The sequence below is a fragment of the Populus alba genome, chromosome 19 (genome assembly GCF_005239225.2).
Source record: "Populus alba chromosome 19, ASM523922v2, whole genome shotgun sequence".
Classification (NCBI taxonomy): domain Eukaryota; kingdom Viridiplantae; phylum Streptophyta; class Magnoliopsida; order Malpighiales; family Salicaceae; genus Populus; species Populus alba.
In genome coordinates, this window is record NC_133302.1 from 19,192,898 (window position 1) to 19,264,986 (window position 72,089).

Below are 72,089 nucleotides of genomic sequence, written 5' to 3' on the forward strand. Positions count from 1 at the left end.
AGTCTGGAGTTCTTTGAGTTTGTCATGTCTCCTCTGATGATTAACTCGCTGATGCACTGACAAAATCTCTTCCACGCTATCGGTTTAAGTTACTCAATGACAAGATTGGACTCACTCAAGGCCGTCCATCTTGAGGAGGGATGTTAGCTAGCAACATACAACATTACAGTGCTGGTCTTTAGGAATCATGTATAGTTAGGATTATGTGCTAGTCTTCAGGAATACAAATGCTGATAGGATTCCAGTATTTTGAATTTGAATTAATCATCTGTTATCAGGTTGTTAAGAAAACTTATCTTGTTCATTCTTCATGGTTGTATATATATCGTCATTGAATTAATAAGAAGATATATTTGCAAGACATATTAACTCTTTATACTTAATTTGTGTTTGATGAATGACGTCAACTCAATCGAGTTAATAATTGATAAAACTAGCATACCATTCAGGCTATAATAAATAGGAAGTTATAAAGAAAAACATAAAAAGAAGTTACAAAGAAGTTGCTACTAATAAACACCTATAAACAAGAACTCATCACTTATTAGACCCTGTTAAAATGCCTTGGAGACCTTTAATCAAATTATTCTTCGTGTATGGGAAATTATTATTCCGGACCTTTAATGAAAGTGCAAGACGATGGAGTATGAGTTGAGACAATGTATTTCAATCAAGCTTTTTATCTTTAAAAATAGCTTGTTTCTTGCAGTCCAAATACCCCCACAAAATTCCATATGATAACATCGTGAATGCATTTCGCTAGAACTTACCTTTCCATGAAACTAGTCTTGTGCGGATGTTATTTATCACTTTTGTTATTCCTACTGTAAATTCATCATCTAGGTTGATGTCAGCTAGTGAATTTTTACAAAAATTAACCTTCAGATCGCAATTCAAATCACCTCAAAATTCTTTTAGCATTAATTATCAAAATGAAATGATTAGGAATAAACACTAAGATATCATATGCAAATAACTCATATACATCCCATTTCCATAATGGATTCCTTTAAATAATCCAAAGTGGAAGCTCTTTTAAATAGAATTGATAACCCCTTCATATATATGTCAAAAAGAAAAGGCAATAGTGATTATTGCCTTGACATAGTCACGTTCTACTCTAAACTCCGCGCTTGGTGAACCTTTAATACACTATCATAATCTTTATATTTACCGATGGAATTTTTTATCGGTGTTTGTACTATCATTCTATTAGTAATTAATTTATCGATGCAATCACAGATGAAAATGCTCCATCGGTGAATCTTTTATCTGTAATTTTTTATCCGTTGATAATAAAAAAATATTATTATCGATGGATTTACTAACAAAAAAAGCGTGAAAAAAATTACCCGCTTCATTACCTCGATATTTTCCTTAGAAAAATACCATATGTAATTCCATCGGTGATTATTTAAAAATATTTTTAAAAAATCTATTTTACAAAACTATTAAATAATTAAATTAATATAAATCAACACTTAATAATACTCAAAACTGAGTTGCTAGGAAAAACAAAAGAAGAAAATCAACTCAAATAAATTTGCAACAAATAAATAACACAAAAAATAAATTCAACTAAAAACAATCATATGAAAAAAATAAAGTTGCGATTTCTAAAAATAAGTGAACTAAAAATTGATTTCATATGAAGGAGAAGAAGTATATTAATTAGAAAAAATTGAGAAGAGAAAAGAAGAAAGGAGAAGAAGACATACTTGGGTATGAAGGAGAAGAGGAGTTAAGGAGAGAAGAGAAGAGAAGAGAAAGAAAGGGATGGTGATTTTTTTACTTATGGGGAAGAAGAAGAAGAAGAAGAAATGAGGTCTGTTTGTTGTGAAATTAGAGATTTTTAGCTTTTTATTCGGGCGTTTTACTGACAGTTTTACCGATGGATAATTAAATTTTAATATTTGTAATCATTTCGTTGGTGATTTCGTCTATAATATTTAATTTAAATTTTCAATTTAATAAAAAAATTTTCAAAAACCACCAAATATCACCGACAACTTTTCAATTCGTCGATGATTTCGTCAATAATATTTAATTTAAATTTTCAACTTAATCAAAAAATTTTAGAAACCCACCAAATAACACCGACGACTTTTCAATCCGTCGGTGATTTTATCTGTAAAGAATATTAATTAACAACGCAAATGGAAAGTAAACAGTTCTAGAGCTCTCTAATAAATATCAACAGAATTTTCCGTTGGCAATTCCTTTTGTACTTGACATGATGAACAATGTTAATAGTTTATCAATGATTTTACCAATGAAATTTATTCCGTTGGTAATTTTGTTGATATAAATGACATGTCATCGTATTTTTTGACTTTGTTTTATTTTTTTCCCACTGTAATTCCTTCAGTATATACCGATGAAATATTTTCATCGGTAAAATTTACTGCAATTTGTCGACGGAATATTTTTATCAGTATTTTCATTTGTATTTATCAATTTTCTAACGATGTTAAGAATAGCTAATTTAGATCTCGTAATGCATTGATGTATTAGAGAAGTCCACCTCCTCTAAAAACCCATATATGACATCACTTTCTCTAGGTACTCCTATACCACTCAATTAAAAGTCTTATATGAAAGTCCACTTTCATAACCAAACTATGTGCCCACTTTTCTTAACACTGTGTACAACTTCGTTAGCCTTCATGAAATCATCTAAAATTTGATGAAAGTTGTTGGATTAGCACTAATACTATGCATAATGACTTTCAATTTGTTGGATAGCAGTTTACCTATAATTTTGTACAAGCCATGCACTAAACTTATTGGCCTTACTCTGAAAATTCTGTAGATAGCTTTGATTTTGGAACAAAGGCCATATGAGAGATGTTAATTCCTGTTGGTAATTTCCTTAGTCCAGAAAATTCAAGCACCATATAAAAAATGTTAGGCCCTATCAAATGCCATGCGTTTTTTATAGAAAATGAAGGTGAAGCAGTCAAGACCTGGGGCTTTTGTTCCATCACAACTCCAAATCATTTGCTTGACCTCTTCAATAGTTACCGCTTGTTCAAGTTGTTGAGTTTGCATTATGGATAGTTTATTGAACCCCATTGTAGCTCTTGTAGAGATATCATTAGTGAACAGACTTGAGAAATAGGATATTGCCGCCTCCTTGATGTCCTTGGGAAAGGTATGCAGTATATCATTGTGTATCTGATACGAGTGATAGAGTTTTCCACTCCTTCGAATATTAGCTATAATGTGGAAGAATTTTGTATTCTTATCTCCAGGGTTTGCACCAGGTCTGTCTTGATTTTGTACTGCAGATTGATTCCACAAACTTGTTGATTTCCCACGGCTTAGAGCGCAAGATTTGCAGCATGGAAAGTTCTTCATGGTTAAGCTGTTTGTCCTCTTCTCTATTCTCCGGTCGCTGGATGTCACGCTAAAGCTGCAACAGTTTCAAGTCCTGATTGCCAAATTCCTTTCTATTCCATATTCTGAATTTCATAGCCATAAAGGCAAGCTTTTTAACCATGTGAAGTCTCCCATTGTCCTTAATACCACACTCCTGGAAAAGACCCTCAAGTTTGCCATAGACATAGGCTGAGAGACCTAACAATTGAGGAAACGAAATGGCTTCCATCTCCAAGTTTGGCATTGCAGTCCTAAGATCATTGGGCAGTGATCAGACAATTCTTGTGGAAACCGACTGAGTAGGAGACCTGAGAATGTTAAATGGAAGTATGGAGTGGCGAAGGCTAGCTCTATCAGTTCTACTCATTGAGTTGCTATGAAATCTTGTGTATCGGTGACCAGAGAGGGGATACTCCAAAAGATTACAATTGGATATGAATCTTTTGAAATCCGTAGAACCAATGCCATTCAAATAGCCACTGTTACTTTCACACTGATGCAATGTTTCATTGAAGTCCCCAACAATGAACAAAGGTGTCTCACATGAACTATAATTCCTGCATAGACTCCTATGATTGCACAAGTAAATTGCTTCTCAATATGCAATCCAAAAAGTGCTACCACCATATTCAATTGAATGAACCATGAACTTACTTTCATCCCACGTAGCTAAAATACCTCCAGCCTAATCAGCTGAATTAAGTGGAAACCATTCGACTGATAAGTTATTCTATAATGCATGAACAAAATTGTCACAGCACATTGCCCTCTTAGTTCCTAGCAGGAAACACACCTCAATGTCATTATGCAGAACAGTATTCCTAATCGATACCCCCTTAGCAGACCTACCCAATCCACAAGTATTCCAGAATAAGATCTTCATTAAGAAAGAAGGTAATACATATCCACTGTCGAGCTGCAAAATGGCATTATTGGTCGTCATTCCAATCTTCCAGCTCTCTGTCCACCTGGCCTCTAATGGATGTTGCCAGCACCTGCAGCTGCAAGTCCTCAACATTCCAAAACCCAATGCCTGCCCAGTTTTCAACGTTCCCTGCACCTCTGCCTCGACAACAGAATTTGATGCTGTTGCATATGAAGTTGTTAAACAACGAAGATTCCCTTGTCTGATTCTAGAGTCCAGTGATCCTTGGGATTCCACCTCACATTCATCTTCAATATGCTGTGTAGACTTCCACTTGAGACAGAAGCTTAGCCTTGTGCTTCATGCGTCTGAGAAACATTGGATGCGACGTCGTGGAATTGTTGCTAACAAATCCTGAAATTGTAATTGCATTTCATTTGACGATATCCGCAACCCCTGAGCCAAGTGAGCCGCCTTTCCTCTTCTTCCCTCTCTGTTCACATAAACAGTAAGCATGGATTGTAATTCACATCCTACTATCCTACTAATCATGCATCAATGGGCATGAATTATAGCCCATTGTATACTTCATGTTCAACTATTCATGCAATGAACTTTGAGTTAGGCTATTTCTAGCCCATCCCAAATAATTAGGATGGTTCTAATCTGTACTAAAAATAAAAAAAATGTGTTGAAACAAGATTGGCCCAACACCCTTGTTGGGTTGGGATCAACCTTATATTTCTTGGGTTAAGTTCAATCCAGGTAGTTGGGCTACACTATCCATATTTATTTAATATCTATTTATTTATAATATAATATAATATTATAAAAAAAATAAAACATCTTTTCAAAAACATTTTGATTTTCTCAAATGTTTTTTTATCAATTTTATATAATATTATGTTGTATATTTACATTGTAAGATACAAATCCGGTATTAACATACCTGATTTTCTCTGAAATATTTAAAAAAATATTTAAAAAAAATCAAAATAAATTTCAAAACTTTTTAAATTAATTTCCCATTTCAAAAAAAAATATATATATATATATATTTTTTGTTTTTTTTTTGTTTTTATGCATACGTCCAAATCCTAAAAAGTTTTCCAAACATAATTTCATAAAAAAAACAAAAAAAATGCATCTTTTTCATGTTTTAAAAAAACAAAAATTTGGATATTGTAACTAGTTTATGATTGTCCATTAGAATTTGATTAAATTGTCAAAAACCCTTTACCAATCATTTTCTCAAGGTTTAGATGTAGACTTTAACATTTGTGTGGTATAAAACTATATAGTAGAGTATATATTTTTAAGTATTAAAGATACAAAGTGTAAAATAAATGCAATGCTAAAATTTGATCTTTAGAATAGTTATAATTAAACCCAATGAGGTAAAGACTCACAAAGAAAGATCTACCTTGAACCTTAGAAAAAAAGACCAACGAATATAAAGTTGACATAGAAAAACAATCAAGTAAACAATGCAATATATCTTAGGTAGGGTGCACTAGGGGTGATGTATCATTCCCTCGCACAACTAGTCTTTTTACCCGGACTCTTGCAAACTATAGGTTTTTATTTATTATAATACTAGATAGCGACTCTTAAACTTTAATTATAATTTTATGATTAAACTCAAACCTACTTCTTTTCCCAACAACGACACCCCCTCATGAGGCATGAAAAGCTCGGCCATCACCCCTGAACATCGTGCCCCCGTGTGACAAAGATAATATACCTTGGGCTTTTACATGCTCATTAATTGGCTTTTCCAACTCCTCTATTATTTTGGAGTGATCAAATGGATATGAAAGATAGCCAAAGTGACCTTTTTACTTCCATTGATTCTTTCATTAATGCTATTTTTCATGCGAGGATTGCAGGAAGAAACAAATCAAAATTCTATTTTACTACAAACCAAGTACAAAATCTTGGTGATTTTGAATCTTTTTATATAGCATCGTAAGAAACAGCTAGTTTAGTTTTATCATATTCATGACAATAAATAAAAAGTGATGGGTTTATTCTTTTCTATTATCCTAGCAAGGTTCTGGTAGGGGTCAAAGCCAGTTTATACAAGTGGTTCTGTAATTTGCAGTACTCATAATTTTTAATAGAAAGACTAGGATAGTGATCGAGCTGCAATTTTATATATATATATATATAGTTTTCAGTGCTAATATTACATCTAGTTGAAGAAGTTGATTGGTATAAGTCTAATTTTTCAGTTAAGATTGAAAGAACAGAAACCGAAAAAATGAAAGAGTTGGGCTGTCGAAAAAACTATTTCACAATGAATTTTTATCTTGGAAAGGAAAAGATGCAAGCTTGCTCACAAGACCTATCAGTATGAAATTATATTAATTTGTATCGAAAAACTATTGGATCTTTCTTTTATCCCATTAATTAGTTGTTTTTTCTCAAGATTTACTGATCCCTGCAACTATTTTGTGTGCAAATATATGTTGAGATTGAAGCTTTGCAGCTTTGAAAACTAAACTAGTGGAGCACAGTTTGTGCTTTGGACACTTTAATGACAATATAACCTATATAAAACTGGATCTTTGATTTGGAAGACCCAGTGATTCGGGTTCTTTTATGCCTACCTCTATTCAATTTAAAGGATTTTGAATTTCAAAGTTAAAAGTTAAATTTAAATGTTATTGATATAAACATTACACTTTCTTACAACTCCAAACTTATAGTTACAAACTTGTAATGATGTATTAAAATCTTTATGAACTTTTAATATGCAAAAAGAAAATTAAAATTTGTAGAGTAATCAAATAATCTGAATATATAACTTAACAACTCATTATTAAAAAACTTACATTCATTGGATGATCATTCAATTTATTACAAACATGCACTAAACGTTTTTTAAAATTTTATTTAGGAAACATTAAGGGTAGTTTTAATATTTTTTTATAAATAAAAAATAAAAATATTATAAAAAATTAATTTACATTTCTGTTTATGATATTTCAATAGTAGTTTAAATGTTTGTTTTTATAAAAAAAATAATAGAAATTAAAAAAATATTTAGGATGCTTCAATGGTAGTTCAAATGTTTTTTTTTCATAAAAAAAATAAATAAAATTTATAAAAAAAAATAATTAGTACTTTTATTTAGATACATCAAGGGTAGTTTAAATGGTTTTATAACAAATAGAAAATATTTTAAAAAAATATTTAAGATACTTCAAGGGTTAGTTTTAATATTTTTTTATATAGAAAAAACAAAAAAAAACACTATAAATAAAATTAATTTGCGTTTTTCTTTATAATAATTCAAGGGTAGTTTAATGTTTTTAATAAAAAATAAAATAAAAATTTTAAAATACATTAAATTAGAATTTCAGTTTAGAATATTTCAAGGATAGTTTTTATTTTATATATATATAAGTTAGAAAAAAAAAAATTTAGCATTTTGATATTTTCCATTTTTTATTCTAAAAGTTGCTACAACGTGTTGAGTCAAGGCATAACCACCTGACCCAAGCATAGTGGGATTTGACATGGCCACCAAACATAAAGCTATTGTGTATGGTTTTAGCCTCCAGAACCAGCGTTCTTGGTCTCGGATTGCCACCAGACCCAAGGATCCTGGGTCTGGTATTATTGCGAGACCCAAGATTATTCGGTCTGACATGGCTGTCAAACCTATTTATTTTTTAAAAAATAAAAACATATATAAAAAAAATTAATTAGTGTTTCTGTTTAGGATATTTTAAGGGTAAATTTAATTTTTTTATATAAAAAATAGAAAAATATATTAAAAAAATTATTTATGATACTTCAATGGTAATTTAAATATATTTTTTATAAACAAATAGAAAGCATTTATACAATAAATGATATAGGATACTTTAAGGGTAGTTCAAATATTTTTTTTAATAAACAATATCTATAAAAAAAACTAATTTAGTATTTCTATTTAAGATACTTGAAGGAGGGTAGTTTATATTTTTTTATAAAAATATAAAAAAAAATAAAAACATTATTTAGGACACACTTCAAGGGTAATTTTAATGTTTTTTTTAAAAAAATATATAAAAAAAAATTATAAAAAATTTAATTAGCATTTTTGTTTATGATATTTTAAGGGTAGTTTAAATATTTTTTTATAAAAACAATTATTTAAGATACTTTAAGAATAGTTAAAAAAATTTCTATACTTTTTATATTTTTTTGATATTTGAAAAAAATTAATTTATTAACCCGCTGTATATCATGGATCTATATATATGCAATACATGTCGTATATATGTAAAATAATATCAACCCTTTTGTTTTAGAGTCGTATCTCAAATATAGGAAAAACCGAGGAAGCTAAAGCTATTCAAAACTGGAGGAGAGTTCACCCATATTTCTAACATCCGACCTCGTCGCAGCGAATGAGATATTTGAACATCCAATCACTCACGGTGGATTTTTTGTCTAAATCATTTCAAGGCTTTTTGGATACTCATAACGTTAGTTTTTTTTATTTTTTTTAAAAATCAACATGAAGTTTTTAACTTTGTATTGTGCTGTTAGAGGCAGCACACGATAGATGGTAATCATACGTACCAATTGTTTGTGCCATTGCTGGCTTATGTGTATTACTTTTCAAGCAACTAGGAAAGGATAAGCAACCACTACCATTTCAAGCAAAAGTCGAAAGAAGTTAGGCAAGAAAATAGAAATCTTGTCCACATAAAGACACAGATTCAATTGGTAGTTTACCATGCTAGTTCAGACTTTGGAGGAAAAAGGCTGTCCAACCCTATCTCCTAACGAAAGAAAACATGATATCTTATATTATTTATTTTATTTTTTACAGTGTAGTTGTGGTTTTTTTTTTAAATAACTTTTTATGTATAAATAAATGTTAATGATTTTGTTTTTATTTTAAAAAAATTACTTTTGATATCAGCATATAAAATGATTTAAAAACACTAAAAATATATTAATTTAAAATTAATAAATAATAAATAATATTTAAAAATATTTTTAAAATACATAAACAAACAGGTCAATAATTGTTTGAAAGTAGCTCATTGAAGTTACTGGCACCGAATGGCATAGAATGGGCATAGCCGTCGTTGACTAGCTACTTACCCTTTAAGATAGAGAAGACAACCTTTCACCATAAATGAAAGGTTAGGAAAAAATAAAAATTAAACCCGTCTTCTAGTGCTCCTTTCCTTTTCTAGTTTTTGTAGCTAACTGTTAGGATAAAAATGGATGCCCAGAATCGACGCATGTGGTTGACTAATTTGCCTACAAGATCTGTTTTATTAATTAGAGATGCTGTTCATATTACAAGGAGGAGGAGAAACACTATTCTCAACTCAGCTCAATTTCTACCTCACAGTCTCAAAGAATATCTTAATTTAATAATTTAATAGTAAAAAATAAAATAAATTATATTTTAAAACTTTATCTAGTAGCTTATGCCATTAAGTTAAGATGGTTTTTTAACATGGTATTAAACCTTTGATGATTAAGCGATCATGAGTTCAAATCTCATCATCCTCATTTATTTGATAAAAATTAAGCACAAAGTAATATGAATAATTACAAGCCAAAGGATTTTCACTTGAAATGATATGTTATAAAATAATATAAATTATATCTTGAAATATAATCTAATAGCTTAAGTTTTTAGGCTGAATTAGTTTTTTAACACCCAACACTTTTTCTTTCTCTTGGTGATTTTGCTCATTAAAAATATAATAATTATTATTTTTTAAAGTATTTTTTTTTAAAATGTATTAAAATAGACGAAAACATTATTTCCGCATCTAGCTGGCTGGATAAGAAATGGGTAGCAACATATAGTGCTGTCGGTCAAGCGAGCCAAGCACATGGCCTAGCAACGCCAAACAATATGATAATTGGGAAGCAAAAGGAAATCACTGGAAGTTGCCTAATTTTTTCATTTTTCATTTTTTTTGTCTGGCAAATCGATTTTTTGCCACTGTATTTCAAACTTGTTTCATTAACATCAAGATCAATGCGATGTTGTCTCTGGACATGGACCCCAATCCACAATAGCTATCATGTAAGAAATGGACTTGACATCTTCTTTGAAAAGTCTCTCCATTTATATTGATGATGTTCAACGTCGGCTAGCTCAACATGATTTTTAGTGTCCTTACGTGAAACACTAAATTAATATTTTATTTATTTATTTTTTATTATGTATTGATATAAAAAAATATATATATTATCTTGATATAATTTTAAATAAAAAAAACTTTTCGCTGGAATCTCAAACATACTATTTACAATTCAAGGCAATTATAGATGGACAATGACCAACACTTTTGTTAATTTCGGTATCAATCAATCAAATTTAAAAAATAAAAAATAAGCTTATCATGTATTATAAACAATAAACAGGCAACGCAACACAACCTTTCATTTTCAAAAAAACATAAAACAAAAAAAAATGTGATATTCAAGAAATTTTTAATTTCCAAACTAAGTGATTTTCAAATTTTTGAAGAAATTTTTTTATTTATATTTTTTAAAAAAATTAAAACTAAAACAAACAATTTCTATAGAGTTCAAATTATTGAGATCATTATAACAATATGCTTGTATAACTGGGACGAAAAAAAAACTCATACCTTCTCGTCTCTATCTAGTCTCTAGCATAAGCAATATGTAAAAATCAAGATTTATTAAAATGAGGACAAATTCCTGGGAAAAAAAGAGTTATTTAAATTTTTTTTTTTTCCTTTGGTTTTTGTTTTACTCAAGAAGTTATTAATTAGAGTAGATCCTACTACGGATATTAACATAAATTTGAAAATTTATTATGGAAATGGAAGAATAAATGAATATGCACACATATAGTGATTTCAATTTCAAATTGCTAATATATTGGGTTCGATGGATCCACTCTTTTGGTCAAATTGGATTAAATTGATGGAAAATAAAATACAAGGCGTAAATTGAATTTCAAAACAAATTTATGGCCACGTAAAGTGGAGGTTTTTCTAAGTAATAAAAATAAATATAAAAAGGGACATCAAAATTACTGAAAAACTATACGAGACATAACGATAATTATAAACTTTATTTCTCTTCAACTTGTTTCATAGCAGTACATCTTATTTTCATATGATTAGCCATTACTTGGCATAACAACTCCGGTTATTTTAAAACCTAGCAAGCGAGGTTATTCTCAGTAGCAACGCCGAGTTGACTGCAATAATCTCTATAATACCTAACACGAGCCTGAACGGCACCTGCGTTTCCACCATTGCATTCATTACCATTAATGGCTCGAATAGTTGCTCCAAAACCTTGGCTTACGACAGGTCGAACACTTTTCATCCAAAACCATAAGGCTGTCTTAAATGACACAACAGCATCCCTTGCTACAATGTCAGGATTGTTCAATCCATCAAAGTTGTTGCTCCTTCCGGCTGGCCCATAGTTGTAGTTCCATGATAGTTGGATTGGTCCGCGGCCATGGTATTTCTTGCCTGCAACACATGGGTATTCCCTGTTTTTTTCATCACAGTAGTCAAGGGAAGCACCATTTATCTCTTCTGTATAGCAGAAGTCTGCAAAAAAAGACATTTTCTCTTGTCAGTTTACACACGAGGAGCTGAAACACGCTTATTAGACAGTTCACTTTGTTGACAAAATCCATATGCGGACAAATGTATTTGTGGAAAAGATAGACATACAGACAGACAGAATACTGTTGGCTATCATGCTTGCTATTCAAATGCTGCTAGAAATGTTATTAGGGATGGAAATGGAACTTACGTCCAGTCTCGTGAGTAACATGAGCGAAGAAAGCTGCAATCTCACGCTTAGAAGCTTCAGCTGAACCAAGTTTACCAAATTGAGAATATGAATTGACAGCACTGAGAAATGCATTTCTTGTATAGAAATTCTTCCCAGCACAGCCTGCACCAGCTTGGTTGATTATACCATTGAAGAAACCAGGCGTAACAATATCAGCAACAGAACCACTCCCACTAGGGGTAGTAGGCGTAGGTGATGAAGCACAGGGCCCTTGTTTACATCCCTGACCACAATAGGCATTGCCAGTGCCACAGTAGCCATATTGACTGCAACAAAGGTTTGCAGCACAGCCACAATTCTGAGCCTCTACCACATTCTTGGGCAGGGCTCCTGCAAGAACTATGGCTAAGATAATGGTAAGTAGAATATTGCTTCTCATTTTCGCTACTCCTGAAGGGAGTTTCGATATTGATAGGAAAAGAGAGAAGGGAATTTCTTGTGATGTGTGGAGATAAGGTCGAGGTTAAGCTATTTATAGAGGCACAAAGTGGACGAGGTCTGTAATTTTACGTGTAAAATATCTAGGAGTTGATTATTATTTAGTCTATAAAGTTTAGCAAAAATATCTAGGATAATGACATTAATGTCTTTACGTGACATGTTGTTGAAGTGGTCAGAGAGTTATATACCATAAAAGGTAGAAACTTTATCACTACATCAGACACAATCCTATTTAGTCCTCTGTATCTATTTCTAGATCAGACAATCTTATTTGGCTTGGTATGTACTGATTATCACTTCCTACCTAAATTTTTTCCAACCCTACATTTTCCTCTCATTAAGAGCTTAAATTACGTATGATGAATGACTTAACTAAAGAAACTTAAGAACCGGTAGCTAACGGGAAAACAAGGAGAAAGGAGATGCTGCTATCAAGCTCCTCCAGACAAGAACTCATAACTTAATAGACCATGTCAAAATACCTTAAGGATCTTTAATCAAACCATTCTTTGCATACGAAAAATTATTATTCCAGACATTTAACTATAGTGCAAGACGATGGAGTATGAGTTGGAACTTACCTTTGACCATGTCACTCCATTGCCAGATGACTTGATCTATTGTATTTAACATACACTTAAAGCTATCAAACCATCTCAAAAATCATTTCCATAATCTCCACATGTGGTAGCAATGAAGGAAAAGATGAGGAGCATGCTCTTTTTCATGTTCACAAAAGGGATATATAGCTTGACTGGGATGTAGTAAATGGCGGTGTGCTAGAAAGGCTCTTGTATATACTCTGCTTTGGAGCAATATCCATATGAACATTTCTACCTTTGGTGGGGCAGATCCTTCCCACAAAAGTGAAGTGAATATGAAGTTTCCTAGAAATAGAATGTTATCAATTAAATCATTGTCAGACTTAATATATAGGCCTCGGTTGTGTCTCCTACCCATATTTTTTTATCACCTCTGCTTAACTGCAATGTTACCCCTGCTAACAGTTGATTCATGTTATTTAATTGCTCCTCTTCTAATGTCCGCAAGCATCTTTTCAGCGAAGTCTCCATTGCCACTAACTTGTAGCATTGTCCCTTGTATCTTACAAGCAAGGAGAAGGTGTTGTGATGAAGGAGAAAAGGTGTGGACAAAGATCTTTTAACAGCCCACCAGCTAGCCACTTGCCTATTTAGAAGTGAATATTGCTCTCATTGTCATTCTAAAACTAGCAGTTGTTCTTCAAAGCTACTTCTATTTTAGAGTCTCTGCTGATAACAAAATAGATAGACTATCATGTTTCAGAAAAAGATAGTTTAAGAAGTGAGAGGTCATTAATAATTGGAGCCTAATATCTTTTGTTGATATGCTCTTGCCAACCTTTGAGATTGTTTTTCACTTCCACCTAAAACAATTTTGAATTTTTCCAGGAAAAATATATAAAAATATATATATATTTTTTTTTTTGAATTTTTTATTGACTAGGCCACCTTTTAAATGATTAATTTCTCGATCTCAGGTTATCTGTCAATCTAGTTTTTAAAGTTTTCAAGATCCTAAAAAAATTATAAAATTTTTTTTTTATGTCTATTTTTCTTTATAAATTTATTATACAAAGTAAAAAAAAAAAAATTTAAAATGTATTTACATCGTAAAAATTATAAAGAAATGGCAATTGTTGTAGCCTAATTTTTTACTTTTTTATTTTATCTTATTTTTATTTTATTTTCTATATAAAAATAATAGAAAAAGAAAAAAAATGAATGAAATAAGTGATGATAAAAAAAATGAATGAAATGAAAAAAGAAAAAGAAATAATGAATGAATTGAAAAAAAATGAGATGAAAGAAGAATAAATTGAAATTTGAGTTAAAATAATATAAATTAAGGAATTAATTAAATTTTAAATTAGTTTAATTAATCAAGCTTACTTGTAGACAGGGAAGCACACAGGGGGATGAAGAAAAAATGAAGACTGGGAACTAACGCAGAAAAAAAGACGAAAAAGAGAGGCAGAAATAACACAAAAAAACCGGAGGAGGGACGAGAGAATACCAGGAAAAAAACAGAACAGAGCAAAGACAGTAGAAAGGAGGACCGGAGAACTGGAGGGAGAATCCGGGGGAACTGAGGATAGAACCCGAGGGAACGAACTGGGGAAGCGAGGAACCAGAGATCACAGAGAAAAAATAAAAACCCACAGACGAAGAACAAAGAAAAAAACGGAAACACAGAAAGAACCCAAGACAGAAACCAGGGGACATAAACGAAAAGGATAGAACCCAGAGGACGAACTAAGGAGGAACTGGAGGGAAGAGAGGAAAAAAAAAACAGAGGAACGAAGAGAGCAGAGAGACAAAAAAACAGAGAAGAACAAAAACACAGGGACAAGGACAGAATACCAAAGACAGAAGGAAGGAACTCATAACTTATTAGACCATGTCAAAATACCTTAAGCATCTTTAAGCAAACCATTCTTTGTATATGAAAAATTATTATTCCAGACATTTAACTATAGTGCAAGACGATGGAGTATGAGTTGGAACAATGTATTCCAATTAAGCTTCTTATATATCTTTGAAGATCAGCTTGTTTTTTGCAGTCCAAATACCCCCATAAAATTCCACATGATAGCATTGTGAAAACATTTTGCTAGAACTTACCTTTGACCATGTCACTCCATTGCCAGATGACTTGATCTATTGTATTTAACATACAATTAAAGCTATCAAACCATCTCAAAAATCATTTCCATAATCTCCACATGTGGTAGCAATGAAGGAAAAGATGAGGAGCATGCTCTTTTTCATGTTCACAAAAGGGATATATAGCTTGACAGGGATGTAGTAAATGACGGTGTTCTAGAAAGACTCTTGTATATACTCTGCCTTGGAGCAATATCCATATGAACATTTCTACCTTTGGTGGGGCAGATCCTTCCCACAAAAGTCTGTGCTCGTAACAAAATTGATAGACTATCATGTTTGAGAAAAGGATGGTTTAAGAAGTGGGAGGCCATTAATAATAAAAGCCTAATATCTTTTCTTGATACGGTCTTGCCAACCTCTGAGATTGTTTTCCCCTTCCACCCGAAACAATTTTTGAATTTTTTCAAGAAAAAATATATAAAAATACTTTTTTTTGAATTTTTTGTTTAGAAGGTAGGTCGCTTTTCAAATGACTAATTTCTTGATCTCGGATCATTTGTCAACCTACTGTTTTTGAAGCTTTCAAGATCCTAAAAAAATACAAAAGTTTTTTTTATGTCTACTTTTCTTGATAAATTTATTACGTAAAGCCAAAAAAAAATTTCAATTTATTTACATCGTAAATATTATAAAAAAAGAGCAATTGTTATGATCTAATTTTTTACTCTTTTTATTTTATCTTATTTTTATTTTATTTTCTATATAAAAAAAAGAAAAAAATAAAATAAGTGATGATAAAAAGAAAAAAGAAAAAGAAACAATGAATGAATTGAAAAAAAATGAGATGAATGAAGAATAAATTAAAATTTAGATCAAGATAATATAAATTGGAAGATTGGGGACTTAATTAAACTTTGGATTGGTTTAATTAATCAAATCAAGAGCTTAAGTGTAGAATTAATAAATTTGAGGATTTAATTGAACTTGGAATCAGTTTAATTAAGGAAAGCAGGGGCTTAATTGAAGAATTACCAAAGTTTGGAGTTTTTTTGGGTCAAGATTACAAGAAATTAAAATAAAAAGGACCATGTTGTAAATTACACTAAAATAAAGGGGTATGATTATATTTGATTCAGGGGCACAATTGCAAATAGCCATTTCAGTCAAGAAAACGACGCCATTTAAAAAAAAACTATTCATCACCTTATTTCTCAAGAATCGTTTTAGCAATAAAGGCAATATAGTTGTTTCAGCAGTAAAGACACCATGTATGCCATTACCAACCATGACCGCATAGCATTCTCTGGCCTTATAAAAGCCAGAGAAAGGCCACAAACGAGGAGGGGGGGATGTCAAAGGCTTGGGTGGGCTCTAGCCCAGGTCAAGATTTTATCAATATTCTTTTACTAGTTTTATATAAAACAAATTCATAATTCTCGATTGAGGTATCAAAAAATTCTGAAAATTTTTGTGGATCTTTCTAATATGATGCTTTAGCTTGGTTTAAAATTTTAGAAATTTTGGAGAAATTAAAAAATTTGATAAAAAAATCATAGTTTGGCCAGTTTTACGTTATTGAGTGTAATATCAATCCGACTATCAGATTGAAATGAAATTTTACGAGAGATCTTAAAATATATTGAATAAAATCTGGTTAAAATTTTAGGATGAACAGAGTTTGGTAGTGCCAACAAAAAAAAGAACCGTCAAATAAAAGTAAAACAACTCATTAAGGGTAAAATAGTTATTTACCATTAAAAATAAACACAAATCAATTCTTCCTTCCTTTTATATGTTGCCGACTATGCAGAAGTAGAATAGGAAAAGAAAAGGCGAGAGAGAAAGAGAGAAAAGTAAGGGAAAAAAACATAAAATAGAATCCAAGAAAAAAAAAGGTGAGAGAATAACCTTATAAACTTACAAAGTCCAACTTATAAAATACTAACTTAAGGAAGAATCAAGTGAAAGAAGGAGGAATTGAGAGGGGGGGAAAATTTAATTAGTTTGTTTTTTAGTTAATATAAAATTATTATTTTATCCTGGTTGAGGGGTTGTTACAATATCGATTCAGATTCGATTATAGATGAATTATATTCCATAAAATATCGAAGGATATAACTTTAATAGTGAGTTTATTTTTACTTTCACTTCAATTTTATGCACTTTTCAAATTTATTTTTTAATATTGATTTAATACTTTATTGTTAACTTTAAAAATTCATGTACACAAATTAATAATTTATCTTAAAAATATATTTATTTAATAGCCTGGGCCGGAAAATTTTCTTACTCTGTCATGAGGGACGAGCAGAAGAACCCGAGGGAACTGGAAGAGAAAACAGACGCACACCAGCCGAACATAGAAAAAACAGGGGAAGCACACAGGGGGGTGAAGAAAAAATTAAGACTGGGAACTAACACAGAAAGAAAAAAAAAAAGAGAGGGGGGGTGATAAAAGAAAATCAATCACCCAAATTTCAACCAATAGGCAAACACTTGTGATTGTCATAAGTGGCCACTACTTTTTGGCTTTCCTGTTACAACCATATATATACAGAAAATTACTTAAATAAGGGGAAAATTCAAACTCATTTTTTTATATTTATAAAAAATAAACTACCATTTTATTCATCAAAATAAATTTCTATGTTGGAAAAAAAAAACCTTTTTTTATTTTGCTAAGCTTACACAACAATCACACACATTTACTTTCAACATCAAAAAACAAACCATTACACCTTCGCTACTAGAAATGGGTGGGAAATAGAGGTGACATATAAGATTTTTAATCTCTTTCACCTGTTGCTACTAACGATCGATGATTCACACCTTCGCTAACAGGGGGTTTACAATTGTCATATTCATTTTTCCGTACAACTTCATCTTCTCCTCTCTCTCTCTCTCTCTCTCTCTATATATATATATATATATATATATATATGTACTAGGATAATTTATGTTGGCTGTCATGATGAAGAAGGAGGTTGTTTTAGCGAGTCGAGTTGTGTTTGTTGTGGGGTTAGTGTTTGGAGGCTACATGAGGAAGAAGCAAAATCATATTAATCCATTGGGTTTATTTAAATGTGGGTGAGGTTTGTTAAGAGTAGAGAAGGTTATGACTATGGTACTGTGATGGTGGTTTATTTCAGAGTGGATCGGGTCTGATGATGATCACTAATGGTGGATTTAGAGGGAAGAAAAGGCTGGTCATCAATGGGCTGGTATGGGTTGTGTGGTTGATTTGTTAGCTAGGAGTAGTTTAATGGTTATGTGACATTGTTTTCTTGAGTCTTTCTGCTTGTGAGGCACAATGCGTGGCAATGATTTTTTTATATTTGTGCAATTAATGAGAATTTTAGAGATAATGCACGTGTCAAGACAAAAAAAACATAGAGATTTTTGTTGATAATAAGTCTACAATTATTTTGGGGGAAAACACACTATTTTATAAGAGAAATGAGCATGTCAACAACAAATATCCCTTCATTAGAGAGTGCATAAGAAAAAAAGAGGTGTGACTGAGTTATGTGAAGCTTATTAATCAAGTTGCACATATTCTTACAAAGGTTTTGAAATGTGAAGATTTTTGCAAATTAGAAGCTTTGCTAGGACTTGTCTAGAGATAGGTATAAAGAAGGATGTTGAGGGCAAATTTATACTACAATACGTTTTTATGTATCTATATAATTTAGTTATATCCATAGTGGTTTTAATAACAAACAAACCGTTATTGTTTATTAACTACCTAAGATTTGGAGCTATATCTGTGCCAAGCACCAAGCTCATTTCAACGGAATCGGGCATGCTCATTTCAGATGACATCTCCATGGCTAGACATTCCTTTAGCTCTCCCAAAATATCACTCATGTCTGGCCTTTGTATTGAAGTCGGGGGCACACAGGACAATGCTATCTCTAGAACTTTCCAAGCACAATTAGTGTTGAATACACCTTGCAGCCTTGGATCGATAATGCTCTGGATATCCCCTCTTTCAATTAGAGGACTCACCCATTGAAGTATGTGAGTGTTGCCCTTAGGGCCCCTTATAATAGGCGGTTGACCAGTTATTAGCTCACATAGAAGAATACCGAAGCTGTAAACATCACTTTTCTTATTTAAGTTTCCTGTTTCTTGAAATCTGCGTACAAAATATAATGATAATTATGCTAGGAGAACAAACACTGTGAGAGAAGTTTAAGTTTGAATACGTACTCAGGATCAATGTATCCGGGTGTGCCTGCAGCATCAGTTATGACATGTGAGTCTCCTTCGTTTGCGAAGGCTTTGGACAACCCAAAATCAGCAATCTTGGCTTGAAGGTTTTCAGTTAATAAGATGTTGGATGATTTCAAATCTCTATGGACTATTGGCGGCCTGCAACCATTATGCAGATATTCCAAACCTGCGAGTTCGATAATGCTAGTTAATCCAACAAAGTTTGCAGAACAAAAATGAAGAAAAAATTACTCAAGACTAGAGTCATACCATGTGCTGAGTCTACTGCAATTTGCAACCTTTCCCTCCAACTCAACATATTTGTGCTATTTTCTGCAGCCACAAAAACATAATAATATCATAAATTAAACAATAAACTTTGCAATGTGATGAATCCAACATGAATTATGTTTCATTACATATATAAGTTCATTAGTATTGGATGACTATCAAAGAATCATTTTAACCTAGCTAAAAGTTTAAACTATTGGGTAAGGTCCTAAAATATAATTTAAATTACTTTATAACATTCTCTGAATTAAAAGTCTTTTAAACTTAAAAATTGCATATGCTCGTATTATCTTGTGCTTAATTTTTATCAAATAGAATAGGAGTGGTGAGATTTGAACTCGTGACCACTTGGTTATAAAAGCTCTGATACCATATTAAAGAAGCATTTCAACCTAAAAGCTTAAGCTACTAGGTAAAATTTCAAGATATGATTTATATTATACTCTAATAATGATAAATTCATACAAATATGAGTGAGAGTTCTATCTATAAGCTAGTTTGTGTCCAAAAAAAATGAAGAATTATATGTTTCTGAGAGTAATTCTATAAATACCTAACAATTGCTCCTTCAAGTTCCCATTTGCCATGTATTCATAAACAAGTGCCATATTTTCATGCTCATTACAGTAACCAACGAGGGACACCAAGTTTCTGTGATGAACAATCATCAATAGTTGGACCTGCATTTAGAAACATTACTCTATCATAGCTGAAAGAAAAATATTTAGTGCTCCTCTCATGTCCTCTACAGGAAAGGAGAAAGCTAACTAATTTGTTACCTCTGCTAGAAATTCTTTATAACCTTGCCTTGAGGATTGAGATAACAACTTGACAGCAACTTGGTAGCCATCTTTCAGGTTGCCAAGATATACTTTTCCAAATCCTCCTTCTCCAATAATGGTTTGGAAATTATTGGTAATGCTAACTATTTCAATGTATGTAAATGGTTGATTCTTTGATTTCAGTGACAATTCTTTTCTGGATAAGTCCACTGAGGAAGATAATGACACATTCAATCTCCCTGCAAAGGAAAATTTTGCTTTATATATATATATATAAAGCGATAAAATATTCCAATATATTAACAGAGATACTAAACTATTAAACTATATATGTCATCATATTTACGTGTAAAAACTATGTTATTGCTTAATAATCTCAAGCTGAAATTGTATTCTCATTTGCTAAGTTGTAGGAAAGAAATGAGGTATTAAGGGTGGTATCCAGATTAGAATTATCATATGATAGGTAATATAAAAGATGTTGGGTGCACATAATATGAATGATATATATATATATATATATATATATATTCAAAATGAATGAAAAACTGAAGTGATTAAATATAAGATAGACTCATAGAATAACATTCTACTAGGCTTTTAAGTTAAAAACAGTTTATGATATCAATGATTTCACAAAAAAACACAAAGCATCTTTTAAGCCAAAATTACCCTATGTTATTCTAGGATTTAGTTAACACCACTCAAAAGAGAGGAAATAATATATACAAAGAAGATAAGTGAAAAAGAAGGAATTCACCTCTTTTCAACCTCCAGAAGATAGTTATAATGCTAAGAAGGAGGAGCACCGAAACTGATATGACAGATGCAATCACTAGAAACAGGAAAACTTCGCTGCTTCTTTTTACAAGTATCCATCTTACATAAATCCAGATTTCCATCCAATCTTGCATTAAGTAAAATAGTGTCAGATGTAACTAAGAATCAATGATCATGGTTAGCTTTAGAAAGTTAGCAAGATCACTGTGAAATATACCGAAGAATTGTATCAGTTACTTAATTCCTTAAACTCATACTAACATGCCAAGAAAATGGATTTGTATAATCTATCTTCCGACTCCTCTTTGTTCCTTAACTTTTAATTTCAATTTATGAAAAATTAAAACAATGTTCACTTCATATGTAAGAAGAAAGGTTAGAGAAGAACAAGAGTAGAATGATTGTTTAATTAACATGCAGATAAGTTGTAATCATTGAAGATGATAACCAAACCTTAGCTGCAACTGTCCACTGTTAGACTTTTCCTTGAGACTATGGGGTACTGCACCTGTGAGTTTGTTCTCACTCAAATCTCTGCAAATAGGAAAAACAAAGTCACTATGCACCATGGTAATCTTTGTAAAAACTTCTTGTGGGAAATACCAGAGCATGTTAACTTACAGGATAGTAAGATTTGGCAGCTGCGCAAAAGCTTCTGGCACTGTCCCTATCAATTCGTTGTTTGATAAATCCCTGAAAGAAAATGTGAAAAAAATAACAAACAATCACATTTGGTAAAGAAATAGATGACAAGAGTATGCAATAGTTGGGAAAAAATAGAGGCTTTTCCTCCACTAATATGAAGTATGGACACCCATTTTTAGAACCTTGGTGGAGACAAAATCCAAATCGTTGGCTTGTAGGATTTTGTCAAGAAAAGATGCATATAGGGAGAAAGGTTATGCCTCAAGCTTATAAGATGCATGAGCGCTCTATACACCTTTAGCTAATTTCCATATGGAATATTCGTAACATCACCTTCAAACTTCTATAAGACAATGTCTCATCACAGGACTAGGGTGCCCTCTAATTTCAAGGGTCTCGAACCAATAAACAATAGTTCTCTTTAAATAGAATGATGAATGTCTCTGAAGTTGGTAAGAAATTTTAGCACTGACTGTCATTCCAGTGCTAGATATCTATTAGCCATTGCCAGGGTAGTTTATTAGTATTAAAACCTGTTACAACTTGGTTAGTAACACTTACAAGGATTTGATTGCTGTGAGGCTCAAGAGTGAAACATCTATTTTCCCTGATAATTGACTTGAACTTAGATTCCTGCTCACAGTTAATTGTAAAAGAGTAAGACATTGAGATACTGAATGTCATATCTAAGTGGATGTTCTTTACAAATAACTTCCAGAAAATATTCCAATAATTATACAGAATTTAAGAGGGAACTCACAACGAGATGATCCTTGGAGGATTATCATAGTTGCATTGCAAACCAAACCACGTAGTAAGTGGCAAACATGGATCTCCTTGCCAGTCATCTCGATTTATTGTGTATGCTTTCTTGATGGCCATGATTGCATCAACTATGATAATTTAGGTTAAAAAGAGTGAGAAGTGCATAGCTTTAGATTTATAAGAGAGAATCGCTATATACTAGGTAAAGGCCTCTACATCAAAAAAATCTCGAGCCCGCCTTTTTGTGACAAGAATAATTTTTTATGATAAATATATATACATATATATATATATATATACATATATATATATATATATATATATATATATATATATATATATATATAACTCAATTAGCCATTAGGCTTTATCATTTGTATGATTTTATAAGATTCCAATTGAATTTTCAGATTATAGAACAGTTGGTATCTATAAAGTTCGTGCAAATATTCTTTTCAACAGACTCAAACATGTTAGCTAGGATCTTATTGGACAAACTCCAAAAAGAGGTTGCCGAATGTTTTTGATGTAGTCGAACATTATTTTGTTCATAGATCTTTTATTTTTAGGTATTCAAGATAACCATCCTCTACATGGCTAGCTAGAATGTGTTTTAATAAATTCACCGATTATTATATATATAAAAAATTGTTCTATAACATTAAAAGTCTTTCTTAAAATTTGCAAAGTTATTATGTGCTAATTTATTTTTAATTTAATTAAAAGAATCAAAATAATGATATTCAAAATCAACCATTGATCATTGAAACTTTCATGCCATATCAAAAACCACTTTAGAAATTTAAATTATTTGATGATTTCAATAAATCACTATATAATCTTGATCAAGAATAAGCATAAAATGTCCAAGATTTGTTTTTTGGAAGATAGAGAATTTAGGTTGAATAACTTTGGAGAACCTAACTCCGTAACATGTGGATACAAAAAGGTCTTAAATAAACTCATATGAACTTTAATATGGTAGTCAATTAACATAAGTGGTTTGTATTCTTTAGTAATATAGGAGTTTTAGGCTGCTTTTATTTTTATGGTATAGTGTGGTGCTTTTTATGTTTTGTTTCAATCATAGATTTGAAAGTGTTTAGTTAATCAACACCTATTATAGTTTTATATAGATCCCACTAAAAAATCTTTTTTAAAAACTAAATGATGTTACCAAACCTACAATAACGGGTGAGTTGAGCATGCAGTCAGGTGTACGTCTATCATTATTAGATAAGGATCTGCCCTACATAGATTATATGGATAGCCTAAAAGATGTATTTATAGACTATTGAGACAAATTCAGGTCCAATAAGAGATCTAATTGTGTCAGACCAGAATAACAAATCAAAAGAACTATAATTTTTAATCCGACCATTGAATCACGATTAAATTTTTACAAGATATTCCAAAAGTTATTTTTCCTTTAAAGTTGTCTATGTGTTGCTATGTGGATCATCAGATCTTTAAATTTCACAAATCTCACCCCATGACCATGGTTTTACCAGTTTTTATGATTTTTCTTTTTATTTTTTGGATTTCATGTTGTTTTTTTAAATTGATGTTTCTTTTCTTTGTAATTTTGGATTTTTATTTTTGTTTCCTAGATAGGGTAAAGTTTCTAATCTATTTAAGGCTTAATTATAAACCTTCTAAAAACATAAACTTTATTATTAATATTTTTAGGGAATAGACTTGTGAATTTAAGGTTTATATTTGTAGCCCCTTTTCGCCCATAAATAAATTTTATGTTCTTTGTTTAGTTGTTGTTTTCAATTTCCGTCTGCATCATTAAGTTAAGAAAAAACTTCATCTTATAACTTTTTAAAATCACAATGGAGGAAACCTCTTTAAAAAAAAAAAAAAAAAACAAAGAAAGGAAAAGACAAGGCCAGCCCTCGTTGTGCCAGTAAGACAATTAATCACCAAGTAATTTGCCATTAATCAGGCCCTGGCTCGAGGGATCAAAACGTAAAAATCCTTCAATCCAGTAGTCTAGCAATTCTTTAATGACGATTATTATAGCATTCTGGCACCAAAGCCTATAGCATTCAACAGAATTGAAATAGAAAACATACCGTCTGCTTGGTTTGTCGGTGAAAAAGGAAGTGACCGTAGTTCGAAGATCTCTAAGGCATTTAGGATAGGTGGAAGGTCAGGCCGCGTTGCATCAATAGAAAACCTAACTAGACCTTCTTGAGCTCGTGATAAATTTGAACGTATGGTCAATGGCTTCAAGTATTCAAGGGTAAAGGGCCCATACTCCAAGTCATTCAAAGCAATGGTGAATTCTCGTATTTCGCCTAGTGCAATCTGCTCGATTTCAGCAAAGTGAAAGAAGACAAGAAACTCAGGTGTGGAATTCTCGCGATACCATATTGTATAGCTGTAGCTCAATGAATTAAGGCCATTTCGAGGCTGAACCGCTGTTCTCAAGACTTCAACTGGTAGACGGCATGGATTATCACTGCCCTGGATATCAACATTTGTTTCGGTGCTAATTGAAACTGAATCGTTGAGGTTGCTAACCGGCCACATGCGATCGTACACGTCATTACTGTACCTAAATGCATGTGAGAAACAATAACAAAAGTAAAGGTCATGGTTTAGAAGTGGAAGAGAAACAAGAAATACAAAAACAAAACATCGATCTTTCAATGTCTACAAATGATAATCATTCTAATAAAATACAATATCCCTAAGGTATATAGTGAAATTATAGATATTTATCCAAAAGATTGTATATATATTTTACATAAACTCCCTCCTTATATTTAAAAAAAAATACTGCAAAAACGCTCATTAAATTCTCAAGCTTTTTTAAACGGTACCTATGATGAGAATTTTTATCATATCTGATGCATGATGTGGCACATGCATGATTTAGTTAAAAATGCATGATTTAGACAATTCACCTTATGGTGCCTAGGGATTGATTGCCGCCAAGGTCAGCTCCCACCCAACGAAGCAACGATCGATTCATAGTTCTATACGGGGAATCATTCATGAACCGTAAATCCAATCCATTGATGAAAGGAACTCCGAAACCCGTATTTACGAGACACACATAAATGGTATCAGTTACTGAATAATGAATAATTTCGTAATATGCCGGATTCATCTCTTCGAGAACCCCTACTGTTGTCCAATAGTTTACCCCGATGTACAGATCAAACACTATTTGAGCTTGATTCTTAGAATCGTAATTTCCATAGTAGAAGAAAGCTCTGACGTAATAGTTTTGGTTCTTACCCTGTCTGGGTTTCAATGTATAACAATTCCTTTCACCTTCAGGAAAGGTTCTCAAGCTATTCACCATATCCCCTAAGTAAGGAATTGCCAAGTAACGCACTGGTGCTACGACCTTATTCTTGCCCGTACGAATGAAATCTGTGTCGGTTTTGTAAGTTATTCCAGTCTTCCCATCCAGATAATCTTTCTCCGCCCCACAATCAATGCTGATGAAACCTTCAGAATTTTGGTTAGAAGAGAAAACCAAACGATTAGACTGATTATCTCGAACATATTGTTATTAATTACCATTTTTTTTTTCTAAATAAGCCAAATATTCATTAAACCATGAAGAGGCAAAGCACCAACTTGAAGATCAGGACAGAAAATAAGAGCAAGGAATTATAGAAAAATGCAGACCAAGAACTTGAAACAAAAAATTTATGTAGTAGCAATCGATCCATACGTTCATGAGTTTAATTATAAGAAATGTTTTTTGTTTTTTTGGATGCTTCATGGGGAAGCAGGATACTTCTAGGGCATTAAACAATCACTAGCATTTAATTACTATTTCAGGAAAAAAAAAATGTTGGAGGCAGATAAGATACATTTTCTTGTACTTTATGATTTAAAAATTTAAAAATTCACTTCAAAACTTTTCTAAGAATAAATTTATTTTATATTTTTTTCTTTAATTTTTTTTATATTTATCCTTTCTATCACGTTACACATTACCAAGTCAAAATCATGCCAACTCAAATATTCGCACCTAGTGGGCTCAACTTGCCTTAAACAACATGGACCCGTCAACAACATAAATTTATTATATAAATCAAGTCTCATGCATAGAGATATGCTTTTAGCATTTATCTCTTCTTCTTCTTTTTGTAACAAATTCAATACATGAAAGTTCATGTTATAAGTCATTAGAGTTTTAATAAATTTAATTTTGAATGAAACAAATTCTTGATTTGTTTCTTACTCTAATTCAGAGTTTCGAGTTGTTAACAAAAAACCAACAATTAATGAGCCCTTTGCTTGTACACAAATAATTAATAATTAGCATAGGGTTCACACTAAACCACATAGAATCTACGTTTTTAACCAGGCAAGGTTTGGGCAGGTGGCTAGAAAATCATAAGAAACTAAGCCAAAAAAATGCTTGTACAAATCAAATTAATAAAGTTGGCGATTTAGCTAGTACTACTATATTGACTTATAGCTAGTACCACTATGCCGCACGATCGTATTTGTAAAACTGAGCATGATATAAATCTTGAGCCAAGAGTCTAGATTAACCTTTAAAAAATATTAAAAAGATCAAAATGATTAACTTGTAATACAAAGTTACCTACGAAGGAAAATGCATATACATCTATGTCTGAACAAACTATACCTAAAAATTATTGGTTTAAATTTTATAAATTTTATGATAATTAAAAATTTATATGATCATTATCTTTAAGATTCGTGAGATTTTATAGAGATACACACAACCTATCCCGAACACTTATATTAATAAAAAAACAATTCAACACGAAATAAGGATAAGGTTAAGGAGAATCAATCTAACTAATTAATTTTAAAAAATAAAAAATATCAAAATAATATCAGAATTAATTTTAACTTGGATTTTGATTGTCCTGGATTCACGAAGTTATAAATCAACCATAACTTTTTGCATAAATCATTTAAGTTTTTCCTGTTTATTTTTCTTTCAACTCAGGCTGGTGAGGTCATGTATCAATTCGTCATGTCAATCCCGAGTTTTATATCTACGAGCAAGATCCGAAGACTTTCAGGAGTCTTTTTTATGATGCTTTTCAAGTTTTCAGTCATTGAACACCGTAACAAATATGTAGAGATTGGTTGACAACAGTTGTCAATAAATAGAATTGACCGCAGCTTAGATGGGAGGTGAGCAAGGTTGTCAAAATCGCGTTTTGACTCGTAAAATCGTACGATTTTACGAGTCAAAACATGCATTACGAGTTGAATCGGACTATAAAATCGAAAATGAGTAAAATCGGGTTGAAATCGGGTAAAATCGCAAAAATCGGATGAAATCGCTCAAAATCGCGATTTCAGGACCGATTGTACGATTTCAATATAATTCCCCCCCCCCAATATAATTGCTGCACAGCCTGCACTGAAAGTCCCCCGTCCCCCCCCCCCCAAAAAAATGCCCACCTATCTTCATCAGTCTTCGGTCTTCATCTTCGGTCTTCGCTTCTCTGCTTCGGCCTTGAAGGCTTGAACAATTAACAAATACAGAAGTCAGAAGACTCTGTCCTCGCTTCAGCTTCAGTCTCTGCTTCACCTTCGGTCTCTGCTTCAGCGTCGGTCTTCAGCTTCAGTCTCTGCTTCACCTTCGGTCTTCGCTTCCTAACGAGATCAAGACCAATTGGGTCATGCACGAGTACCATCCAACCTTCAGCTTCCATAACCAGGTACCATTGCTGCACTTCTTAAGTGTTTTTGTAGTCTTTTCTTTTGTCTCTTCCATCCAGGAAAGAGAATTGAATTCGAGGGTGTAATAAAAATAAAATTAACGAAAGGCTTGGGATCAGACCAGTCGATCCGAGCTTTAAACCTTGGTTTTATTGAATTTTTTTTGCTTGTTGTGTTTCTGGGTATATTGCTGGCCTGTTGGGAATTGTTCATGTTCTCTGATTTTTGGTGTTCTTTTGAAAATAAAATGAGGGAATTGTTCTGGGTATGCCGCATATGTGCTGTGTAATGATAGAGAAGCCACCATGTTCTTGCTAAAGCTTTTTCTTTGTTTTGAATAATTCGTTGTATGCCGTATATGTGCTGTGTAATGATAGAAAAGCTGGACCTTGTATGCCGCATATGGCTGGTTTTGTTAGATGCTGCAAGTGATTTAGTGCTGAGGTCTATAATAAGTAATAATTTTGTATGGCTAACAGTCCCAATTAATTACGACAGAAGTGTTATTAAACTTCGTATTTTGTCAATTGTTATGTATAACAAAACAGTAATTATAATCATAAAATGTTTGGATTGATTACAGGGCTGATTTGAGTTGATTCTTGAATTGTTGAACACTTGAACTTATGGCATCTAGAAAAAATTCTTCTGGTATAAATATGTATGAAGTTTTATTTGAAACATGTTTTTTAATATGTTTGAACTATGTATGAATTTTTATTTGAAACATGAATTTTTTTTAATGTATTTCAAAATTCCTTACGATTTTACGATTTTACGATTCGTTTTTACGATCCGATTTTGTGAAGGGCTTTCCGTTTCGTTCTAAAATCGCGATTTTAACAACCTTGGAGGTGAGTGTTGTAAGAGTGTTCTTTTGTTGCTTGCCCACGACAATGATTGCAAACTTTGTTATTAAAGACGCGAGTTTACTTGAGAAGCTCGACAATTTTATAAGTTTAATATGTATTTAATGTGTAAAATTAGACTAAACATTTAAAAATCAGTAAAATTGAATATAATTTATGTAAAATCAATAAATTTAATCTGAATTTACAAATTTATTAAATTTATAATATAAACCAATTTAAGCTTGATTTTGGCCTTCAAATATTTGCTGACTCGTTTACCAAATTTAAACATATCTTTCAAACTATATATCTTTCAAACATATCTTAAAAGGTTGTAGATAAATCTTGTTAAATATATCAAATTAGATTTTTATGTACTATTTGATATATATCTGAAGTTACATGTTTGAATTTTAAAATGATTCCAATTGGATTAAAAATTAGATTTTTCAAGTTTTCTAATCATATATAGTAGGTTTAGCAATTCATTTAGATGAGAGTGAACAAAGTGTTTGAAATCATGATTGAAATTTATCAAGAATTTTAGCATGAAAACTTTTTTTTATTATTATCCTATTTTTTTTATTGTTGAATAAATATATGGTAGATTTAGCAATTCATTTAGACGAGAGTGAAGAACATGTTTGAAATCATGACTAAAATCTGCCAAGATAAAGGGAAAATTATAGATTCGGGCTACAAGGAGTTTTAGCATGAAAATTTTATTTTTATTATCCTATTTTATTTTTTTATTTATTGTTGAATAATTATTTTTAATTTTGGTTTGTTCTAACGCATTATATATTTTTTTAGGAGTTTATTTTATTATTGAGTTTATATTAATTAATTACTAATTTAGACACGCTAGCTTGCAACCTAAAAAGAGTCAATTAGGACTTGTAGTGGTGTTAACAACTAAATTGTCATTAGGTTGTTATGTACTTCTTATTATTTAGTGATTTTTCTCTTGTATTATAAATTCTTGTTTAAAATATTTTATTTTTTCATGTCATTAATTTCTTTATTCATACTATTTATCTCTCTTGTTTTATTTAAATCTTTTATTAATTATAGTGTTATTGACTCTCTTTATTAGATATTAATAAAATTTAATTTAATTTATTTTATTAAAATTATCAATGTATAATCAATTAAAAAAATATATAGTTTTACAATCTTGATTGAAACCTAAACTGTACTTTGGAATTAATTTCCGTTAAAGTGTCATATAAGTCTCTTAGGAAGAGACAAAAGTGGAACAGACAAAAGTTGATCAATCCTATATTCAGAGGCTGATTGGTAACATTTTTAAAACCATGTTTTAAAAAAATAGATTTTTTTTGTTTAAAATTAATTTTTTATATATTTTTAATTATTTGGACATGTTAATATTAAAAATATTTTTTAAAAAAAATTATTTAAATATATTTTTATAAAAAAAATACTTTAAAAAATAAGATATTTTCAAACAAAATGCTTTCTTACGATATAAGAAAAATCATGTACATAATTTCCGTTAAAGTGTCCTTTAGAATTAATTCTCCTAAGAAGAGACAAAAGTGGACCAGACAAAAATGGATCAATCTTGTACTCAGAGGCTGATTGGAAATATTTTTAAAACCATGTCTTAAATAAAATATTTTTTTTATTTTTAAAATTATTTTGATGTTTTTATATTAAAAATAATTTTTTAAAAATTATTATTTTAATATATTTTAAATAAAAAATACTTTGTAAAATAATTGTTATTATACTCGCAACAAAATAATTTAATTAATGCTATAAGAAAAATCCATGGACATAAACTTGTAAATTTGAGATTTCTATATTAATTTTTAATTTGTTAGGATGTTGCATACAATACTATTAGTAAATATTTTTTCATTTCATATATTAGGAATTTTTTATTTGTTTAATTAAAGCTTTATTACTCATTCAGATCAAATATGTGTCTCTCTTTTAGGTCAGATTCACTTCATTATAATTATAAGATCTTGATCATTTTTCTAAATTTTAATGTTTTTTTTTAAATAATTATATTAGTTTTGACTTTATAGATTAACAACTCTAAATTATAAAGCCCAAAAAACAAATTGTCACTGAAGTGGTTAATTTTTTTCTTTGTAATTGCAACTATGACAAATAGAACTAAATTTCTTTTAAATAACAATATGAAAGCGAGTTTATAATATCTGTCTCCTGATCGGGTATTTGCATTCAAATCTATTTCTTAACTTTTTATTTTAATTTTTAGTTAAATATTGTTTAACTCTTACTTAGTTTTCACATGAAATGATAATGATTTTTTCTAATATATATAATCTTACATATAATGTTTTTTAAAATTTTATTTAATCGCACAATAACCATTTTATTTATTTATTTATTTATAAGTATGCCTGATTTTTAATTTATTTAAATAAATATATGTATAAGATTTTCAGTTTACTATTTGGATTTTTTTTTATATAAAAAAAGTGCTTAAAAAGCTTCCATATTAATTTTTTTTTTTTACAAAAAAAAAACCTAACCCACAAGAATCTTGGGTCATATAGATAATTAATACATTAATGCAAAAGCTACTTCTAAGAAATGAACTTGCTTAAAATAGCAATTTAGAGAATGTCAAAGAATTATCTCAATTTAAAAGCTTAAATTATTAAGTGACATTTCAATATATGATTTATATTATTCTCTAGCATATATCCTCAAGTAAAATCTCTTTGGACTTGAAACTTACATAAGTTCACTTTACTTTGTGTTTAATTTTTATCAAATAAATAGGAGATTGGAACTCGTAGCCATATAGTAATTAAAGCTCTGATATCATTTTAAAAAACAAATTCAACCTAAAAACTTAAACTTTTAAGTGAAGTTTTAAAATATAATTTATATTATTTAATTTCTAACAGAGACAAGGGCCAACTCTCTCGAAAATAAACTAATAGGCCACTTGGAAGATGATCTCCCCAACTTAAACTTGGAAGATGCTGGTAAAGGATGTTTGATAATTTAACTTAATAAATTTAATTTTAAATGAAATTTAAATCCATGATTTATTTACAACTCAAATTTAAAGTTTCAAGTAATTGGAAAAAACAAAAATCAACCATGGATCCGCGTTGCATGTATAATACAAATAATTAGTATAGACTTAGAACTTAAGCATTTTTTTTTTACCATGCAGGGTGTGAGTAATTGGCTAGGAGAAACTAAGCGAAAAACATACTTTAGCACAAATCAAATTACAACAATTTGATGAACCAGTATTCTAGTCTTAAAGCTAGCAGAAGTACCTGGGTTTTCTGCAGCAAGCTTTCTTTTTTTATCCTGCGCAGTATTTTTGGCAGCAAGTTTTGAGTTCTGAAACGTAGCAGAGAGCAAAAGGAGGATAACCCATACTTTTATATAAGAAAGCAGTATTTGCCCACCATCCATCCTTCTGGCGATTTTAGTTTGCGTTGTGAGGGAGTTTTAGAAAAAGAAGTTGTTATGAGCTAACAACGCAATTTGAAGTGTCAAGCAAATGTGGAATCTGAGAATATGAAGCGCAAATTTAAATATTATGAATATTCTTACTGCGCAGTTTGTGAGTGATGAGAACGCCAACAAGTCTTTGTATGGACAGCTACAGCAAGTACCGCCAACTCCAAGACTTAAAAGTCTTTGTATAATTTATTTATTTTTTGTGATAGGTGAAATAGCATAATGAATTTATAAATTTAAAATCCAACTCATTTAGTTTTTTTTTAATCCCAGAAAATATTGATATCGGGTTAAGTATCATAGATATTGCAAATATCTACAGTTTGGATTTATATTGCTAATTTTCATGAATCTATATTTAGAGATAGATCTATAACATGGACTGGAAGTAGAATAACATCCCTATATTAATTCTAATTTTTATATCTTATATCACCATTAAATTCTAGTTATCTCCTCTCTTTTCTCTAGCAATGAGACAAGCTCTTATTTGTTACATTAAAAAAATATAATTTGAAGTCTGCTAACAAGATCTTTGGAGCCAAAACATTTCTAAATAAAATAAAAATAAATGTTCAATCTACAAAATATCATATATAAAGAAAAAATGAGTATAAGATATACAGGTTGGGTTAGGTTGACCGGGTTTCAAAAATCCTAACCTGCCACCCAACCAAGGATATTATTCTAAGGTTTTTTTGACATATTATCATTTGTAATATTTATATTATTTAACTTTGATAGATTAAGTCTTGTAAGATAATGCAAATATTACAAATGTACATGGTTTTTTTAACACTCCTACTATCAGGTGATGCTTTTACATCAAATTCTAAGTGATAAGTTCATGAAAAGATTAATGTCTTTTAAAGGTTGGTGAAAGAGCTAGGAGGTTGGGACTGGTGGTTTAAATTTCATAAACACTTGTAAAATAAGTTTTCTTTTTAGGCTTAAGGACCATAAGATGGTTGGTTATCACAAATATAGAAGGAGGAAAGCCTTTGAGGCTATGTTGTTTGTATTTGTAAAATAAGTTTTCTTGTTAGGCTTGAGTTTCATAAACAAAAGATATAAAAGGATGTTGTATGAGATTAAGGTTGGAAAAGAAAATGAGAGCTTCCATGTTAGACCTTTTTACCAAATGGCTCATGGATATTTATATAATCATGAATCATACTAATTTGTTTAGAGATTAAGCTTTTAGCACATTGTTAAGGGAAAGAATAACATGAAGGGGCTATCCATATGTAACACTTCATACATTCTTGTGTGTATTTTTTTACTATTTTTAATGATGGAGTGCATAGAAATTTGAGTAAAGTTTTTTGAAGTCCCAACAATCTTGTTGTGCTTATGTGGCTTCACAAAAAATCATTTTCTTGGATCAAGATAATTATGAATAATATAGGTTGGAAGAATAAATAATTTTTATCTTTTATCAGTTAAAAAAAATAGAGAAGTCGTTTCTTAATATTTTGGTTACTAAGAACCCTAATTGATCTTATAATTCGGGTATGGGGACTGATTGCATAGAGAAAATATATTAGCACTTCTAATATGACTTACTTGAGGTAAACTATTTATTTGTTTGATATAAACTAAGAAAATATTGTCTTTCCTAACTGTTAGTTTAAAGTTGAAGAAAAGTCATCATCGGTAAAAATATCTTTATCTTATCCAGTTAAAAACCTAACCATTTTATTGCCAAAATAAAAATAAAAGAAATCATTTTTTTATTTAATATCGTGAATACGTCTTATTTATAAGTTCATGATATCGCATATTAAAAAATCAAAATAATGTTTTTGTATTTTTTGAAATGTTAGTCAAAATCCTTTGAAATTTTATCAACTTGTTGTAAAATCCATATAATATTTGTTTAAACATGTCAAAGTATTTTAAGTTTTTTTTCTAAAAAACAATGCTCAAATAACTATATTATGATACAAAGTCCAGGATGACAACGGATTATTTTGAGAATGTTTTAATAGATATTATGCACAAACAGATGGTTTCTAAGTCAGGATGACAATGGATAATTGATCGCAACGTTTAAGGTTCTTTTTTTTTTTCGGGATCAAATTTATTATGAAGATATTAAGAAATATCGAGAGGTAAAGAAACAAAAAACACAGCCAGCCAGGGGATTACCACCAAACAACTCCAACCCAGCAAGCACGTCTTAATATAATCCAAAAGGAAGGAAGCGTCAAGCTCCTCTAATAAGGACATTCCCTTTGAATGTTGACGCGTGCAATGACCAGAATCACAAGGAGAAAATTTTTTTTAAAAATTCAGAAAGAGGATGAATTGACCCATATTGCTCTACCGCAGGACATCTTTTTTTTCAATAAGAAAATTAAATTTGCAGGTTTTTCTGTTTTTTTACATAAAAAATTCTAAATATAAATTGAAAAGATTTTGTAAGTATCTAATTAAATAAATTATGAGTCATCTATAAAAATAAATAAATAAAAAGTCATAATTAATAACTAAAAAAAATTAAAAAAATTAAAAGACATGAGTAAATTAAAATATTTGATCTCCTAATATCTAAATGTTATTCGTTTTGTTTACTGAATTTATTTATTAAAATTATTTTTTTATTCAATGAAACAATAAAAGAAATAGATACACACATGAAATTCATTGAATAAAAAAAGTATTATACAAGGATGAATATTATAAATATTATCTAAAAATATTAAAAAAATAATAATAAGTTTCACCAATATAAGACATTAAAAAAATCAGAAATGAATCAAAACAATATCTTCAAAAATTAAATACATATAAAATAACTTTAAAAAAACCTCTATAAAAAAACTAAATAAGAAAAATCATAGAGGAGAGATATTGATTGAAACATAAATTAAAAAATAATTATAAAAAAAAATACATTAAAGGAAGGCATCAATTAAATTAAAAAAATAAGAAAAAAAAAGATAATTGAAGTGCCACGAGCACGTTTCAAAGAAATAAGAAAAAAAATTACTTGAGTTATAATAGTCCCAACCAAGTTTAATAAGTTGTTTTTATATTACTTAAGTTATAAGAAAATTAAAAAAATCTAAAAAAGCAATTGTTTTTTCAAAAAAAATTAATGAATGATAAAAAAAAAAAAGCCAAAAACAATATTGATCTACGTTAACTTTTAAATTTATGATCCGAGTCAATAAAATAATAAAATAAAAATACCATTCACAAGTTATATATATATATATATATATATATATATATATATATATATATATATTAAATTAAAATTATGTATGTCTATAATATTAAGAAAAATCCAAATGATGATTTGAAACATTCTTATTTAATTAGTAATTTTGTTATTTATTATTATTATTATTTGATTGATTTCCTTTCCATTTTTGTATGAAATGTTTAACATTTATCTATTTTTAAATGTTAAGATGTATAAAATTTTAAAATTTTATTTTAATATCCATAACATATCTTATCCTAATATTTTAATAAACCGACATATCAACATATCCACATGCGTGTTTGGTGTTCATATTTGTCTTTTTTTTTCACCTAGAATTTCCTATTTAAATATAATATTTCTCTATTTGATGAACTGAAAAATAATTTTCATCTTTTTAGAGTAGAGTTTTACAAACACATTTTAAAGATTTTAATTTTCTTTACAAGTTTTTTTTTATTGTTTTTTTAAATGAAAAAAAAAGATAAATTAAACAATATGTGCCTAAGCAACGAGGCAAATTCCAATTTACTACTTACTGGAGTCTGTTTCGTTTGATTTTATGTTAAAAAAAACTAAAATTTTTTATTTTTTTATTTTAAATTATTTTTTTTAATTTTTAAATTATTTTAATATATTAATATTAATTTTTTTAATATATATATATTATTTTAATTTATTTTTAAATAAAAAGCATTTTAAAAAATAAAATTCAAACATTCAAATTACAGATTAAGACCTCATTTTAGTCTGTACCAGATATCTCTTTATTAAAGGGAAATGATTATTAAGTCAGGTTTATCTTTCTTCCCAGCATTTTAACCATGGGAGAAGATTATATTACTTTCATTTGCTGTCATTTCCTCTGTTGTTATTGTCCGTTTCTGTGGAGCAAGTAAATATTCTCACTCTTCTAATTAATGGGTGTTTTTTTCCCCACCTGAAAACATATTTTAAAAATTTTAAAAATATATTATTTTAATAAAAATAATTTAAACAAATATTATGTACTATAATATCAAACTAACACTAAATATTATAATTTCTTACTAAGATTGTTTTCTAACCATTTTATTTTTCAAAATAGATTTGTGTATATACTAATTAGCCAAAAAGATTCTTTAATTGAATACTTTATCTCATTAAGCTACCATATATTTTTTTTTAATACAAAAGGTTTGTTAGTTTTTGTATTTTAAAAATATTTTTTATTTTTTATGTTTTATTTTTTATTTTTTATTTTAAATTAAATTTTTTAATGTTTTTAAATTATTTTGATATTATAATTACTACAATTAATTTTTTTTGGCTCGTGTCGCTCTCTCTCACTCTCTCTCTCAGTGGAGGAAGATGGCAGGAGAGAGAGGGAGTGGGAGAGTGGGGCTTTCAAAAGGTTAAGGTGGGTGCGCTGAATTTACGAAACGGACCTCGTCTCTAATGTTTGGCTGGACTTGAGTGGACCTGGTCGTAGAGTTTAATTACATTTTCGCCAGAAATTTTTTGCTAGTGCTTGCCTGACATGGAAGTACGTCACTGATTTTGACTGAAAATACAATATAAGAGGTAATATTAAAATATCTTCCAAAATTACAGCTTAACAAACACTAAACTTTCATAAAAAAGAAAAAGAAAAAACCCAGGACAAATTTCTTATTCTGATTATGATAAATAATTATTTTATTAAATTATTTAGGGATAGTTTATTTTATGATAAATAAACTTAGTTTTGAGTGAAATATCTCGAATACTTTCAAAAACTATATTATTCATATTGACTGATTGAAATGTTAATAAAATTATCAACTTAAATAAACTAATATGTTCAATTTTGACAATACAATTTTTCAACACAGCATCCTTGATTGGTATTATAAAAATCATTACGTTAATTAGCGATTTTTTGGGAGAGCAGAAGCATTAGTTTTTAATGTCTTTCAAAAAATACATTTAGTTTTTTTTTTTCAAAAATCAAATTGATTTTTTAAAATTTTTTATAATTTTGATGTGTTGATGTTATAAATAAAAAAATAATTTATTTTAATTTATTTTCAAATAAAAAATACTTTTAAAAAAGTATAAAAAAACATAAGTTATTGCATTTTCAAATGATTTAAAGGGAAAAAAAAACAAGATTTAAATAAATTTCCAAAATGATTTCCATTAAGACTGAGGGCATCCTTTTAAATATTATTTTAAAATATTTTAAAATATATTAGTTATTGTACTTTTAAATACCTCAAAGACACCAATTTATTATTCATTTTTCACATTATTTTTTACCGATACTCAGTGTCCATATGTGACATTTTTCACCAAAAGATACCATGCGTTGCCTCTTGGGGAATTGGATTTGTTGGGTAGCAGTGTTTAGAGATTGGTTGTCTTTTTGGTATTGTGGTAATTTTTATGGTTGTAATTTAAAAAAAAAATTTATAAAAAATATTTTTAGTTGAGATTGATATAATATTTATATATGTTTAATTAAAACTGTAGTTGAAATTAAAGTTGAAAAAAAAAATTTAATATATATTGGTTAAGAATGTTTTTCATATTGAGGTTATAAAATAATTTTAAAAAATATATATTTATATTGATGATTTTTAATTTAAATATTGTAGATTTAACTAGTGTTACTACATCATAAAATAAATAATATGTTATATAAAATATTTTTTATTATTTCAGTAAACTATCTACAACTCCATCACGTATGAAATACATCCGACAAGGACTATATTTTCTTTGGTTTCTTAAGCGCACAACATCAGGAATAAAATTAGAATTGCGATCAAATTTTACAAATACAGCATCATTAAGTGATCTATGTCTAATTTATATAGTATCATTGAGTAATGTTAAACACTAATTTTTTGAATAAAACACAATTAAAAATATTTTTTTTATTTTACTAGGTCGGACCCGGTTCAATGCATTTGGCTTTGAACCAGACCGATTGATGCACTCTCCACTCCACGAGTTAAAAGTAGCATTGAGCTGCTTTTAACAATTTTGCATTTTAAACGTTATTAATGGTGGAGTCAATGCACAATAATGAATTAAGTTTCCGTGGTTTGCTGTAATAGTAAACGCAACCATGGAAACAAACGGACTCATACAGTGAAGCCAGTTCAATCTATCATTGCAAAATTTTATCACTAGTAATTTTAAAGTTGATAATAGTTATTTTTTAAAATATTTTTATTTAAAAATATTTTAAAATAATATATTTTTGATATCAGCACATCAATACGATTTAAAAATATTAAAAATAAATTAATTTGAATAAAAAAATTCTTAAAAAAAACTTAAAAAACACAAAAACAAACTAACTTTTAGTACTAGAAAAAACTTGTTATTTCAAACTTTGTATTGTTTCATCGGTAATAGATATTGTTGGATTAGCTATGTTGTAACCCATTTTTGGGTCCCCACAAAAAAATAAAAATGATAATAAATAAATAGCCGAAGAAGGTTAGAAAAATAACAGGAGGCATAAGCGCTCAGAAAATGGTCGAAAGATTGGTCAAGGAGGTTAAAAAATACAGAGATTGGATTTTTGGCAGTATTTTCTTGAAGGATGAGAGCCCTGTTGAGAAGGAAAATTTGAATTTTTGAAGAGAAAAGCCCAAATTTGGATGTTTACGGACTTAATTGGATTTTATTTGAATTTATAGAGGATTGGAGTGCAAGAAAAAATTAATTTTTAAGTCAATTTGGGTTTTAATTGGAAGAAATTTAAGTTCTGGGGCCAAAATATATTTTTTTGGAATTTATTAGGCCAAATCAGGGGCTTAATTGCATAAATATTGAAGTTTAATGGCCAATTAGGGGCTTAATTGTGAAAATCCGAAACCAGGGACCAATTTGGAACACGCGGGTAAATAGAGGGGGCTGTCTTGATTTGATCCAGGGGCGTAATTGAAGAAATTGGAAGTTTATTGGTCAATTGAGGGCTTAATTGCATAAATCAGAGGCCAAGGACCAAGATGAAAAACGCGGCCAACTATGGGGGCGAGGACCGAAATTGGCAGGGACGCAATTGAAAGAATCAAAAGATAATTGAGGGCTGAGTTGAAATTTTGCGTATTCTGGCACCTTTTTTTTTAAAATGAAACGGCGTGTTTTCCCCAAAACGACGCCGTTTCATATATTAAAAAAAAAAGAAAAAAAAAAAGAAGAGAAAGGACCGAACGGTGCTGTTTTGAACGACACTGTTCCCCTTTCTTCCTCCTCCCCGAACGTGCAGCAGCATGGACGAAACCTTTGTTTAATCAGCCGGTGCCCCTCTCTCCTCGCGTGCGCTGACAGACCAAGCCCATGCACCTCGGACGACGCGAAGCCAGGAGGGCCACACCGTGATCGACCACGCTCACCAACCAGCCGACCGGCGCTGTGCTGCTCCCCACGCTGCCCATGCAGCCCCGCTCCGTTGCTCGCCTATAAAAGAAAGGAGGAGACTGGAAGCACGGGAGGAAGAAAGGAAGAAAAAAACCGAGACCAAGAGAGAGAGAGACTGAAGGAGAGAGAAACAGTGGACCTAAAGCAATAAACACCTAAAACTCAAGGAAACGAAACTGAGAGAAGGGAGAAGAGGACAGAAGCCGTGGGAGAGTTTAAAGAAAACGTTAACCGAACACGACCCGAGAGGACACCCGAACTGTTAGGAACCGTCGTTCTGAGTCGCCGACCTCCGCTGCAGCACCGTCAACCCGAACGTTCGACCAGCAGCATCACCTCCACCGTGCCAGGTATTCTTCTTTTCCCCCTACGTTTTCATTTTTTATATTTGTTATCCTCCTGCATGCAGAATCGTTCTGCATGCAGGAGGTAGGGGAAGGGAATTATTTTCCCTTCCCCGTGGGTTTTTTTTTACACTGGGCCGGGTTTCCGGCCTAGTTTTGTTATTATTTATTTTGGGCCAGACCGAGTCTGGCCCAGCCTAAAGAGTTTTTTTGTGTTGGGCCGAGATCGGCCCAACCTCCTTGCAGGCCGAGATTGGCCCAGCCTTTGTTGGGCCGAGATCGGCCCATCCTCCTTGCGGGCCGAGATCGGCCCAATCCTGTTTCGGGCTGATGTTGGGCCCGATTCCAGCTGGGTTGGGTTCGGCCCATTCATTTGGGCCGGCCCAACCCGAATTTTTATTATAAATATATTATTAATTATAGTATATTGTAATATATATGTGTGTATATTGTGTATATATATTTTTTTACTAAAAAAAAAATATTTCAAAAAATCTTAAAAAAAATATTGTTGATTTCCCTGAATATTTTTGTCAAAATGGGTTAATGTTGGTTGGTATTTTTATACTGTAAAGATATCAAACCAGTGTTAAAAATACCCGGTTTTCGTAAAAATATCAAAGATTTTCCGAATAAAAAATGTTTTTGCTTTCAAAAAAATTTCTAAAAAATACCTAAAAATGTTGTTGATTTTTCTGCATATTTTTATTAAAGTGGGATAATATTGGGTTGTATTTTTATACCGTAAGGATACAAGCTCAGTATTTAAATACCCGATTTACGTCAAAGCATAAAAAAAAATAATAATAATATTTTCAAAAATTGTTTTGTTTTAAAATACGGCTTAGTCTCTCCAATACATATAGATATAAATACTATAACATCATATTTTTTTACACAACAAAGAAAATTTTCAAAATAATATATGTATAAGCATGCATTTTGGCTTTAATAACCAGTTTATTTAAGCCATGAGAACTAGGCCAATATTTCAAAAATTCTAAAAAATCTTTTTGTTTTGTTTTTAGTATTTGGGATTACGAATTTATACGTAAAACGTATTCCTAAATATTATTATTTTTGGTATAGACGTTAGAACGGTTAAGATTTTACCCGATAAGATAAAAGACCTTCTTACTGAGGAAGATTTTTCTTGAACCATAGACAGACCAACGACTGAACAGTAAATTAAGGCACATTTTCCAAATTGGTCTCTGGTTTCGGATTTTCTCAATTAAATCCCTAATTGGCCCTTAAACTTCAATATTTATGCAATTAAGCCCCTGATTTGACTTAATAAATTCCTAAAAATCATAATTTGGCCCCAGAACTTTAATTTCTTCTAATTAAAGCCCAAATTGACTTAAAAATCAATTTTTTCTTGCAATCAAATCCTTTAAAATCCAATTAAGTCCATAAACATCCAGATTTGGGCTTCTCCTCAAAATTTAAATTTTCCTTCTCAATAGGGCTCTCATCCTTCAAGAAAATACTGTAAAAAATCCAATCTTTGTATCTTTATACTCCTTGACCAATTTTCTAACCATTTTCTGAGTACTTCTGCCTTCCATTATTTTTCTAGCCTCTTTTAGCTATTTATTTTATTTATTTTTTGTGGGGATCCAAAAATGGGTTACAACAGCTTGTATGGGTTAATGATGGTGACCTAGCCTGAGTACACTCGAAAATGTTTCCCAAAACTTGATAATATCTAAGTGAGCATTCAAACACATTTAAAAATTTAAATATAGAATCATTAAATAAAACCTCAGATGTCGATGGTGTGAAAATAAATAAAATCAATCACACAAATTTCAACCAATAGGCAAACACATGTGACTATCATAATCGACCACCACGTTTGGGGCTTTCCTGTTACAACCATATATATACACAAAATTACTTAAATAAGGGGAAATTCAAACTCATTTTTTATATATTTATAAAAAATAAACTACCATTTTATTCATCAAAATAAATTTATATGTTGGAAAAAAAAACCATTTTTATTTCGCTAAGCTTGCACAACAAACACACATTCACATACAAAGTTTCAATATAAAAAATGAACCATTACACCTTGAATAAATCAAAATCAGCTTGATTTTTCCAACTCATCGGAGAGTATTGATTTCCACCTTCGCTAACAGGGGGTTTAGAACTATCATGTTCATTTTTCTTTACAACTTCTTCTCTCTCTCTCTCTCTCTCTTTATATGTACTAGGATAATCTATGTGGGCTATCATGATAAAGGAGAAGGTTGTTTTAACAAGTCGAGTTGTGTTTGTTATGGGGTTAGTGTTTAGAGGCTAAATGAGGAAGAAGCAAAAGCATATCAATCCATTGGGTTTATTTAAGTATGGATCAGGTTTGGAAAAGAGTAGGGAAGTGATCTGCTAAACAGTGATTATTAAGCCAGCAATCAAGCCAAAACAAAGTTTTCTTGCCATTTCCGATAAGGACCAAAGATTGCTCATTCACAATATCCTGCAACTTATTATTTCTCACACAATGATTGACAATCCGAGACCATGTAGTTGCAGTTCCTGGAATAGGAGCTTGCAGCAGCAGATTAGAGCAATTGGTGTTGTAGATGCTTTTGATCACACCCTTCCACATACTTGAGACTGTATAAGAAAAAAAGAGCTTTGCTAGGACATATCTAAAGATATGTGAAGGTGTGACTGAGTTATGTGAAGTTCATTAAATCAAGTTACATATATTCTTACAAAGGTTTTGAAATGTACAGATTGTTGCAAATTGAGAGCTTTACTAAGACATATCTAAAGATAGGTTTAAGGAAGAATGTTAAGGGTAAATTTATACTATAATAATGTTTAATAATATATAAATTCAGTTCAAGCCATATCGGTTTTAACAACAAACAAACCATTATTATTTATTAACTACCTAAGATTTGGAGTCATATTTGTGCTAAGCACCAAGCTCATTTCGACGGAATCACGCATGCTCATTTCAGATGACATCTCCATGGCCAAACATTCCTTTAGCTCTCCTAAAATATCACTCATGTCCGGCCTTTGTATTGAAGTTGGGGGCACGCAGGACAATGCTATCTCCAGAACTTTCCAAGCACAATTAGTGTTGAATTCACCTTGCAACCTTGGATCGATAATGCTCTGGATATCCCCTCTTTCAATTAGAGGACTCACCCATTGAAGTATGTGAGTGTGGCCCTTACAGCCCTTTATTATAGGTGGTTGACCAGTTATTAGTTCACATAGAAGAATACCGAAGCTGTAAACATCACTTTTCTTATTTAAGTTTCCTGATGCTCGAAATCTGCATACAGAATATAATGATAATTATGTTAGGAGAACAAACACTATGAGAGAAGATTAACATTAAGTTTGAATACGTACTCAGGATCAATGTATCCAGGCGTGCCTGCAGGTACAGTTATGACATGTGTGTCTGCTTCGGTTGCGAAGGCTTTGGACAGCCCGAAATCAGCAATCTTGGCTTGAAGGTTTTCAGTTAATAAGATGTTGGATGATTTCAAATCTCTATGGACTATTGGCGGCCTGCAACCATTATGCAGATATTCCAAACCTGCGAGTTTGATAATGCCAGTTAATCCAACAAAGTTTGCAGAACAAAAATGAAGAAAAAATTACTCAGGACTAGAGTCAAACCATGTGCTGAGTCTACTGCAATTTGCAGCCTTTCCCTCCAATTCAACATATTTGTGTTGTTTTCTACAGCCACAAAAACACACTAATATCATAAATTAAACAATAAACTTTGCAATATGATGAATACAAGCGGAATTATGTTTCATTACATATACAAGTTCATCAGTACTAGGTGACTATCAAAATCTTAACATAAAAGTTTAAACTATTGGGTGAAGTCCCAAAATATAATTTAAATTATTCTTTAACACTCTCTGAAGTGAAAGTCCTTTAAACTTGAAACTTTCATATGCCCATATTATCTTGTGCTTAATTTTTATCGAATAGAATAGGGGTGGTGAGATTTGAACTCATGACCACTTGGTTATGAAGACTCTGATATCATATCAAAGAAGCATTTCAACCTAAAAGCTTAAACCACTAGATAAAATTCCAAGATATGATTTATATTATACTCTAATAATGATAAATTCGTACAAATCTGAGTGAGATTTCTATCTATAAACTAGTTTGTGTCCAAAACAATTTGAAGAATTCTATGTTTATGAGAGTAAATCTATAAATACCTAACAATTGCTCCTTCAAGTTCCCATTTGCCATGTATTCATAAACAAGTGCCATATTTTCATCCTCATTACAGTAACCAACGAGGGACACCAAGTTTTTATGATGAACAATCATCAATAGTTGGACCTGCATTTGGAAAGACTACTCTGTCATAGCTGAAAGAAAAATATTTGGTGCTCCTCTCATGTCCTCTACAGGAAAGGAGAAAGCTAACTAATTTGTTACCTCTGCTAGAAATTCTTTATAACCTTGCCTTGAGGATTGAGATAACAACTTGACAGCAACTTGGCGGCCATCTTTTAGGTTGCCAAGATATACTTTTCCAAATCCTCCTTCTCCAATAATGATTTGGAAATTATTGGTAACGTATGTAAATGGTTGATTCTTTGATTTCAGTGACAATTCTTTTCTGGATAAGCCCACTGAGGAAGATAATGACACATTTAATCTCCCTGCAAAGGAAAATTTCATTTTTTTTATATATAAAGCGATAAATATTCCAATATTTTAACAGAGATACTAAAGTATGAAACTATAGATGTCATCATATTTACATGTCAAAACTATGTTATTGCTTAATAATCTCATGCTGAATTGTATTCTCATTTTCTAAGTTGCAGGAAGGAAATGAGGTATTGGGGGAGGTATCCAGATTACATTTATCATATAATAGGTAATATAAAAGTTGTTGGGTGCACATAATATATATATATATATATATATATATATATATATATATATATATATATATATATATATTCAAAATGAATGAAAAAACTGAAGTGCTTAAATATAAGATAGACTCATAGAGTAATATTCTACAAGGCTTTTAAGTTAAAGACAGTGTATAATCATCAATGATTTCACAGAAAACACAAAGCATCTTTTAAGCCAAAATTACTCTATGTTATTCTAGGATTTAGTTAACACCACTCAAAAGAGAGGAAAGAATATATAAAAAGAAGATAAGTGAAAGAGAAGGAATTCACCTCTTTTCAACCTCCAGAGGATAGTTATAATGCTAACGAGGAGGAGCACCGAAACTGATATGACAGATGCAATAACTGGAACAGGAAAACTTCGCTGCTTCTTTTCACATGTATCCATCTTACATAAATCCAGATTTCCATCCAAACTTGCATTAAGTAAAATAGTGTCAGATGTAACTGAGAATTAATGATTATATACCAGTAACAAATAACCCAATCAGAGTGATCATGGTTAGCTTTAGAAAGTTAGCAAGATCACTGTGAAATATACCAAAGAATTGTACCAGTTACTTAATTCCTTAAACTCATACTAACAGGCAAAGAAAATGGAGTTGTACAATCTATCTTCCAACTCCTCTTTGTTCCTTAACGTTTAATTTCAATTTATGAAAAAATAAAACAGTGTTCACTTCATATGTAGGAAGAGAAGTTAGAGAAGAACCAAAGCAGTAGAATGATTGTTTAATTAACATGCAGATAAGTTGTAATTGTTGAAGATGATAACCAAACCTCAGCTGCAACTGTCCACTATTAGACTTTTCCTTGAGACTATGGGGAACTGCACCTGTGAGTTTGTTCTCGCTCAAATCTCTGCAAATAGGAAAAACAAAGTCACCATTCACCATGGCAATCTTTGTAAAAACTTCTTATGTGAAATACCAGAGCATGTTAACTTACAAGATAGTAAGATTTGGCAGCTGCGCAAAAGCTTCTGGCACTGTCCCTATCAATTCGTTGTTTGATAAATCCCTGAAAGAAAATGTGAAAAAAATAACGAACAATCACATTTTGTAAAGAAATAGATGACAAGAGTATGCAATAGTTGGGAAAAAATAGAGGTTTTTCCTCCACTGATCTGAAGTATGGATGCCTATTTTTGCAACCTTGGTGGAGTCAGAATCCCAATCGCTGGCTTGTAGGATTTTGTCTAGAAAAGATGCATATAGGGAGAGAGGTTATGCCTCAAGCTTATAAGATGCATGAGCCCTCCATACACCTCTAGCCAATTTCTATATGGAATATTCATAACATCACCTTCAAACTTTCATAAGACAATGTCTTATCATAGGATTGAGGTGCCCTCTAATTTCAAAGGTCTCGAGCCACTAAACAATAGTTCTCTTCAAATAGAATGATAAATGTCTGAAGTCGGTAAGAAATTCTAGCAGTGACTATCATTCCAGTGCTAGATATCTAGTAGCCATTGCCAGGGTAGTTTATTAGTATTAAAACAAACCTGTTACAACTTGGTTATTAACACTTACAAGGATTGGATTGATGTGAGGCTCAAGAGTGAAACATCTATATTCCCTGATAATTGACTTGAACTTAGATTCCTGCTCACAGTTAATTGTAAAAGAGTAAGACATTGAGACACTGAATGTCGTATCTAAGTGGATGTTCTTCAAAAATAACTTCAAGAAAATATTCCAATAATTATACAAAATTTAAGAGGGAACTCACAGCGAGATGATCCTTGGAGGATTGTCATCGTTGCACTGCAAACCAGACCACGTAGTAAGTGGCAAACATGGATCTCCTTGCCAGTCAACTCGATCTATTTTGTATGCTTTCTTGATGGCCATGATTGCATCAACTATGATAATTTAGGTTAAAAAGGGTGAGAATTGCATAGCTTTAGATTTATATGAGAGAATCGCTATACACTGGGTAAAGGCCTATATATCAAAAAAATCTCGAGCCCGCCTTTTTGTGAATAATTTTTATGATGAATCTATATATAAAAAAAACTATCTCAATTAGCCATTAGGCTTTATCATTTATACGGTGGCTATCAAACAATTAACATTTTTATGATTTTATAAGATTCCAATTGAATTTCAGACCATAGGCAAATTGGTTTGATTCATAAAGCTCTATAAAGTTCTTGCAAAGATTCTTTCCAATAGACTCAAACATGTTAGGTGGGATCTTATTAGTGATAATCAAACTGCCTTTGGATGTTAGATTGTTGATGATTTAATGATAGCCAATAAAATGGTTCATGATTTGCAAAGCTCGAAGGGACAAGGTATGATCTTCAAAGTGGATTTCCATAAAGCTTTTGATTTTGTATCCTGGAATTACCTTGATGAGATTATGGGATATATGGGTTTAGGGGCTAAATGGAGAAGTTTAATATATGCATGTCTCTCTACCAGAGAGTTCAAGGTAACATGTGGAATTTATCAAATATCATAACTTTTAATCCGATCATTAAATTACTATCAAATTTTTACAGGAGATTACAGGGGTCGTTTTCCTTTGAATTTGTCTCTATGTTGCTATATGGACTGTCCAATCTTTAGATTTCACAAATCTAATCCTAGGACCCTGGTTTTACTAGTTTTTATGATTTTTCTTATTATTTTGGGATTTCATGCTATTTTTAAATTTAAGGCTTCTTTTCTTTTAGTTGGGGTAAAGTTTCTTGCCTATTTAAACCTTATAAACCTCCTAAGAAGATAAATTTTATTATTATTATTATTATTATTATTTCCAGAGAATAAACTTGCAATTTGAGGTTCATATTTGTAGCCCTTTTGCCCATAAATAAATTTTCTGTTTTTTGTTTAGTTGATGTTTTTGGCTTATGTCTACATTACTAAGTTAAGAAAAAACCACAAATTATAACTTTTCTTAAACCTACTTTTTTAAATTATAATCACAAAAACTATCACAATACACACTTGGGCTAACAGTGTAGGAAACATCTTTCAAAAAATACAAAGAAAGGAAAAGAGAAGGCCAGCCCTCGTTGTACTAGTAAGACAATCACCAAGTAATTTGCCATTAATCAGGCCCTAGCTCGAGGGATCAGAGGGATCAAAACGTAAAAATCATTCAATCCAGTAGTCTAGCAATTCATTAATGACGATTATTATAGCATTCAACAGAATTGAAATAGAAAACATACCGTCTGTTTGGTTTGTCGGTGAATCTGGGAGTGGCCATAGTACGAAGATCTCAAAGGCATTTAGGATAGGTGGAAGGTCAGACCGCAACGTTGCATTAATAGAAAACCTAACTTGACCTTCTTGAACTTGTGTTATATTTGAACGTATGGTCAATGGCTTCAAGTATTCAAGGGTAAAGGGACCATAGTTTAAGCCATTCAAAGTAATGGTGAATTCTCGTAATTTGGCTGGTGCAGTCTGCTCGAGTATTTCAGCAAAGTGAAAGTAGACACGAAACTCAGGTGTGAAATTCTCTTTATACGGTGATGTATAGTTGTAGCTCAATGAATTAAGGCCATTTCGAGGCTGAACCGCCGTTCTCAAGACTTCGACTGGTAGACGGTAGGGATCATCACTGCTCTGGATATCAATATTTGTTTCGGTGCCAATTGAAACTGAATCGGTGAGGTTGTAAAGCCACCAGATGCGATCGAACACGTCATCTTTGTACCTGAATGCATGTGAGAAACAATAGCACAAGTATTAACTAAAGTAGTGATATTATCGTTCTCCAAATTGCCTATTTCTTGATGTTCATTGATTCTAAGCACTATTAAAAAATTATTCACATACGAGAAGAAAAAACAACAAATAAAGATTTCATGATCAACAATCTATCAACGTAAAGTATATAATTTAAAAATATTTTATGCATCCTTAAGGGGAAAAAACTTGATGCCCAAAACTAAAAGTATTTACTTTCAGAATTATTGACTTGGGGGAAGCTTCTGGATAAGGGTTGAGAAAGCTAACTCCAAAATATCATGGTTTAGAAGTGGAAGAGAAACAAGAAAAACAAAAACAAAACATCTTTCAATGACCACAAATGATAATCATTCTAAAAACCATAACAAAATACAATATCCCTAAGGTATATAGCGAAATTATAGATATTTATCCAAAAGATTGTATATTTTACACAAACGTCCTCCTTATATTTAAAAAAAAAATATTACTGTAAAAACGCTCACTAAATTCTCAAGCTTTTTTAAACGGTACCTATGACGAGAATTTTTATCATAACTGATGCATGATGGTGCACACGATTTAGTTAAAAACGATAATAGGGACAAATCACCTGATGATGATGGAGTTTTGGGTTTGATGGCCGCCAAGGTCAGCTTGCACCACTGGACTCAACGATCCATTCATAGTTCTATACGGGGAATCATTCATGAACCGTAAATCCAATCCATTGATGAAAGGAACTCCGGAACTCGTATTTACGAGACACACATCAATGGTATCAGTTACTGAATAATGAATAATATTGTAATATGTCCACCGCATATTTTTGGCAGCCAGTACTGTTGCCCAATAGTTTACCCCGATATATAGATCAAACTTGTGAGTTTGATTCTCAGAATCGTAATTTCCATAGTGGAAGAAAGCTCTGACGTAATAGTTTTGGTTCTTACCCTGTCTAGGTTTCAATGTATAACAATTCCTTTTACCTTCAGGAAAGGTTCTCAGGCTATTCACCACATTCCCAAAGTAAGGAATCGTCAAGTAATACTCTGGTGCTACGACCGTATTCTTGCCCGTGCTAATGAAATCTTTGTCGGTTTTGTAAGATATTCCAGTATCCCCATCCAGATAATCAGCCTCCGCCCCACAATCAATGCTGATGAAACCTTCAGAATTTTGGTTAGAAGAGAAAACCAAACGATTAGACTGATTATCTCCAACATATTGTTATATATTAATTACCATTTTTTTCTTAATAAGCCAAATATTCATTAAACCATGAAGAGGCAAAGCACCAACTTGAATATCAGGAAAGAAAATAAGAGCAAAGAATTATAGAAAAATGCTGACCAAGAACTTGAAACAGATTGCATGGCTAAACAAGAAGTGCAGAGATCAAGTGAATTTGTTGCCTAGCTTTGACTCCACTATTTTTCTGTGGCCTTGCTATTGTGTCTTCTGCCTTTATGTCTTTGAGTTATTTCTGGTTTGTTTTGTAGAGGAATGGTTAGCTTTGAGTTCATTCGGATAGAGTACTTTTGTTTATCTTAGGCTGCGTTTTATCTTATATATGGTTTTTTACCATAGTAAGATATTGTGTAGCTTCTGTACTACTCCCGCTAGATTTTAACGTTTAAATAATATACGCATCTTTCAAAAAAAAAAATTGAAACAAAAATTTTATGTAGTGGCAATCGATCCATACATTCATGAGTTTAATTATAAGAAATTTTTTTCTTTTTTTGGATGATTCATGGGGAAGCAGGATACTTCTAGGGCATTAAACAATCACTAGCATTTAATTACTATTTCAGGAAAAAAAAAATGTTGGAGACAGATAAGATACATTTTCTGGTACTTTATGATTTAAAAATTTAAAAATTCACTTCAAAAGTATTCTAAGAATAAATTTATTTTATATTTTTTTCTTTAATTTTTTTTATATTTATCCTTTCTACCACGTTACACATTACCAAGTCAAAATCATGCCAGCTCAAATATTCGCACCAAGTGGGCTCAACTTGCCTTAAACAACATGGACCCGTCAACTACATAAATTTATTATATAAATTAAGAGTCTCTTCTTCTTCTTCTTCTTTTACATAGATTGAAGAGTCAAAATCAATCCCGAGCATGCATTATAAATATGTAGTCGTTGGGTCGACAGAAGTTGTCAATAAATAGATTTGACCGCAGCTTAGATGGCAGGTGAGTATCATAATAGTGTTGTTTTGTTAGGTGCCCCCCACCACGAGTTTATTTATAAAATTACATGTAATAAATCAAGTCTCATGCATAGAGATATGCTTTTAGCATTTATCTCTTCTTCTTCTTCTTTTTTGTAACAAATTCAATACATGAAAGTTCATGTTATAAGTCATTAGAGTTTTAATAAATTTAATTTTGAATTAAACAAATTCTCGATTTGTTTCCTACTCTAATTCAAAGTTTCAAGTTGTTAACAAAAAACCAACAATTAATGAGCCCTTTGCTTGTATCACACAAATAATAGTTAGCATAGGGTTCACACTAAACCACATAGAATCTACGTTTTTAACCAGGCAAGGTGTGGGCAGTTGGCTACAAAATCATAAGAAACTAAGCCAAGAAATGCTTGTACAAATCAAATTAATAAAGTTGGTGATCTAGCTAGTACTACTAAATTGACTTATAGCTAGGCATAAGTGCTAGTCTTTTGTTTTTTTATAATAATTACATATATCTTAATTAAATCTCCAGACTTTTATATCTGTGTTTATAGAAATTTTTCATATAAAAACAGGGTAAGTCTTAGTCTTGTTCAGACAATTTTAGTTTGGATAACACTAATGCACAAGCTATTATTAATTTATTTAATTAAATGTATATATAAGATTTCAAATTTACTATTTGGATTTTTTTATATTAAAAAAATGTGTTGAGAAAGCTTCCATATTATTTTTTTATGATGAAAAAAAAAATCTAACCCACAAAAATCATGGGTCATATAGATAGTTAATACACTCTACTTCTAGAAATGAATTTGCTTAAAATAGTAATTTAGAGACTATCAAAGAATCATCTCAATCTATTAAGTGAGGTTTCAATATATAATTTATATTATTTTCTAGCATATCTTCTCAAGTGAAAGCTCTTTGAATTTGAAACTTGCATAGACTCACTTTACTTTGTGTTTAATTTTTATCAAATATATGAGAGATAATGAGATTCAAACTCGTGACCGCTTTGTCATCAAAACTCTGATACAATGTCAAATAATTAATTCAACCTAAAAACTTAAGCTTTTAAGTGAAATTTCAAGATATGATTTATATTATTTTCTAAAAAAAACTAGGGTCAACTCTCTCGAAAATGAACTAATAGGCCACTTGGAAGATGATGGTAAAGGATGTATGATAATTCAACTTAATAAATTTAATTTTGAATGAAATTCAAATCCATGATATATTTACAGCTCAAATTCAAAGTTTCAGGTAATTAGAAGAAAAAAAATCAACCATGGATACGCGTTGCATGTATAATACAAATAATTAGTATAGACTTAGAACTTGAGCATTTTTTTTTCATGCAAGGTATGAGTAATTGGCTAGGAGAAACTAAGCGAAAAGCATACTTAGCAGAAATCAAATTACAACAATTTGATGAACCAGTATTCTAGTCTTAAAGCTAGCAGAAGTACCTGAGTTGTCTGCAGCAAGCTTTCTTTTTTTATCCTGCTCAGTATTTTTGGCAGCTAGTTTTGAGTTCTGAAACGTAGCTGAGAGCAAAAGGAGGATAACCCATACTTTTATATAACAAAGCAGTATTTGCCCACCATCCATCTTAGTCTTGTTCTGGCGATTTTAGTTTGCGTTGTGAGGGAGTTTTTAAAAAAGAAGTTGTTATGAGCTAACAACGCAATTTGAAGAGTAAAGCAAATGTGGAATCTGAGAATATGAAGCGCAAATTTAAATATTATGAATATTCGTACTGCACAGTTTGTGAGTGATGAGAACGCCAAAAAGTCCTTGTATGGACGCCTTTACAGAAGCACCGCTGACTCCAAGACTTGTAAAAGTCATTAGTATAATTTATTTATGTTTTGTGATAGGAGAAACAGCATAATGCATTTATAAATTGTAAATCTGACTTATTTAGTTTTTTTAATCCCAGCAATTGATATATCAAGTTGAGTTAAAAAAAACATTTATAGATAATGTTTAATGTTATTTTTTTTGGGATCAAATTTATTATGAAAATATTAAGAAATGCGAGAGGTAAACAAACAAAAAACACAGCCAGTCAGGGGATTACCATCAAACAACTAGAACCCAGCAAGCACGTCTTACCAAATTTTCCTCGCACCGAACTTATACTGGAAAATTTTCCAGAGCAGCAAGTCTTTTTTTCTGGTCATCTAATGAGGACAGATGATTTCTCGACAAAAAAAAAAAACATAATCCCGCGTATGGGCTCCCTTTGACTGTTGACGCGTGCAATGACCGGATCATAAGGAGAAAAAAAATTAAAAACATTTAGGAATAGGATGATATTCTGTTTGATTTAAGCTATACTGCGGGTCATATTTTTTTTAATAAAAAAATTAAATTTATAGGTTTTTTCTTGTTTGTTTACATAAAATATTTTAAGTATAAATTGAAAAGATTTTGAAAGTATCTAATTAGATAAATTAAGAGCCATTTATTTAAATAAATAAAAAGTCATAAACGATAACTAAAAATAAAATTAGAAAAATTAAAATGCACAAATAAATCAAGATATTTGATCTCGCAATATTTAACTGTTATTTATTATGTTTACGGAATTTGTTTATTAAAATTAATTTTTTATTCAATGAAATGATAATAGAAATAAATACATACATGAAATTGATTGAATAAAAAAAATTATACAAGACTGCATATATTATAAATATTATCTAAAAATAAATTTTTATTTATTTTTAAAAATAATTTTCACCAATATAAAACAAAAAAAAAATCATAAATGAATCAAAACAATGTCTTCAAAAATTGAATACGTATAAAATAACTTTAAAAAAAACCTCCATAAAAAAAAAAAGCTAAATAAACAAAATAAAAAATCATAGAGGAGAGATATTGATTGAACCATAAATTAAAAAATAATTTAAAAAAAGACATGAAAAGAAGGTATCAATTAAAATAAAAATAAAAATCATGATAAAAAAATAAGAAAAAGGAAAAGATAATTAAGTTGCCACAAGCACATTTCAAATAAATAAGAAAAAAATGACTCGAGTTATAACTCCAACCGAGTTTAATAAATTGTTTTTATTCTAATTAGATGATAAAAAAATAAACAATGATAGTAAACAAACAAACAAAATTAGAAAAAGATCACGATAGCATGGTAAAGAAATATTTGGAAGTACAAAACTATATAAAAATAACCAGCTCGATTCAACTCAAGGTGGCGTAATAGACATTTAACTTAAGTAATATGAGATGAATAAACCTAATATAACCAACAAAACTCGTGGCTCATGTCATGAAATTGAAATAACTCAATATATAAAAAAAATTAAAGAAAACCACAAAGCCAATTTTGTTTCAAGAAAAAAAGTCAAATTATGAAATAAGAAAAGAAAACAAACCCAAGAAAAAATCAACCTACGTTAACTTTTCACGCCCATGATCCGAGTCAATAAATGGGATGCATCATTCATAAAATAAAAAAAAATAAAAAAAATAAAAAAAAAAACACAAAGCCTAATCCCCAACAAATCAAACGTTGAAGGATGAAATAAAACAATAAGTACATAAAAGGATCTGAAATTAAAAAAAATGTTAATTAAATGAATAAGGGTGAAAATTGAAATAAAAAATAAATTAAAGGGCAACCAAAACTTTTAGATAAAAAAAAATGAGGATCAAGTTGGAAAAAAATAATATACCAAAAATATGGATTGAATGATGAAATTGAAAATCAATAAAACTTTTGCAAAAGGGCAAGGTAAAAAAAATAAAAATAAAAAGAATAAGGACCAAATTAATATATATATATATATACACACACACGTAAAACATTTATAAAAATAATATACAAAAAATTAATATTGGAATTGAAAGACTTACAAATTCAAAACAAAAAAACTTTTATAATATGACCACAAGCAAAAATTAGAAATCAAAATAAGAAGGACCAAAATTGAAATACCAAACATATAGGGGGTCAACCTGTAATTATTGGGGAAGTTGGTAGAAAAGAAAAATAAAAGGCTCACCAGAGACAAACCGCCTTGCTGCCACCGTCACACATCACTCTAGGAGGAAGAGGACGTGGTGGTGCTTCTAGAGGGCGCAAGTGCTCCCACACACCAATAGATTTTTAGATTAAAATATTAATTTATCAAGAAAAAAAACCAAATTACTCTCCATGGTCATGGAATCAACTATGAAAATGATAAAAATGCCCTTGAATGTGTGGCTTATTTTTTTCATTATTCAAAGGGTAAAGATGTGTTTTTAGTGTATTTCAAATAGAAAAAAAAAATAAACACCTTATTTATCAACTTTAATTTTTTTTTTACTTTAAAAGTTGTTGCGTGTGTGCGGCGTCACGGCGATCGCCCTCCCTCAGGTATTGGTATCTATCTGACAAATATAGGGAGACAAGAAATTCCTATCTTTTATCAGTGGAAAGCAAGAATGGGAGTCGCCACCAACTATTTTAGTTATTAGAAACCCTAACTGGTCTCAAAGATCGGGCACAGAGATTAGTTGAGTAAAGGGAAGGTATTAGCACCCCAAACACGTCATACCTAACGTAGGTTGCATTGTTTGATTGTCTGATAAAAAAACTAAGGTCTTGTCTTGTTTTCTAATTGTTGGTATGTCTATGGTTCAAGAAAAGCCCTCCTCGGTAAGGAAGTTCTTATCTTATCGGGTAAAACATAACCTTTCTAACGTCAACAAAAGAATTTAATAACCAGAATATATCTTACGTATAAAGTCGTAACCCTCGATATTAAAAGAAAACAAAATAATTTTTTTGGAATTTTTGAAATATTGGCCTAGTTTTCGTAACTTTAATAAACTGGTTATTAAAGCCAAAATGCATTCGAACACATATTTTTGAATTTTTTTTGTATGAAAATATGATATGATTTTTTTTTCTTTAAGAGACTTGGCTGTATGCATGAAAACAAAAAAAAAATCAATGTTTTTACGAAAAAACTGGGTATTTTAATACCGAATTTTTATATTACGGTATAAAAATTCAAACCAATATTAAGCAAAAATCAGTAGAAAAATAAGGGGGGAAATTACAATTTTTTTCATAAAGATTTTTAAAATTTTTTATGTGGGACTAGGCTGGACCAAGCCCAAAATAAAACCAGGCCAAGACTAGCCCAAAATGAAACCGGTCCAGAACCGACCCAAAAAGAAAACCTCCTTTCTACAAGGCTGGACTCAGCCCAGCCGTGTGGGCTGGACTAATCAAGCTCAAGGGAACAAAAGGCTGCATAGTGACCAATTAATTATAATTAGCTAGTTTTTGTGCTCAAGAAAGTAACTAGCTAATTATATTTCATTTTTGCTACAGAACATGAATTGCTCATGTTCTGCATGCAAATGAGGAGAACAGAGAAGAGGGGATAGAGAAGGGGAGAAGATTACCTGGAATGAGGGAGCGTGGTTGTTGTCGCTGGTGGTTGCTGCTGGAGGCGGCAGGTGGCGGCTCCTCTTCTTTTTGTTTTTGTTTTTACCTGTGTTTCTTCTTCCCCCCGTTTCTGTCTCTTGCTTCTCTGTTTCTTCTCTTTTTTTTTGTCATTGACAGTGGCTCAAGGTGGGGGTGAAGAAGAGGACTGGTGATGGTTTGTAGAGGGCGCTGCGGGTTCTAGGCTACTGGGTGGTGATCCTCGGTGGTGCTGCTGGTAAAAACAGAGGTTCTTTTTTCTTTGCATTGTCCTCTATTTCTGCCCTTCCTCCTTCTCTCTTGCTCTCTCTTTCCTTCCTCTTTTTCCTCCCTTGTTTCCTTCTGGTTCTTTTTTTTTTTTTTTCAGTTCATCCACTCCTCTCTCTCTGTTTTCGCTCTTCTTTTTTTCCTTCCAAAATCCCTCCCCCCTTTATTCCCTCTCGCCTCTCAGTATTTATAGGCAGAGGGAGAGAGGATGACCCTGCCCTGTCCAATCATGGTGCAGGGCAGGGTGGTATGAGGGCGGCTCCTGTGCAGCTACCCATGCCACTGCGCATGGCCCTCCTTTTCACGTCATGGTTGCAAGGCATGCGGGTGTAGCCATTTGGGTGTTCTGTTTCTTTCATAGTGGAGGTATGGGTTGTGTCTGTAGTTAGGCAAGTGGGGAAGTATAGAAGGAGAGATATGAAAGGGAAAATGTAAATCACAAATCTTCTTCTCCTCTGTCTCTGCGTTCGCAGGGTAGAAGAGGATGCACAATGCCGTTTAAAATGGCACCGTGTCATGCTCTCTTTCTTTTTTTTCCAATGATTGAAACACATTTTAGAAAATAATCTAAAAATAGGTTATGATAAAAGTAATTTAGTTATTTTAAAATTTTAAAAAGGATGCATATACCCCTGGAAAATTCTTTATTAACCAATGAACAATTAAAAAGGATCAAATACCAAGGGATCCTTTTTCAAATACCAAGGCATCTTATTTAATTAGTAATTTTGTTATTTATTAGTATTATTTGATTGATTTCCTTTCCATTTTTGTATGAAATGTTTAACATTTATCTATTTTTAAATGTTAAGATGTATAAAATTGTATTTTAATAGCATATCCATAATGTATCTTATATTTTAATAAACCGACATATCAACGTATCCACATGCGTGTTTGATGTTCATATTCGTTTTTTTTTTCCTCACCTAGAATTTCCTATTTAAATATAATATTTCTCTATCTAATGAACAGAAAAACAATTTTTAATCTTTTTTAGATTTCTAGAGTTTTACAAACACATTTTAAAGATTTGAGTTTTCCTTACAAGTTTTTTATTGTTTTTCAAATGAAAAAAATAAATAAAATGATAAATTAGACAATACTTTTTTATATATAATATCACTAAAAAAGTTTTTTTAAAAAATTATTAACTCAAGATTGTAACCCAAGCACATCCAGTAAACTCCCCCTAGTGTTTGTAAAACTCAATTCAGAGCAGGATCGAAGTCGAGTTTAATAACCAAAAAATTCAACCAAAACAATACAAGGGATCTCATTTGCTGTCATTTCTTCTGCTGTTAATGTTGTCGCACCCCAAAAAAAATCAGAGCGCGGCATCGGCTGGCAATTTAAGTCTCGTTGTTGTGGTTTGCTTGAATTTGGTTCGTTGGAGTCGCCACCTGGTAATTTATTGAAGGCTACTAGGAAACCGGATGTACTGGTCTTGTCAGAGATTCACAGGTAAGGGACTGGTTGTGATTAGGGAAGGTATTAACACCCCTAACACACTCTACCTGAGGTAAGCTGCTTCGCGAATTTAATGTGTTAAAGAAGTTTTAATAATTGTCTTTTCATCGGAAATTAGAAATATCACTTATGTATAAGTTAATAATTCTTAACCATGATCCGATCAAAATATTAAATTCTTCTTTAATATATTTGCAATTTTATCATTAAAAAAATATATACAAATAAATAAAACAAAATACAAACACACACATTCACTTTCACTATTTTATTTCTTTTCTTTTCTTTTCTTTTCTTTTCTTTTTCTTTTTCTTTTCTTTTACATCCATATTTACAAAATAAAAATTCAAAACTAAATAAAAATTACATTACATAATTTAAAATTTACAAAAACAGTCCCTAAAATTCTAAAACTTTCAGGGAAGGACTTCTGCAGCCGGAACGGTGTTTGTCATGGTTTTTGGGCTCGAGAACAGTGGCGGCGCGTGGATCTCACGCTAGGGTCGTCTCTTGCTGCAGTGGTCGGGTGGTTTCTGTGAGCGGTGGAAGGTGGCGGTGCAGAGGAGATCGGGTGCTGTTGGGAAAGGCTGGCCGGCGAGAGAGAGGAGAAGAAGATAGTGAGCGGCGGGGGCTGTTGGGGGTCGGTTGTGAGGCTGCGGGTCACTGATGGTGAAGAAGGAGGAACGACCGAGAGTGCTGATGACCGGGGGTCAGATGGGACGCCGGTCTGCTTGGGGAGTGGCTGAGAGGGAAGAAGAGCTTCAAACCGGCTAGGGGCTGCTACTTTGGCCGGTTCAGAAAGAAGAGAAAACAAAATTTAAAAGGTGAGGGGCTGGCTTGGGTGAGCGGCTGCGGGGAGAAAAAAATCTTTTAGGTTTAGGGTTTTTTTTGTTCTTGTGTTGTCTCTCCCACCAATCTCAAAATTACCCCCCTCCTTTGCAAGTGTTGGAAACCAGTATTTATAGGCAAAAAATGTTGCCAAGTTTTTCAACTTGGTCCCTCAACTTCTTTTTTTTGTAAATTTTGATTTTTCTTATTTTTTTGTATTTTTTGAAAACGAGCAATATCAACGTCGACTCAACGAGAAAAATCAATGATTTTAAAAATGACGCGTGAAAAGTTGAACGCGTTTGAAAATCTTTTAAAAATTTAAATTCTGTTTTTTTAGACGACGTTGAAAATGCTAAAATGATGAAAATATATTAAAAAACATTTTTTTTTGGATTTTCTTTGTTTTTCTCTATTTTTTAATTTTTTTGAAAATATATCAAAAACATGGGTCAAAAAATGGGTAGCAACAGATGCCCCCTCTTTACAATGCTTACGAAGCAAAAATCCTCAATGTTTTGCATAGTAAGCTTTGTAAAGAAAACAAAAGGAAAATGATTTCATTATCTTGGGCGACCTGCCCACACACTCACACTGGTTTATTTTCACGGGCGACCTGCCCACACATACTCACTCTGGTCTATTTTCACGGGCGACCGGCCTACACTCTCCACTGGTCTATTTTCACGGGCGACCTGCCCACCCATACTCACTCTGGTCTATTTTCACGGGCGACCGGCCCACACTCTCACAGTGGTCTATTTTCACGGGCGACCTGCCCACCCATACTCACTCTGGTCTATTTTCACGGGCGACCGGCCCACACTCTCACACTGGTCTATTTTCACGGGCGACCTGCCCTTTTAATTGGGTTTACCTGAGATCCCATTTGGCGACCTCATTCAACTGGAATGAAAATATTGTGTAACTCGGTTAACCTGAAATCCCATTTGGCGATTCCCTTTAACCAAAGCTACATGAGATCCCATCTGGCGACCTCATTCAACTGGAACGAAATATATGTAACTCGGTTAACCTGAAATCCCATCTGGCGATTCCCTTTAACCAAAGCTACATGAGATCCCATCTGGCGACCTCATTCAACTGGAACGAAAATATGTGTAACTCGGTTAACCTGAAATCCCATCTGGCGATTCCCTTTAACCAAAGCTACATGAGATCCCATCTGGCGACCTCATTCAACTGGAACGAAAATATGTGTAACTCGGTTAACCTGAAATCCCATCTGGCGATTCCCTTTAACCAAAGCTACATGAGATCCCATCTGGTGACCTCATTCAATTGGAACTAAAAAACTGTGTGTAGCTCGGTCAACCTGAAATCCCATCTGGTGATTCCCTTTAACCAAAGCTACATGAGATCCCATCTGGCGACCTCATTTAACCAAAACAAAAGAATGTGAAAAAAACGGTCTCATTGTAATGGGTGACCTACCCAAGTGGAAAGAATATGAAGTGCGGTCTCATTATAATGGGTGACCTACCCAGATGGAAAAAATATGATGAAGTGCGGTCTCATTGTCATGGGTGACCTACCCGGATGAAAAAAATATGAAAAAGCAGTCTCGTTGTGATGGGCGACCCACCCAAATAGAAAGAATGTGAAGTGCGGTCTCATTGTAATGGGCGACCTACCCAAAGTGGAAAAAAAACATGAAGTGTGGTCTCATTGTAATGGGTGACCTACCCAGATGGAAAGAATATGAAAAAGTTGTCTCGTTGTTATGGGTGACCTACCCAAAATGGAAACAATATGAAGTGTGGTCTCATTGTAAAGGGGTGACCAACCCAAGTGGAAGATGTGATATGACAAGTGTGAAAAAATAGGACTTACCTGACGAAGTCTTGAGGGGATGACAGAAAAAGGGCTGGAAAACTTGGTGCTTCCTGCTAATTCCCGATCATAGGTTTTGAAAACTCGGTGTTTCCTGACTGCAAGGGTTGAAAACTCGAGGCTTCCCGATTGCAAGGTTGATCTTTTCATTTCTTTGGGATTTCCCTAATGGTAGGGTTCATCTCATCTTCCAAACTGATTCTTTATTATCATCACCATAATGCTTCTTTCTTTTTCCACCATCTTGCTGGACCTCATTAAGGATTTTCCTGTAACAATTCAAAAATATATGCAAATGTTTTTTTTTTTTTTTAGGTTAGATGACATGCATGCATCCTTACCTGATTTGAAATATAGGTCCCCCCCCTCTTTGATGCTCCATCGTCATAGGGTGCCTTTGTTTGCATTCTAAAGCTTTCCTTGTTCTTTCGATGTATTAGCTCTGTCGCACCCCAAATAAAATTTGGCTTTTGCGACATTCGACTGGCGACTTTCATTTTGTTATGTTTTGCTGATTTGGTTCTTTGGAGTCGCCACCTAGTATTTTGGTCACTAGGAACCCTAATTGGTCTTTCAGAGATTCTAAGGCAAGGGACTGGTTGCGTAAAGGGAAGGTATTAGCACCCCTAGTACGCCCTACCTAAGGTAAGCTGCTTGGTGTTTGGTTTGCTCTACAATTTCTATGGTGTTGATATTTTCTAGGCTCGTCAATTGATTTTGGATAGAAATCTAAGGAGATTCCATGTGCTTTGAAAGCTCATTTTTCCCTTAGTATTTCAAGACTCATAAATCGTGGAATAATAAATAAATAAAAAAATTTGAAATGTCCTCGATTATAATCAAGGCTTCTTTCAAGAATGTGTGCGGATTTATTACTCCCAATAATATTTTGGATATTCATCCTTTTAAGGATTTCTTTATCCAAACATTAGCGGTAAATAATAAATAAATTCCCTCTCCAAAAATAAGATTTTTATAGTTTTTGGAATATTGGCCAATATCCTTTGGAGTTTTACAAACACGTTGTAAAATCCAGAAATGCAAGAAAATAATTTGTGTTTAAGAAATCTATGCGAAAACACACTTTCGAAGCTTCCAATATAATTTTTTTATAAAAATAACATTCAAAACATGTTAGAGTATTGGCCGTATGCAACACGCAAGAAAATATATTTTTTTAAACTTTTTTTTTTGACGAAATCGGGTATTTTAAACTCTGAATCTGTATCTCTACGGTATAAAAATACAAACCAATGTAAAAAAATCATAAAAAAAATGTGCAGGAAAATCAACCATATTTTTTTTAGGGAATTTTTTTAGAATTTTTGAAAGCAAACAAACATTTTTATCTTTGAAACTTTGGATGTTTTGACGAAAACCGGGTATTTTAAACACTGAGTTTGTATCTCCACAATATAAAAATACAAACCAATGTATATAAATATATATATATATATATATATATATATATGAAAAGGAAACAACAATATATTTTTTAAAAAAAACTTTTCGGATTTTATTTTTTTTTGTTAAAATATATATACATGCATAATATAATATAATAATAAATATATAAATATATATTAAGTGGGCTGGGCCGGCCCAACTAAACTGGGCCGGACCCAGCCCCAAAAGACGTTGGGCCGAACTCGGCCCAAAAGGGGATTGGGCCTATCTCGGCCCAACAACTAAACTGCCTCGGTCTGGGCCGGACCCAGCCCAGACCGCCAGCCTTGGGCCAGAAACACTCTGGCCCGTCCCAATAATTCTGGGCCAGAAACCATCTGGCCCAGAAAAGAAAAACGGGGGGGGGAATTATTTTCCCCCCCGCCTCCTGCATGCAAAACGATTCTGCATGCAGGAGGCAACTTATGCAGGCCTCAGGGGGAAAGAAAAAAAATGCGCAGGGGGTGAAAGGAAATGTACCTGGCGTGGTGGAGACGATGGCTTGCTGGCAGTGCTACGGTGGAGGCGGTGGCGACGTCCTAACCCACGGCGGCTCCTCGGTGATTTCCAAACAATCCGGCGACGCCCTCTCGGTTCGCTTTCTTCGTTTTTGTTTTCTAAACTCCCTCCCTGCGTCAAACTTTCACTCTTCTCTCGGTTTTCCTGGGTTTTCAGTGGCTCTCTCTCCTCTGTTCAATTTTTTTTGGCTGCTCTCTCTTCGGTTTTCCTTCCTATTTATAGGAAAAAAACGGTGCCTTTTGCTAGTGCGCCTTGGGCGTAAATCACGCAACAGCTGGTCGGCCATTGACGCGTTCGGTGGTGGTGGGGGCGAGGAGAGAGAGGCGGGACGGTTTGAAAATGGTTTTTTGCCTTCTGTTGCTGTTCAAACGGGGGAAGGAGGAAGATGAACAGTGTCGTTCAAAACGACACCGTTCTGGTCTTCCTCTTTTTTTTATATATATATGAAACGGTGTCGTTTTGGATAAAACGCGCCGTTTCATTTAAATGGGCCAAACTTCAAATCAATCCTCCAAATTCGGTCCCCGCCCCTCTTGTTGGCCGCCTTTTTCACTTTGATCCTTGGCCTCTGATTTATGCAATTGAGCCCTCAATTGATTAATAAACTTTCAATTTCTTCAATTAGGCCCCTGAACCGAATAATTGCACCCCTCCATTTACGCGCCTCTTCCAATTTGGTCCCTGGTTTCGGATTTTCTTAATTAAGTCCCTAATTGGTCATTAAACTTCAATATTTATGCAATTAAGCCCCTGATTTGACCCAATAAATTCCTAAAAAATATATTTTGGCCCCAGAAGTTAAATTTCTTCTAATTAAAGCCCAAATTGACTTAAAAATTAATTTTTCTTGCAATCAAATCCTTTATAAATTCAAAAAAAAATCCAATTAAGTCCATAAAAATCCAATTAAGTCCATAAACATCCAAATTTGGGCTTTTCTCCTTAAAATTCAAATTTTCCTTCTCAATAGGGCTTTCATCCTTCAAGAATATACTGTCAAAAATTCAATCCTTGTATTTTTAAATTCCTTTACCAATTTTCTGACTGTTTTCCGAGCGCTTCTGCCTCCTGTTATTTTTCTAACCTCTTTTGGCTATTTATTTTATTTTTCATGGGGACCCAAAAATGGGTTACAACAGATGCCCCCTCTTTATAATACTTACGGAGCATGGGTTTTGCGCAGTAAGTGTTATAAAGATAAACCCAAAATGGAACTCCCGAAACTGATCTGGTCGAAGCTCGATTGATCTGAAACTTTGTCCTTTATAACAATCCTCCTTAGCCCAAAAACTATGATCAAAACTTAGTCATCTCGAGATCCTTATCCAGCGATCCTCTGAATTCTTACTTTAGTTTGATCAACATGGGAATCCATCCGAGATCCCATCTAGTGATCTCCTTTAACTTGGAATCCCATTTGGCGATTCCTTTACCCATAACCAATACAAAAAATGTGTGTGTGATCTCATTATGATGGGTGACCTGTCCGAATGGAAAAGGGAAAGAGTGGTCTCATTCTTTGGGTGACCTACCCAGGGGGAAGAATGGCCTCATTCTTATGGGTGACCTACCCAGGTAAACAAAAAGATGGAGAATGGTCTCATTCTTATGGGTGACCTACCCAAAAAAATATGGTCTCATTGTGATGGGTGACCTACCCAAGGAAAAAGGATGGTCTCATTGTATGGGTGACCTACCCAGGAAAAAAAAAATGATGGTCTCATTGTATGGGTGACCTACCCAAGAAAAATAATGGTCTCATTGTATGGGTGACCTACCCAGGAAAAATAATGGTCTCATTGTATGGGTGACCTACCCAGGAAAAAAAAATGGTCTCATTGTATGGGTGACCTACCCAATAATGGTCTCATTGTATGGGTGACCTACCCAGGAAAAATGATGGTCTCATTGTATGGGTGACCTACCCAAGAAAAAATAATGGTCTCATTGTATGGGTGACCTTACCCCGGGGGAAGAATTCTTAGTAAACTCTATGCTTTTCTAAGAAATGGTTTCAATATAAGGTCCCTTCTGGCGACCTTCCTTGATGAATGTCGAAGTACGAGATCCCTTCTGGCGATCTCAAATAACTTGGAATCCCATCTGGCGATTCCTTTTATTCAAAGCTGAAATATGAGGTCCCTTCTAGTGACCTTCATCGAAATACGAGATCCCTTCTGGCGATCTCCTTTTACCAAACAACTTGGAATCCCATCTGGCGATTCCTTTTATACGAAAGCTGAAATTTAAGGTCCCTTCTGGCGACCTCTATCGAAAATACGAGATCCCTTCTGGCGATCTCAACAACTTGGAATCCCATTTGGCGATTCCTTTTAACCAAATGTTATCGATGTCATTCTTCCTGCTGGCAGGGTTTGAAAACCATTATCTGTTGTTCTATAATCAACTCAATGACTCTTTCTTCATCCATAATCTTGTTGGAATGTGCTAAGATCTCCTCCTGTAACGATCCAAAAAACATATATGCAATGATTTATGATTAGATGCAATGCATGCATTCATACCTGGTTTTGAAACATAGGTCCCATCCTCTTCTTCTAGTTTATGAGACTCCCTCTCAATATGAACTTTGCTTTTGAAGTCGTATGCTGGATTCATTTCTCGTGTTGCCTATCATATTCTTGGAGAAGAAATCTTTGACTTTCTTCAAGTAGTCCTTTTCTCAAAATGTATGACTTGTATTTGCCTCTTTGTCATGCTTTTGTCAAATGCTTTAGCTTGGTTTTCAAATCTATAGGCTTTCATCCAACCCTAAACACGTAAAACTTTTCATAAAACATCTCGTCTTGCCCCCCAGTGTAGGGGTGCAAAATTGGGCTTTTATATAGAGAAGTAATTCATTCAGCCAGTGATAAATTTTTTTAGTGAGTGAAGAGATAATGATTTTTTTCTTTCTTTTTTTTTTTTTAAATGCACATTGTTATGGTTGATAAATTGTATTCTTTAAAAGACAATTACAGATGATTATAAAGTGACCACTTAATCATTTATCCATGCAATTTATTATGCTATCAATGATAGGGTTGTATTTTAGGGTTAGCTTTTCTTAAATTTCATATTAAACCATTTTATGATACTTTATTTGTAACCACTCAAACTTGTTCAAAAAATGCATAAACTCTTCATTTATTTAAAGAAAAGGTAAGCTCAAAGACAAACACAAAATCTGGTTGATATCATGAGCTCTGATTGCCCACTAGAGAAAATAAAAGCAATGACGAAAGCAAATGACAAAAACATGCTAAGGCAAATAAAGTTGTTTTACATTTTGAAAACTACGAGAAGTTCTTGGGTCAACCCGTTCTGAAACTTCTTCTAGTGTGTGGAAAGTCAACCGAGGCAATGCTTCATCTTCCTTCCCCACTTGCGTTTCCTTGTCTTCTCCTTCGATCTCGCCTTCTTCATTATTGACGATTCTTGACCAAGGTTTTCCAACCCTTTATCCCCTATCACTTTTGTCATGACCAGGCAATGGATTTGAACTGATATTGGGTGTGTCTTCAAATGACACCCATCCTATCTTGATGAGCTTCAACAACTTGTTCTTGAAACCATAGCACGTTTCAAGACAATGCCCGGGAATACCAGCATGGTACTCGCAAGTCAACTCGGGCTTATACCAGATGGGGAATGGTGGTTGTAGTGGTAATGCAGGGATAGGAGCTATTTGTCCAATGCTCAGTAGTTTGGCATATATGTCCTTCAGAGGCATGGGTAATGGCGGTAGTTGTTCTGAAATGTATCTTGTGTTTGGTCTTTGGTGGTTGTTTTGGGTGTTTGACTGGCCATTTGCTCGATTAGGGGAAAAAGGTTTGTTAAAGTTTATGTGGGCCACATGAGAGGTAGGTATTTGTGGGTTATATGAATCTGTTATCTTGTCATTGGACCCACCTTCGAAGTTGTTAACGGGACCTTTCAATTTTCTTCCGAAAAAACCCTTTGTCTCCAATGGCTCAATTATGCGTCCAGCTTTAATCCCTTGTTCTATTCTTTCCGCTATGCGTACAACATCATAGAAATGATGAGATGAGCTACCCATTAAATGCTCATAGTAGGGTGCCTTGAATGTATTGGCGAACAAAGTCACCATCTCCGTTTCTATCAAAGGGGGTTGCACATGCATGGCCTTGTCCCTCCATCTTTGCACATAAGCCCTTACTGATTCGTGGCTTCTCTTTTCCATTGACATAAGGCTTGTTCGATCTGGAGCAATTTCCAAATTGAACTTGTATTTCTTAAGGAAAGCCTCCACTAAATCCTTCCATTTCTTAATCCTGGCATTTTCCAGCCTCATGTACCAACTTAGCGCCGACCCCGATAGACTGTCTTGGAAAAAGTAGATCAGTAACTTATCGTCATGAATCACCTCAGCCATCTTATTGCAATAAGATCGAAGGTGAGTGTTTGGGCATTCCAACCCAGTGTACTTTATAAACTCTGGTATCCTAAAATCTTTTGGTACCGTGATGTTTGGTACCAAGCATATTTCAGACCCTCGCATGGGGTCAAACCAGTCTTTTCCCTCGACTGCTCTTAACCTTTCTTCCAAGGCTGATATCTTGTCATCGTTCATAAATCCGGTGGACCTATTATTAGAAGGCCCTTCCACAGTGATGTGAGCTTGAGGGGGCTGAATGGGAATGGTAGGCGCAAAGTGCTGCCCCGTCACTGAATCTGCCCCCAAGTTCTGAGATACCCCCGGGACATGAACTGATGGTGCTCCTATAGGTGGTTGGGTAGACGTTCCCTCCCCGTTTTTGGCTCTTAAAAATTGCTCAAGCAGATTGGTCAGTCGAGAAACTTCATTTTTCACGGATTCCAACTCGGTATGGTAGTGCGACTCTAAGTGAGCTCTTTCTTCGTTTTCCATTCTTGATCTTTGTCGAGTGTTGTGGATTCTAGAAGAGGGACCTATGTTTCTTAATCTGCAGATGCATGCATAGATGTATGAGAAAAATGTATGATTGTGATGGATACATGATTGAAAAATGCATGTTATAAGCATTCTCTTCTCACATTGCTTTGATAGGTTCTAGTTCCTCTACGTGAGACATAGGGTAGGTTTACTACTGGGTCTCTAAAAGAGGGTCTCTTGCTGTTCCAGTGATCAACCTTCGTAAAGGCGATATGGAGGTCTAGCAGATAGTGGGATGGTACGTATACCAATCACAATCAGTCTAAACACTCAGCAAAGAGTTGGGGTTTACACAAACTTAAACCTTGACTCAAGTCATAAGGCAAGCTGCTAGTCCCCCACTTAAACGTAGAGTTACATGTGTGTGCCCTCCCAAAACATAATAATAATAATAAAGTGATGCATGACTATGTCATGTATGATAGAATGTAAAGATATATACTTTAGCTTTTAAACAAAAGCATCATAAGAAAACAAAAACCAATAACACATAGCATAAACAAACAAATCAAGCTTAGTCCAAGGGTCCCCAGCGGAGTCGCCATCCTGTCGCACCCCAAATAAAATTTGGCTTTTGCGACATTCGACTGGCGACTTTCATTTTGTTATGTTTTGCTGATTTGGTTCTTTGGAGTCACCACCTAGTATTTTGGTCACTAGGAACCCTAACTGGTCTTTCAGAGATTCTAAGGCAAGGGATTGGTTGCGTAAAGGGAAGGTATTAGCACCCCTAGTACGCCCTACCTAAGGTAAGCTGCTTGGTGTTTGGTTTGCTCTACAATTTCTATGGTGTTGATATTTTCTAGGCTCGTCAATTGATTTTGGATAGAAATCTAAGGAGATTACATGTGCTTTGAAAGCTCATTTTTCCCTTAGTATTTCAAGACTCATAAATCGTGGAATAATAAATAAATAAATAAATTTGAAATGTCCTCGATTATAATCAAGGCTTCTTTCAAGAATGTGTGCGGATTTATTACTCCCAATAATATTTTGGATATTCATCCTTTTAAGGATTTCTTTATCCAAATATTAGCGGTAAATAATAAATAAATTCCCTCTCCAAAAATAAGATTTTTATAGTTTTTTGAATATTGGCCAATACCCTTTGGAGTTTTACAAACACGTTGTAAAATCCAGAAATGCAAGAAAATAATTTGTGTTTAAGAAATCTATGCGAAAACACACTTTCGAAGCTTCCAATATATTTTTTTTATAAAAAGAACATTCAAAACATGTTAGAGTATTGGCCGTATGCAACACGCAAGAAAATATATTTTTTTAAACTTTTTTTTTTTACGAAATCGGGTATTTTAAACTCTGAATTTGTATCTCTACGGTATAAAAATACAAACCAATGTAAAAAATCATAAAACAAATGTGCAGGAAAATCAACAATATTTTTTTTAGGGAATTTTTTTAGAATTTTTGAAAGCAAACAGACATTTTTTATCTTTGAAACTCTAGATGTTTTGACGAAAACCGGGTATTTTAAACACTGAGTTTGTATCTCCACAATATAAAAATACAAACCAATGTATATAAAAAATATATATATATATATATATAAATATATATGAAAAGGAAACAACAATATATTTTTTAAAAAAAACTTTTTGGATTTTATTTTTTTTTGTTAAAATATATATACATGCATAATATAATATAATAATAAATATATAAATATATATTAAGTGGGCTGGGCCGGCCCAACTAAACTGGGCCGGACCCAGCCCCAAAAGTCGTTGGGCCGAACTCGGCCCAAAAGGGGATTGGGCCTATCTCAGCCCAACAACTAAACTGCCTCGGTCTGGGCCGGACCCAGCCCAGACCGTCAGCCTTGGGCCAGAAACACTCTGGCCCGTCCCAATAATTCTGGGCCAGAAACCATCTGGCCCAGAAAAGAAAAACGGGGGGGGGGAATTATTTTCCCCCCCGCCTCCTGCATGCAAAACGATTCTGCATGCAGGAGGCAACTTATGCAGGCCTCAGGGGGAAAGAAAAAAAATGCGCAGGGGGTGAAAGGAAACGTACCTGGCGTGGTGGAGACGATGGCTTGCTGGCGGTGCTACGGTGGAGGCGGTGGCGACGTCCTAACCCACGGCGGCTCCTCGGTGATTTCCAAACAATCCGGCGACGCCCTCTCGGTTCGCTTTCTTCGTTTTTGTTTTCTAAACTCCCTCCCTGCGTCAAACTTTCACTCTTCTCTCGGTTTTCCTGGGTTTTCAGTGGCTCTCTCTCCTCTGTTCAATTTTTTTCGGCTGCTCTCTCTTCGGTGTTCCTTCCTATTTATAGGGAAAAAACGGTGTCTTTTCCTAGTGCGCCTTGGGCATAAATCACGCAACGGCTGGTCGGCCATTGACGCGTTCGGTGGTGGTGGGGGTGAGGAGAGAGAGGCAGGACGGTTTGAAAATGGATTTTTGCCTTCTGTTGCTGTTCAAACGGGGGAAGGAGGAAGATGAACAGTGTCGTTCAAAACGACACCATTCTGGTCTTCCTCTTTTTTTTTTCTTTTTTTTTTATATATGAAACGGCGTCGTTTTGGATAAAACGCGCCGTTTCATTTAAATGGGCCAAACTTCAAATCAGTCCTCCAAATTCGGTCCCCGCCCCTCTTGTTGGCCGCCTTTTTCACTTTGGTCCTTGGCCTCTGATTTATGCAATTGAGCCCTGAATTGATTAATAAACTTTCAATTTCTTCAATTAGGCCCCTGAACCGAATAATTGCAGCCCCTCCATTTACGCGCCTCTTCCAATTTGGTCCCTGGTTTCGGATTTTCTTAATTAAGTCCCTAATTGGCCATTAAACTTCAATATTTATGCAATTAAGCCCCTGATTTGACCCAATAAATTCCTAAAAAATATATTTTGGCCCCAGAACTTAAATTTCTTCTAATTAAAGCCCAAATTGACTTAAAAATTAATTTTTCTTGCAATCAAATCCTTTATAAATTCAAAAAAAAAATCCAATTAAGTCCATAAAAATCCAATTAAGTCCATAAACATCCAAATTTGGGCTTTTCTCCTCAAAATTCAAATTTTCCTTCTCAATAGGGCTTTCATCCTTCAAGAATATACTGTCAAAAATTCAATCCTTGTATTTTTAAATTCCTTTACCAATTTTCTGACTGTTTTCCGAGCGCTTCTGCCTCCTGTTATTTTTCTAACCTCTTTTGGCTATTTATTTTATTTTTCATGGGGACCCAAAAATGGGTTACAACAAGCTCATTCATGTGCTAGCCCTCCACTCAGCTGTAAATGCAGTGCCCATCCCGGGCTGTCTTCGACAATTACTGCTCGCATCGTTCATCAAGTTTGACCCTGCTTGCAAGTGTGGTGTTGCTCGATTCATCCTGAAGGAATGGAACAAATCATTCATCTCCCATATTCTCTCAAGAATTGTCCTTTGATTGGTTGTGCGTGCCAACACCCATTAAAATTGTCAATCAATCATGATCTTGCCTCCAGTTGAAACAGTACTCTTCAAGTACATGTTATCATCAGCCTTCTTGGAAATCATCCAGTCGTCCAGACATGCATCTCATAGCTTGCAATACAAAGGCTCATGGTTGTATGCTCAGTGTTCTTCTTAATAGATTCACTTCAACTCTTTTACTCAGTTTGTGAAAATAAATGTCTCGGCCTCATCAATGATGCTGCTTTTATCACCCATACTCATGCGGTGAAGTGCTCATCTGGCTTCAAAACAAATTGTCCCACACAGTCAGTCTTCGGGGTGGGTGCCTTTCTGACATTCATTCAATGCAGTTGTGTGATAACGTCTGTCGATAACCATGTTTCAAAGGATGACAATATGAGATTGTCCTTCAAGTGCAGCATTGTTCCACAGTCAGTCTTGG

The 72,089-nt window shown here is 32.5% G+C and overlaps 2 protein-coding genes and 1 pseudogene across 2 annotated transcripts; all 3 read right to left on the reverse strand.

The window, feature by feature from the left end:
• Positions 1-11,305: 11,305 nt before the first annotated feature.
• Positions 11,306-12,525, reverse strand: LOC118056582 (endochitinase PR4). Its single transcript, XM_035068829.2, has 2 exons — positions 12,026-12,525; positions 11,306-11,817 (listed from the first exon to the last, which is right to left on the reverse strand). The coding sequence occupies exons 1-2, from the start codon at positions 12,444-12,446 to the stop codon at positions 11,414-11,416; spliced, it is 825 nt and encodes a 274-aa protein (XP_034924720.1). The 5' UTR covers positions 12,447-12,525; the 3' UTR covers positions 11,306-11,413.
• Positions 12,526-18,785: 6,260 nt separating this feature from the next.
• LOC118056566 (putative leucine-rich repeat receptor-like serine/threonine-protein kinase At2g19230) lies at positions 18,786-32,629 on the reverse strand (annotated as a pseudogene).
• A 10,769-nt stretch (positions 32,630-43,398) lies between these two features.
• LOC118056576 (probable LRR receptor-like serine/threonine-protein kinase At1g05700) lies at positions 43,399-53,248 on the reverse strand. The gene is made up of 13 exons (XM_035068822.2): positions 52,930-53,248; positions 49,861-50,416; positions 48,743-49,233; positions 47,290-47,422; positions 47,091-47,162; positions 46,504-46,575; positions 46,336-46,416; positions 45,826-45,971; positions 45,062-45,288; positions 44,836-44,962; positions 44,270-44,332; positions 43,997-44,186; positions 43,399-43,916 (listed from the first exon to the last, which is right to left on the reverse strand). Exons 1-13 carry the CDS (start codon positions 53,069-53,071, stop codon positions 43,520-43,522), a joined length of 2,697 nt encoding a protein of 898 aa, XP_034924713.1. The 5' UTR covers positions 53,072-53,248; the 3' UTR covers positions 43,399-43,519.
• Positions 53,249-72,089: the final 18,841 nt, after the last annotated feature.

Coding starts and splice junctions, on each gene's coding strand:
- LOC118056582 (XM_035068829.2), bottom strand. CDS start 12,446: ATGAGAAGCAATATTCTACTTACCATTATCTTAGCCATAGTTCTTGCA. Junction 11,818..12,025: donor TGTTACTCACGAGACTGGAC/GTAAGTTCCATT, acceptor CTTTTTTTGCAG/ACTTCTGCTATACAGAAGAG.
- LOC118056576 (XM_035068822.2), bottom strand. CDS start 53,071: ATGGATGGTGGGCAAATACTGCTTTGTTATATAAAAGTATGGGTTATC. Junction 50,417..52,929: donor GCTTGCTGCAGACAACTCAG/GTACTTCTGCTA, acceptor AAAATTCTGAAG/GTTTCATCAGCATTGATTGT. Junction 45,972..46,335: donor AGTGGACAGTTGCAGCTGAG/GTTTGGTTATCA, acceptor ACTTAATGCAAG/TTTGGATGGAAATCTGGATT.